General features: G+C 39.9%; 1 protein-coding gene and 1 pseudogene across 1 annotated transcript; both read left to right on the forward strand.

Annotated features, from left to right (window-relative positions):
- Positions 3,761-21,630, forward strand: LOC102170508 (annotated as a pseudogene).
- On the forward strand, positions 47,268-54,690 carry LOC102170043 (apolipoprotein R). Its single transcript, XM_005701609.3, has 5 exons — positions 47,268-47,333; positions 47,572-47,708; positions 52,744-52,914; positions 53,688-53,863; positions 54,422-54,690. Exons 2-5 carry the CDS (start codon positions 47,624-47,626, stop codon positions 54,575-54,577), a joined length of 588 nt encoding a protein of 195 aa, XP_005701666.2. The 5' UTR covers positions 47,268-47,333; positions 47,572-47,623; the 3' UTR covers positions 54,578-54,690.

The following is a 72,089-nucleotide window of genomic DNA, read 5'->3' on the forward strand; positions in this document are numbered from 1 at the left end:
AGAAATGCACCTCAAAACTACAGTGAGATATAAGGGGCCATCAACAAAAAGTCTATAAATAACAAGTGCTGGAAAATGTGTGGAGAAAAGGGAACACTCATATATTGTTGGTGGGAATGTAAATTGGTACAGCCACTAGGGAGAACAGTATGGAGGTTCATTAAAACAACTTAAAAATGGACCTGAGGTATTTGTCCAACCCCTCTTCCCTCATTGGAACAGGCTTGCTCCAGCAACACTATCTTCCGGGACATCTGACTTGCACTGTGGGTGCCAGCTGAACACCCTCCTGAAAAAGTCAACAGTAAAAGGCATGATATCTAAAGGGCTGTTTGCAATGACCCCCAGGGTAGGAATACAAGTGGAACACAGATGGCCTATTCTACAGCTAGCTGTCTTTTCTATATGGCTATGTAGATATCATACAGAAAAGTGATGTGATATGTTGTGATGATCCTGTTCATCACTTTTTATCTCTTTTCAAATCTCTCACTTCCCTTTATCAGGCCTCTTCATTGCATGTTTTTGCTGGCTCTAGCACAATTCTTTGAGTTTCCCTTTTTCATTTTGGGCATAAGGATACCGGATGAGTCCCCATAGTGCCTCAGACGATTCCCAATTGATCATCTTTCTGCTCTCACTAAGCGTTTTGTGCATTTCCAATATCATTTCTCTAATTTTTTCATTGAAAATAAAATTGAGAGTGGAAGAAACTGTTTAGAATGTAGATGAGACTAAGTGGCCTAGAAAAGCCTCATCAGAACTAACCAGAAGGGTTCAGTGTGATGCTCACTGATAATTGGTGAAAGGGAAGGAAAGGAACCTGGATAATTTAATTTATAATATTAAAAGTAACTTTTAGAACATATGGAAAATAATTCCTATTGCCTTATCAGGAGGTGGGCAGATTCACTACATGAAAAACAAAAGCAAGAAATGAACTGGCAGCATGTTAGCAGGGTCTGCATAATTGTGAGAAAAAGAAATTCAAACAGATATCCGCATTATGTCTGTGACTTCCTGAGTGGTGTTTTTCATGTACTTACAAAGTCTGCATGGCCTGGAGGAGAAGGTGTTGACTACTTCCTTAAGGTTCAGTTCAGTTCAGTTCAGTTCAGTCGCTCAGTCTTGCCTGACTCTTTGCGACCCCATGAATCGCAGCATGCCAGGCCTCCCTGTCCATCACCATCTCACAGATTTCACTCAGCCTCATGTTGATCGAGTCGGTGATGCCATCCAGCCATCTCATCCTCTGTTGGCCCCTTCTCCTCCTGCCCTCAATCCCTCCCAGCATCAGAGTCTTTTCCGATGAGTCAACTCTTCGCATGAGGTGGCCAAAGTAGTGGAGTTTCAGCTTTAGCATCATTCCCTCCAAAGAAATCCCAGGGCTGATCTCCTTCAGAATGGACTGGTTGGATCTCCTTGCAGTCCAAGGGACTCTCAAGAGCCTTCTCCAACACGACAGTTCAAAAGCATCAATTCTTCAGCGCTCAGCCTTCTTCACAGTCCAACTCTCACATCCATACATGACCACGGGAAAAACTATAGCCTTGACTAGACGGACCTTAGTCGGCAAAGTAATGTCTCTGCTTTTGAATATGCTATCTAGGTTGGTTAAGGTTAGATACAGATAACTATCAGGCACTTACTGTTTCATTCACTGGCTCTGATTAATTCTCACCTCCCACCAAAATAAGTGACTGTACCCTCTTCCCAGCCCCCTTCTCTTGCTACCAAGCCTCTGAAAAGTTTTTAATCATTGATAATATTTTTTAAGCAACACTTCCTTGCTTATTTTCTTTTGCTTTTTGAATTAGTTTATATCTTAAGCAAGTCATTTCATTGGTTATTTATATCAGAATAAAGTTTTTAGAGAGGAGGATGAAAAACTATTTCCTATTTTATATTGTAGCATATCAGTGTATTCTGCAGCAAAAACTCACTTGTGAGTTCATCTAGTGATAGATACCTGATGTTTTAGGTGTTATATATTCAGAAATACTTGGTAGATTTTATGTAGGTGCTTAAAGTATGTTTATGAGTATTTAAGAAATTGAGTGAGATAATAAGCAGACAAGGGAAGGTGGCCAAAAAGAGCTGCATCGTCAAGCCACCTGCCTCTGTGGGTGACTGGAATCTAGACCCAGGGGAAAGCTATAAAGGGGTGTCAAACACATACCTGAGGGTTATCTCTCTCAAAGGCAAGGGATGAGGCATTGCATTGGTACAATGTCTTCCATCCCTCATAGATGTTAAGGTTTGCCTTTGGGAAGTGCTAATTGCCTGATACTTTTGACCTGTTTTGCAAGCTGTCAGAGTAGCCTTCATAGGCTCTGAAAAAAGCCTGGGCATAACAAAGCAGATACACAGGCTTAAAAAAACTGTTCAGAGTGTGCTGAAGTGGTAGGGCTCTGGTGATGCTGACAGGACTTTGACTCTGTCTCTTATACTCTTCAGCAGAAGTGGATGCTCTCATGTCTGTATACTTGCCTCCCTACTCTGTCTGAGCTTCTTGGCTTCATGTTCTCCTCCTTAGTAATTTATTTCCTCATTTTCCTGGAGTAGATCTTCAAGGAGCTGCTTAGGAAATGATACATGTGTGCTAAGTCACTTCAGTCATATCCAACTCTGCGACCCCATGGACCACAGCCCACCAGGCTTTTCTATCCACGGGATTCTTCAGGCAGGAATACTGGAGTGAGTTGCCATTCCCTCCACAGGGGTTCTTCCTGACCCAGGGATTGAACCCGCATCTCTTTTGTCTCCTGCATTGGCAGGCAGGTTCTTAACCACTATTGCCATCCTCAAGGAGCTGCTTAGGAAAATGACATAAAGTAAGGTATTGAGTTCCTTCATGTTTCAACTCTTTTCATCTGAACATGTGAGTGATAACTCTGCTGAATGTAGAAAATTAGATTTAAAATAAGTTTCTTTTAGAACTTTTAAAGATAGGATCTTCTTAAGTGTGATAGCTTCCAACGCTGCGATGAAAAAGTCAGAAGTCGTTTTAAATATTACTTGTATAGGACTTTTTCATATCTAATCTTCTGTAAGGACATTTGTATTTTTTTTTTTTCAGGGACATTTTGTATAGCTTCTATATATTTGGTATAGTTTCTTCATATTTCTCTTCATTTTTAAAAAATTTATGGCTATTCTATTAGTCAGATAACAAACCTATTTATCAATCCTATAATTTTCTGCTGTACCATCATCTGACTCACCCCTCCCCCATGTTCTTTGGGGATATATCCTTGATGTTATACTTTAATAATTGTATTGATTTTATAAAATGTTGATAGCATTTTAAAAAGCATTCTGTTCTTTAGATACGTGCAGGTTACTCACATGGTTCAGAGAATACTAATAACAGTTTCTTTGGAATTTCTATTCATCACAAATATCTGTTGATGATAATTTTGGATTGTATGTTCATTTTCAAGGGTGAGGCCCTCAAAAACTGATTTAGGTTCTAGGTACATGAGGAAATTAGGCAGTGAGCTATTTTTTTCTTGTTGGGGGCATAATGGAGGTGTTGTTTTGTAGCATTTCCTGCCTCCTGTAAATAACAGAACTACTCTTACCCCTTTAGATATTAGCAGGGCAAATGGCTCCTCAGCCAAACTTCCCTTGGGACAACCTCCCACTGGGTGTGGCTTCCTACTCACTTTCCTGAGAAGGAAGCTGCTTACTTTCCACTTCCTCTTTCACACTCTGAGGGCTGAAATGCTGACAGGGTGCTGGTGAATGAACTTCCACCATGCCCATGGGGACAAGATGCTTGGAGATGTTGGAACAACTGAGGAAGGGTCCTGATAACCTCTTTGGACAAGCTGCTGACCAATCTGAATACACTTCTGCCTCTGTACTGTTGCAGTAAAAAGATATGAACTACTACCCTTGTTTCAACTGCTTAGTTTTACCATAATACATTCAGCAGACTCTCCAAGCATTCATGTTTATTGGTATCCTCTCTGATACCATTCAGTTTCTTCCAAGAAGGATCCTCCAGTCTCCTGCTGGCTTCTTTATTAACTTGAACTTCTACCAACCAAGATGAGATTATTGCTTCTCTGCTTCTCCCTAAGGTCCTCAACTCATTTCCACTGCAATATTACTTTCCCATACTTAGCACTAAGGTTGTTGTCTTTCTTCCTTAAAATGATTGCTCCCATCCCTAGAAAGTAGAGCAGTTGCATTCATCTCCTTGTTTTAAATGGAATTGTTCTTCTTAAGTTCATCTTTATATTTCCATTAGAGGTTAGCGGACAGTATGTGCTGAATAATGGATGTCATGAAGAAAGAGTCTATGAAGTTACATGACATGCTACTTTGGTACTAACACAGCTGAACAAAAGACCCATGAAAAAATTCTACCACTGAATATTGTTCTCTGACTATAGGGAAACAAACTGTAAGAATCTGCCATTCTTTCTTCGGGTTTAACAAGAGAGCCTGGGAGAAGAAAGCTGATGGATCAGAGTCTTTCAGATACAACATTTTATGTGAATGGAAACTGAATTGAGCTGCCATTTTGCTGCCTCTTTAGGGAAGCAAAGGGTCGCAAAAGGAGCAAGATTTCCTTAAAATTCCTCTGATCTAATAGTGAATGTGAATAGCTCCTAATCATGTATTCCCATCATTTTTAGCAAGTCATAAACATTCTGATACTGATATTTTTAGGTTTAAAGATAAAATGAAATATCACTCATTATAACACTTATACATAACAAATGATGTGTATTTATATAACTGAAATTTTTTCTTGCGAAAGAGTTTTCTTCAGTAGTTTTCTTTTTTTTTAAGGTTAAGCACATTATGCAGTAAAAACAATAATTTCAAAATTAAAAGGGAATATATCAGTTTATAGTAATAGTAGCTATACATAGTTTAAGCTTGCTAAAATAAAAATGAAAAATGAAAGTCATTAGAGATAGAAGTAAATTTACTAAAATTTAATTTACATAGTAATTTTGATTGAGTTTATTTTCAGTGTCAGCTGCAAATTTCCACTTGTCATGGGTACTTGTGGAGGTACTCCAAGGATTAAATCATGTGCTGCTACAGTTGCTGACCTTCAGCACCACTGAAAGGAGTTTAGGGTGGAGAGCACAAATGAGGCACTCTGTGCTTGGGAAAACTGGCAGGACAGGTCTGCAGATAGGCATTTTCAGGAGCTGATTTTATGAGCCCAGTTCTTGTATCACCCCATATCTAGAAAAGCACTAAACTCCTTCATGGTGATGACTATTCCCTGTGACTAGCAAAGGCTTCACGAGACCAGTAGAAACCTGGGAATATATGTGTTTGATTGCATGCACTCCCACTTCACCAAAATCACATATGTACTGACCTTTCCCCTGCTTCTTAGGAGTAGTTTCTCAGAGCTGCCTAAGGTGCTGTTTCCTGGGCTGCAGTCCTCATTCACCCAAATAAAACTTAACTTGCAACTCTCACATTGTGAATTTTTTAAAAGTCAACATCAAGCAAAAGTGGGAAATATAATGGATCAAATATATACATTCACTGTTAAAATATTATTGTATAGGAGAACTTTTTTGGGTCTGATATAAAAATAGAAAAGCAGTTTATTGCTGGGGTTATTTTATAAGGAACAGTGAATAACATAATAGATTATGCCTTCAACCTCAGCTCATGAGTTTTAAAAAGCTGAATATATTACCCCTTTATAACAGCAGTCCCCAACCTTTTTGGCACCGGGGACCAGTTTTGTGGAAAGCAATTTTTCCATGGTGGGGGGTGATGGGAGGCAGAGACAGTTCAGGTAATGTGACCAGTGGGGGGCAGATGAAGCTTCCCTTGCTTGCCTGCCATTCACCTGTTGCTCACCTCTTGCTGTGTGACCTGGAGGTGGGGTGTGTGGGGAAAGAAGCTGGGGGCCGCTGCTTTATAAAAGTGAGATGATATATTACAATCTGAGTTAGCATTAACTCATTGCAAGGACTTAAGTGACTGTGGTTCAGGCAGGTGTGTGTTAGAGATAGAGTTCTATAACAAAGCTTAGACCCTGGTATATACATAGAGGAATGACTGCATATTATACTAGCTAGTAATTCTCAAATTAGTTTTATATTTATGTCTATGACCCATTTTGAATTAATATTTGCATATGGTAAAAGTTAAGAGTCAAACTTTCATTTTTTTCTTTTTGCATATGAATAGCCAATTGCTCTGGTACCATTTGTTGAGAAGTCTACCCTTCTTCCTGCTTTACCTTGGTACTTTTGCTTACAATCAATCAACTATACATGTATTAGTGAATTTCCTGACTTTATTTTTGCCATCGATCTTGTCAACCGCAAGCTGGCACTTGCCATAGGTGCTTGCCATCTACCTCTACCAGGATTAAATCATGTGCTGCTATAGTTGCCGACTTCCAACACCCCTCTGAAGGAGGACAGAGTGGAGAACAGAAATGAAATGAGGCACTCTGTGCTCCCAGAAAACTGGCAGGGCAGGTCTTCAGATTGTTAGATATTCTCAGGAGCTGATTTTGTGGTCCAGTTCTTGTTCAGTTCAGTTCAGTTCAGTCGCTCAGTCATGTCTTAACACTTGTGACCCCATGGAATGCAGCACGCCAGGCTTCCCTGTCCATCACCAATCCCAGAGCTTACTCAAACTCATGTCCATCGAGTTGGTGATGCCATCCAACCATCTCATCCTCTGTCATCCCCTTCTCCTCCTGCCTTCATTCTTTCCCAGCATCAGGGTCTTTTCCGATGAGTCAGTTCTTCACATCAGGTGGCCAAAGTATTGGAGTTTCAGCTTCAGCATCAGTCCTTTCAATGAATATTCAGGACTGCTTTCTTTTAGGATTGACTGGTTGGATCTTCTTGCTGTCCAAGGGACTTTCAAGTGTCTTCTCCAACACCACAATTCAAAAGCATCAATTTTTCGACGCTCAATTTCTTTATAGTCCAACTCTCACATCCACACATGACTACTTGGAAAACCCGGAGAAGGTGATGGCACCCCACTCCAGTACTCTTGCCTGGAAAATCCCGTGGACGGAGGAGCCTGGTAGGCTGCAGCTCATGGGGTCGTGAAGAGTCGGACTTGACTGAGCAACTTCCCTTTCACTTTTCACTTTCATGTGTTGAAGAAGGAAATGGCAACTCACTCCCGTGTTCTTGCCTGGAGAATCCCAGGGACAGGGGAACCTAGTGGACTGCCATCTTGGCGTTGCACAGAGTCGGGGATGACTGAAGTAACTTAACAGAGGCCTGGGAAAACCATAGCTTTGACTAGACTGACTTTTATCAGCAAAATAATGTCTCTGCTCTTTAATATGCTGCCTAGGTTGGTCATGGCTTTCCTTCCAAGGAGTAAGTGTCTTAATTTTATGGCTGCAATCACCATCTGCAGTGATTTTGGAGCCCCCAAAATAAAGTCTGTCACTGTGTCCATTATTTCCCCATCTATTTGCCATGAAGTGATGGGACCAGAGCCATGATCTTAGTTTTCTGAATGTTGAGTTTTAACCCAACTTTTTCACTCTCCTCTTTCACTTTCATCAAGAGGCTTTTTAGTTCCTCTTCACTTTCTTCCATAAGGGTGGTGTCATCTGCATATCTGAGGTTATTGATATTTCTCCCGACAATCTTCATTCCAGCTTGTGCTTCATTCAGCCTGGCATTTTGCATGATATACTTTTCATATAAGTTAAATAAACAGGGTGACAATATACAGCCTTTATGTACTCCATTCCTGATTTGGAAACAGTCTGTTGTTCCATGTCTGGTTCTAACTGTTGTTTCTTAACCTGTATACAGATTTCTCGGGAGGCAGGTCAGGTGGTCTGGTATTCCCATCTTTTGAAGAATTTTCCAAAGTTGTTGTGATTCACACAGTCAAAGGCTTTGGCATAGTCAATGAAACAGAAGCAGATGTTTTCTGGAACTCTAGCTCCTTTTGATGATCCAACAAATGTTGGCAGTTTGATTTCTGGTTCCTCTGCCTTTTCTGAATCCAGTTTGAACATCTGGAAGTTCATAGTTTATGTACTGTTGTAGCCTGGCTTAGAAAATGTTGAGCATTACTTGGCTAGGATATGAGATGAGTGCAATTGTGCGGTAGCTTGAACATTCTTTGGCATTGCCGTTGTTTGGCATTGCCGTTGTTTGGGATTGGAATGAAAACTGACCTTTTTCAGTCCTGGGGCTGACTTTTCCAAATTTGCTGGTATATTGAGTGCAGCCCTTTTACAGCATCATCTTTTAGGACCTGAAATAGCTCAGCTGGAATTCCATCACCTCCACTAGCTTTGTTTGTAGTGATGCTTCCTAATGCCCACTTGACTTCACATTCCAGGATGTCTGGCTTTAGGAGAGTGATCACACCATCGTGATTATCTGGGTCATGAAGATCTTTTTTGTATTGTTCTTCTGTGTATTCTTGCCATCTCTTCTTAATATCTTCTACTTCTGTTAGGTCTATACCATTTCTGTCCTTTATTGTGGCCATTTTTGATTGAAATTTTATGAGTCAATTTCTTGTATTTTTTCATATCTAGAAAAACACTAAAATCCTTCATGGTGACTACTGCTTCTCATGACTAGAAGAATTTTCACAAGACAAGCAGAAACTTTCTTAAAAAACATGCTTGGTTTCATGTACTTCCTCTTTACCAAAATCACATATATACTATCCTTCCCTCCTACCTCTATGGAACAGTTTCTCAGAGCTATTGGAGGTTCTGTCTCTCAGGCTGCAGTCCTTATATGGCCCCAAAGAAAGCTTAACTCACTACTCTCATATTGTGCATATTTTTAAAGTCAACAGTTATAATGACTGATGAAGTGACCTGAAGTCTATGAGTAACTGGAGCTTTGGTACCAGCAGCAGCCCCTGGTACCCATCCATCTCCTCAGAGAGTCCAGATGAATTTGGTAATTCTCTCCTGGTTCTCAGATCTAGCATATTTGTTGATGATCCTGAGTTTTATTTGGCAGTGGAGCAGGTTGTCTGCCCCCTCCCAGTTGAAAGATACTGGGGGGTGGCAGTTGAAATATACTAGGGCATACCCACTTATGGTCTAGACATTGAATGGGGCTCAGTTGAAAGATACAGAGGAATTACCACCCAATTGAAAGATACTTGGGTGGGGGGCTGGGCTGAAAGATACCAGGGAGCCCTCCTTAAAAGGTACTGAAGAATACCCAGGGCTCAGGTGAAAGATATCAAGGTTGCTCAGTCATAGAAGACTGAGTGATATGTGCTGAGTAGTTAGGAAAGATGCCTTTCCTGATCTGATGATGTCCCTCAATCCAGCTGCCTTAATAGAGTTTTGTGGGATAAAGGTGAAGATATTAATGATAGCTTTGCTCTGAAGAAAAGGGACAAGACTCTTTCTAGCCAGTTACGGTTTTCTCAGATGACTGAGAAATTGACTGGAGTGGTGGAAGCCAAGTCATATCATGCAGTGCTCCTACAGGGAAACCCACTCATTCATTAAAACACTTGCTTGTCCAGGGGTCACAGATAAGAATTGGCCATTCAGATAAGGAAGTTGTTGCACGTATACACAATGGAATATCGCTGCTGCTGCTAAGTCACTTCAGTCATGTCCAACTCTTTGTGACATTATGGACCATAACCTGCCAGGCTCTTCTGCCCATAGGATTCTCCAGGCAAGAATACTGGAGTGGGTTGCCATGCCTCCTCCAGGCAATGGAATATTACTCAGGTATAAAAAGGGAACACATTAGAGTCGGTTCAAATGAGGTGGGTAAATCTAGAGCCTATTATACAGAGTGAAGCAAGTCAGAAGGAAAAAGACAAATGTCATAAATTAACACATATATATGGAATATAGAAAGATAGTACTGATGATCCTACTTGTAGGGCAGCAAAGGCGACACAGACATTTTGAACACAGTGTGGGAAGGAGAGGGTGGGATGATTTGGGAGAATAGCATTGAAACATATACATTACCATGTGTAAAATAGATAGCCAGTGGGAGTTTTGATGTGTGATGTAGGAAGCCCAAAGCTCTGGGACAACCTGGAAGAGTAGGATGGGGCAGGAGGTGGCGGGGGGGGGGGGGCGGTGGGATGGGGTGGCTCAAGAGGGATGGGACATATGTATACCTAATGCTGATTAATGTTGATGTATAGCAAAAAGCCACCAAAATATTGTAAAGTAATTAGCCTCCAATTAAAATAAATAAATAAATAGAAATTAAGTAAAAAAAAAAAAAAAGAATTGGTCATTTGGTGACCTGAGGACCTGTGGTGGTCTTGAACTGCTGAAGGGAGGTACTGAGACATGTAAGAGGGCTGAACAGATGTGGGCTGACTCCGAGAGGAGTTAAGTTCACAAACAGCACACTGGCCCACCACACAATCTCACTAGTGAATTTCATCTATGACAAATTCAACTAACAATGGGAAATAGAGCCTGTCAAACAGAAACAAGGAACATGAAAAGCAGCCTCTAACACTCCATCTAGTGCTACAAGATGTGTACTTGAAACTATATACCAAATTGGGGAAATTATACTAAAGCAGATCTGTATCTAAAATGGCCAAACTGGAGGATTGTTAATATTCCAAAATTGTTATTTTGACATGCACAGTTAGAAAAAGCTGGTTATAAAATCAAGCAGAATGAATGGAATGTTTACTTTGGCATCTAGACGCTTCTAAAAGAGGAAACAATAATGTAACTTCTTTGCAGGAATCCAACTAGAAATTGCTTGAAACTGTATCAAAACTAAAGAAGGTGGTCAGTACTGACACTGCCTCTCCCTCTGCTCCTTCTGTGTATCCTCTTCTATCTGAACTGCCTGGCCCAGATGCCATTTTCTCTTCCAACACCTCCACTTCCTGCTGCTCCCTTTTGCCCAGCAAAGGAGGATTAAATACAAAAAGGCAGAACTGATTATAGCTTCCTTGAGGGAAAACCGTTGCAGGAGAAATGTATCATCCTCGGTTCTAATCTATACACCTTGGACATGAACAGCATTTAAGGCCTTAGCCAAGGAATTTCCCAATCCAAGTCAGGATCCTTTGGGATTTACTAATTCTGAAGGAGATCAACCCTGGGATTTCTTTGGAAAGAATGATGCTAAAGCTGAAACTCCAGTACTTTGGCCACCTCATACGAAGAGTTGACTCATCGGAAAAGACTCTGATGCTGGGAGGTATTGGGGGCAGGAGGAGAAGGGGAAGACAGAGGATGAGATGGCTGGATGGCATCACGGACTCAATGGATGTGAATCTGAGTGAACTCCGGGAGTTGGTGATGGACAGGGAGGCCTGGCGTGCTGCGATTCATGGGGTCACAAAGAGTCAGACACGACTGAGCAACTGAACTGAACGGAACTGAACTGAACTGAACTGAAGGAATTTGAATTAACCATCCAGACCTACAAGTCTGGGTTTTCGGATTGATATAAACTAATACAGCTGTTAGTTTCTGAAAACAAAGCAAGGGAATGAATATAGAAAACAGGGTGGAAATGCCCCTTAATGGACTTTGAATCACGTAGTCCAGAGGTTTGTACTGACGCAAATAGCTTGAAAATTGCTCAAACTTCTCCCAGCATTCTTCAAACACTGTAAAGTGGATAATGATTTAACAAGGCAAGCAAGGATTGAATGAATTGATCCAGGCTATTATGGGAGATTGGGGGAAAAACAAAACAAAACACTTTTTGCCATATTCAGGCTTGACACCTGAATCATTCTCTAACCAGCAAAATGATTCATGCTTAACTCCACCTTTTTAAAAGGTCTCAATGAGGATTTGATTACTCTGGTCAAACAATTTATGTTGCTTTGATTTACATGCCAACTCCCATAAAGTAATGCTCAAAATTCTCCAAGCCAGGCTTCAGCAATACGTGAACCGTGAACTTCCACACGTTCAAGCTGGTTTTAGGAAAGGCAGAGGAACCACAGATCAAATTGCCAACATCCTCTGGATCATGGAAAAAGGAAGAGAGTTCCAGAAAAACATCTATTTCTGCTTTATTAAGTATGTCAAAGACTTTGACTGTGTGGATCACAAAAAACAATGGAAAATTCTGAAAGAGATGGGAACACCAGACCACCTGACCTACCTCTTGAGAAACCTATATGCAAGTCAGCAAGCAACAGTTAGAACTGTACATGGAACAACAGACTGGTTCAGAATAGGAAAAGGAGTATGTCAAGGCTGTATATTGTCACCCTGCTTATTTAACTTATATGCAGAGTACATCATGAGAAACGCTGGACTGGAAGAAGCACGAGCTGGAATCAAGATTGCCAGGAGAAATATCAATAACCTCAGATAAGCAGATGACACCACCCTTATGGCAGAAAGTGAAGAGGAACTAAAAAGCCTCTTGACGAAAGTGAAAGCGGAGAGTGAAAAAGTTGGCTTAAAACTCAACATTCGTAAAACAAAGATCATGGCATCTGATCCCATCACTTCATGGGAAATAGATGGGGAAACAGTGGAAACAGTGTCAGACTTTATTTTTGGGGGCTCCAAAATCACTGCAGATGGTGATTACAGCCATGAAAGTAAAAGACACTTACTCCTTGTTAGGAAAGTTATGACCAACCTAGATAGCATATTCAAAAGCAGAGATATTAGTTTGCCGACAAAGGTCCATCTAGTCAAGGCTATGGTTTTTCCAGTGGTCATGTATGGATGTGAAATTTGAACTGTGAATAAAGCTGAATGCCAAAGAATTGATGCTTTTGAACTGTGGTGTTGGAGAAGACTCTTGAGAGTCCCTTGCACTGCAAGGAGATCCAAGAGGACCATTCTAAAGGAAATCAGTCCTGGGTATTCTTTGGAAGGAATGATGCTAAAGCTGAAACTCCAATTCTTTGGTCACCTCATGTGAAGAGTTGGCTCACTGGAAAAGACTTTGATGCTGGGAGGGATTGGGGACAGGAGGAGAAGGGGACGACAGAGGATGAGATGGCTGAATGGCATCACTGGCTCAATAGACATGAGTTTGGGTAAACCCCGGGAGTTGGTGTTGGACAGGGAGGCCTAGAGTGCTGCAATTCATGGGGTTGGAAAGAGTCGGACATGACTGAGTGACTGAACTGAACTGACCCTTATTATACTGGCTGACCAACCTTTCAAACCCATTAAGAAGAAATAAGACAGTATTTATGAAAATTATGAGCCTTCAATTGTGCCATTAAGTACACTGTCAGTAGAAAGTTAACTGGCCCCAACCAGTTTAACCCCAAACAATAAAGAAAGCTTGAAGGGGAAAAAAAAAAAATCTCTTTAGAATTCTTGTCCTGAGGGAATGACTCTTACTAGGAGAAACAAGACCAGGAGCTGACTGTCGCTCAGATCATGGACTCCTTATTACCAAATTCAGACTTAATTGAAGAAAGTAAGGAAAACCGCTAGACCATTCAGGTATGACCTAAATCAAATCCCTTATGATTATACAGTGGAAGTGAGAAATAGATTTAAGGGCCTAGATCTGATAGACAGAGTGCCTGATGAACTATGGAATGAGGTTCGTGACATTGTACAGGAGACAGGGATCAAGATCATCCCCATGGAAAAGAAATGCAAAAAAGCAAAATGGCTGTCGGGGGAGGCCTTACAAATAAAGAAGAGAGGCGAAAAACAAAGGAGAAAAGGAAAGATATAAGCATCTGAATGCAGAGTTCCAGAGAATAGCAAGAAGAGATAAGAAAGACTTCTTCAGTGATCAATGCAAAGAAATAGACGAAAAGAACAGAATGGGAAAGACTAGAGATCCTTTCAAGAAAATTAGAGATATCATGGGAACATTTCATGCAAAGATGGACTCGATAAAAGACAGAAATGGTATGGACCAAAGAGAAGCAGAAGATATTAAGAAGAGGTGGCAAGAATACACAGAAGATCTGTACAAAAAAGATCTTCACGACCCAGATAATCATGATGGTGTGATCACTCATCTAGAGCTAGACATCCTGGAATGTGAAGACAAGTGGGCCTTAGAAAGCATCACTATGAACAAAGCTAGTGGAAGTGATGGAATTCCAGTTGAGCTGTTTCAAATCCTGAAAGATGATGCTGTGAAAGTGCTGCACTCAATATGCCAGCAAGTTTGGAAAACTCAGCAGTGGCCACAGGACTGGAAAAGGTCAGTTTTCATTCCAATCCCAAAGAAAGGCAATGCCAAAGAATGCTCAAACTACCACACAATTGTACTCATCTCACATGCTAGTAGAGTAATGCTCAAAATTCTCCAAGCAAGGCTTCGGCAATACGTGAACCGTGAACTCCCTGTTGTTCAAGCTGGTTTTAGAAAAGGCAGAGGAACCAGAGATCAAATTGCCAATATTAGCTGGATCATGGAAAAAGCGAAAGTGTTCCAGAAAAACATCGATTTCTGCTTTATTGACTATGCCAAAGCCTTTGATGGTGTGGATCACAATAAACTGTGGAAAATTCTGAAAGAGGTGGGAATACCAGACCACCTGACCTGCCTCTTGAGTAATCTGTATACAGGCCAGGAAGCAACAGTTAGAACTGGACATGGAACAACAGACTGGTTCCGAATCGGAAAAGGAGTATGTCAAGGCTGTATATTGTCACCCTGCTTATTTAACTTATATGCAGAGTACATCATGAGAAACGCTGGACTGGAAGAAACACAAGCTGGAATCAAGATTGCCAGGAGAAATATCAATAACCTCAAATATGCAGTTGACACCACCCTTATGGCAGAAAATGAAGAGGAACTAAAGAGCCTCTTGATGAAAGTGAAAGAGGAGAGTGAAAAAGTTGGCTTAAAGCTCAACATTCAGAAAACGAAGATCATGGCAACCAGTCCCATCACTTCATGGGAAATAGATGGGGAAACAGTGGAAACAGTGTCAGACTTTATTTTGGGGGGCTCCAAAATCACTGCAGATGGTGATTGCAGCCATGAAATTAAAAGACGCTTACTCCTTGGAAGAAAAGTTATGACCACCCTAGATAGCATATTCAAAAGCGGAGACATTACTTTGCCGATAAAGGTCCGTGTAGTCAAGGCTCTGCTTTTTCCTGTGGTCATGTATGGATGTGAGATTTGGACTGTGAAGAAGGCTGAGCACTGAAGAATTGATGCTTTTGAACTGTGGTGTTGGAGAAGACTCTTGAGAGTCCCTTGGACTGCAAGGAGATTCAACCAGTCCATTCTGAAGGAGATCAGCCCTAGGTGTTCTTTGGAGGGAATGATGCTAAAGCTGAAACTCCACTACTTTGGCCACCTCATGCGAAGAGTTGACTCATTGGAAAAGACTTTGATGCTGGGAGGGATAGGGGGCAGGAGGAGAAGGGGACGACAGAGCATGAAATGGCTGCATGGCATCACTGACTCGACGGATGTGAGTCTGAGTGAACTCCAGGAGCTGGTGATGAACAGGGAGGCCTTGCGTGCTGTGATTCATGGGGTCGCAAAGAGTCGGACACGACTGAGCGACTGAACTGAGGAGAACCTGATTTTTGCTTCCTATCCCTTGAGACCAGAACTCTCTGGATCACTTATCTAGATCATCTCTAATTCTTGAAACTGAAGGGGAAAAGAGGGAATGAAGCCTTTAATATTTTTCTTATTCCAACCGCCATTATAATTAGTGAGTTTTATATTGTGATATCTGATTGGACACTAAGTTCAGAAAATGAAGCCAGTACTCATGTTGTGTCTGTCTCGGTATTTGTATGTCTAAGTCTTTGTCTTTGGATAATATTGCTGAGGCTAATTTGTAAATGAGTTCTAATCTAATTTGCCTAAAGAAAAATAAGTACTTATATATCAAATAATTGTAAATACAAGAGAAATGAACCTAAACAAGTTTCAAGTATACACATATTAGGAAACATTCAGTATTGAATACCTGGTATTAATTTGTTGATCTAATTAATGTAAATATGTCCAAGAGTCATTAATATTAAGCATAACATTTTCATTATGCCTACATCTAATATTTCTCCCCTGATCTCCAGTAGGATATTGAGCACCTACAGACCTGGGGAGTTCATCTTTCAGTGTCCTATCTTTTTGCCTTTTCATACTGTTCATGGGTTTCTCAAGGCAAGAATACTGAAGTGGTTTGCCATTCCCTTCTCCAGTGGACCACGTTTTATCAGAACTCTCCACCATAACCCGTCCATCTTGGGTGGCCTTACACGGCATGGCTTATAATTTCACTGAGTTAGACATGGCTGTGGTCCATGTGATGAGATTGGTTAGTTTTCTGTGATTGTGGTTTTCAGTCTGTCTGCCCTCTGATGGAGAAGGATAAGAGGCTTATGGACGCTTCCTGATGGGAGAGACTGACTGAGGGGAAAACTGGGTCTTGTTCTGATGGGCAGGGCCATGCTCAGTATATCTTTCATCCGATTTTCTGTTGATGGGTGGGGCTGTCTTCCCTCTATGTTATTTGACCTGAGGCCAAACTATGGTGGAGGTAATGAAGATAATGGCGACCTCCTTCAGTGCCCCCACCTGCAGCAAGCCACCACCGACTCACGCCTCTGCCGGAGACTCCTGGACACTCACAGGCAAGTCTGGGTCAGTCTCTTGCGGGATCACTGCTCTTTTCTCCTGGGTCCTGTTGTACACAAGGTTCTGTTTGTGCCCCCTGAGAATCTGATTCCTAGTCCTGTGTAAGTTCTGGTGGCTCTATGTTGGGGTTAATGGCGACCTTCTCCAAGAGGGCTTATGCCATACCCAGGTCTGCTGACCCTGCAGCAGGCTACTGCTCACCCATACTTCCACAAGAAACACAGTCCTGGCTCAGTCTATGTGGGGTGTCTAGGTCCTGGTGTGCACAAGGTATGTTTAAGCCCTCTGAGCATCTCTAGTGGGTATGGGGTTTGATTCTAAACACGATTTTGCCCCACCTACCATCTTGCTGGGGTTTCTCTGCCCTTGGACTTGAGGTATGTCCTCAAAGTCGCTGCACTGCTGCACAGCCACCACTGCAGCGCCACTTTCTTGCTGGAGAATGAAGAGATGGCGCCAAAGCAAAAACAACACTCAGTTGCAATGTGACTGAGGATGGAAGTAAAGTCTGAGGCTGTAAAGAGCAACACTGAATAGGAACCTGGAATGTTAGGTCCATGAATCAAGGCAAATGGGAAGTGGTCAAACAGGAGATGGCAAGAGTGAACATTGACATTTTAGGAATCAGTGAACTAAAATGTACTGGAATGGGAGAATTTAACTCAGATGACCATTATATCTACTACTATGGCAAGAATCCCTTAGAAGAAATGGAGTAGCCATCATGGTCAACAAAAGAGTCTGAAAAGCAGTACTTGGATGCAATCTGAAAATGACAGAATGATCTCTATTCATTTCTGAGGCAAACCATTCAACATCACAGTAATCCAAGTCTATGCCCTGACCACTAATACTGAAGAATCTGAAGTTGAATGGTTCTATGAAGACCTACAAGACTTCCTAGAACTAACACCAAAAAAAAAAAAAAAAGATGTCATTTTCATTATAGAGGTCTGGTATGCAAAAGTAGGAAGTCAAGAAATACCTGGAGTAACAGGCAAATTGGCCTTGGAGTACAGAACGAAGCAAGGCAAAGGTTAATAGGGTTCTGCCAAGAGAACACACTGGTCATAGCAAGCACCCTGTTCCAGCAACACAAGAGAAGCCCCTACACATGGACATCACCAGATGTTCAACACCAACATCAGATTGATTATATTCTTGGCAGCCAAAAGGGAGAAGCTCTATACAGTCATCAAAAACAAGACCAGGAGCTGACTGTGGCTCAGATCGTGAACTCCTTATTGCCAAATTCAGATTTAAATAGAAGAAATTAGGGAAAACCACTAGACCATTCAGGTACGATCTAAATAAAATCCCTTATGATTATACAGTGGAAGTGATAGATTCAAGGGATTAGATCTGATAGACAGAATGCCTGAAGAACTATAGACAGAGGTTCATGATATTGTACCAGAGGCAGTGATCAAGACCATCCCCAAGAATAAGAAATTCAAAAAGGAAAAATGGTTTTCAGAGGAAGGCTTACAAATAGCTGAGAAAAGAAGAGGGGTGAAAGGCAAAGAAGAAAGAGAAAGATATACCCATTGTGATGCAGAGTTCATAAGAATAGCTAGGAGAGATAAGAAAGACTTCCTCAGTGAGCAGTACAAAGAAATAGAAGGAAACAATAAAATGGGAAAGGCTAAAGGTCTCTTCAAGAAACAGAGATACCAAGGGAACATTTCATGCAAAGATGGGCTCCATAAAGCACAGAAATGGTATGGACCTAATAGAAGCAGAAAATATGAAGAAGAAGTGGCAAGAATTCACAGAACTACACAAAGAAGATCTTCATGACCCAGATAACCCCGATGGTGTGATCACTCACCTAGAGCCAGACATCCTGGAATGTGAAGTCAAGTGGGCCTTAGGAAGCATCACTACGAACAAAATAGTGGAGGTGATGGAATTCCGGCTGAGCTATTTCAAATCCTAAAAGATGATGCTGTGAAAGTGCTGCACTCACTATGCCAGCAAATTTGGAAAAGTCAGCAGTGGCTCCAGGATTGAAAAAGGTTAGTTTTCATTCTAATGCCACAGAAAGGCAATGCCAAAGAATGCTGAAACTACCACACAATTGCACTCATCTCACACCCTAGCAAAGGACTGCTCAAAGTTCTTCAAGTCAGATTTCAACAGTATGTGAACCATGAACTTCCAGATGTTCAAGGTGGATTTAGAAAAGGAAGAGGAACCGAAATCAAATTGCCAACATCCACTGGATCATAGAAAAAGCAAGAGAGTTCCAGAAAAAGTATCTATTTCTGCTTTGCTGACTATGCAAAAGCCTTTGACTGTGTGGATCACAATAAACTGTGGAAAATTCTTCAAGAGATGGGAATACCAGATCACCTTACCTGCCTCCTGAGAAATCTGTATGCAGGTCAGGAAGCAACAGTTAGAACCAAACATGGAACAACAGACTGGTTCCAAATTGGGAAAGGAGTACATCAAGGCTGTATATTGTCACCATGCTTTTTAAACTTATATGCAGAGTACATCATGAGAAACGCTGGACTGGATGAAGCACAAGCCAGAATCAAGATTGTCAGGAGAAATATCAGTAACTTCAGATATGCAGATGACACCACTCTTATGGCAGAAAGCAAAAAAGAATTAAAGAGCCTCTTGATAAAAGTGAAAGAGGAGAGTGAAAATAGTTGGCTGAAAACTCAACATTCAGAAAACTAAGATCATGGCATCTGACCCCATCACTTCATGACAAATAGGTCAGGAAACAATGGAAACAGTGAGAGACTTTATTTTGCAGGGCTCCAAAATCACTGAAGATGGTGACTGAAGCCATGAAATTAAGACGCTTGCTCCTCGGTAGAAAACTTATGACCAACCTAGGCAGCATGTTAAAAAGCAGAGACATTATTTTGCCAATAAAGTTTAGTCTAGTCAAAGCTATGGTTTTTCCAGTAGTCATGTATGGATATGAGAGTTGGACTGTGAAGAAAGCTGAGCTCTGAAGAATCGATGCTTTTGAACTGTGGTGCTGGAAATGACTCTTGAGAGTCTCTCGGACAGCAAGAAGATCCAACCAGTCCATCCTAAAGGAAATCAGTCTAAGGATTGATACTGAAGCTGAAACTCTAATACTTTGGCCACTTGATGTGAAGAACTGACTCACTGCAAAAGACCCTGTTGCTGGGAAAGATTGAACGTGGGAAGAGAAGGGGACCACAGAGGATGAGATGGTTGGATGGCATCACTGACTCAATGGACATGAGTTTGAGTAAACTCCGAGAGATGGTGATGGACAAGGAAACCTTGTGTGCTGCAGTCCATGGGATTGAAAAGAATTGGACACGACTGAGTGACTGAACTGAATTGAAGGTTGTGTTTCTTTTGCTCTAATGTTGGTTTGAATCATTCCTAGTGATTTTCTTGGGCTTCCCCGGCAGCTCAACAGTAAAGAATCCACCTGCAGTGCAGGAGCTGCCGGAGACATAGTTTAATACCAGAATTGAGAAGATCCCCTGGAGGAGGGCATGGCAATCCACTCCAGTGTTCTTGCCTGGGAAATTCCATGGACAGAGGAGCCTGGTGGGCTACTTTCCACAGTGTCACAAAGAGTCAGACACAACTGAATCGACTTAGCATGCACATAGTGATTTTCTTAAGGACATGAAACATACCTCAGTAATATAATTTAATGACCTTGTTCTCTAAAATATGAAGAGTCCCTCCCTCTGAATAGCTAGTTAAACTACCTCATTCTCATCTACCCTTCTCTTTCCCCATTCAAGACTGCAGCGTGTTTCTTAGGATTGCACATAAATCTATGAAGATGGGAGTTCATTTTTATCCTTTACTACTGTGGTGCACTATAAGGGTGATGAAGGATATATTCTGGTTGAAGAAGAAAAAATCACCTGCAGAAATTCACATTGGTCACCTCCAGGGCTTCAGTGTAAAGGTAACTCCACTTTACTGATGGCCCTTGCTAAGACAGTAGGACCATCGTGTATATTCTGGCACTATGGTTTCTATGGGCTTCCCTGGTGGCTCAGAGGTTAAAGCGTCTGCCTCCAATGCAGGAGACCCGGGTTCGATCCTTGGGTCAGGAAGATCCCCTGGAGAAGGAAATGGTAACCCACTCCAGTATTCTTGCCTGGAGAATCCCATGGACGGAGGAGCCTGGTAGTCCACGATGTCGCAAAGAGTTGGACACGACTGAGCCACTTCACTCACTCACTCACTCATTACAGATTTGTGTCTGAATCCAGAGATAGAAGATAGAACTTTTTTTTGTGGACAAGGATCAGTATGTTGAGCCTGAAAACGTTACTGTCCATGTGACTCTGGCTTTTGTATGGTCAGCTCTCCAAATATCATCTGCTCAGAGAATGAAACGTGGTACCTAGAAGTGCCCAAGTGTGAGTGGGTAAGTGGCACACCTCAGGTGTTCTATCACATTCTATAAATGGTAACCTGCTCCAGAGCACTGTCCCAGCTGACACTGATGAAGTTTGAGTTGTATCAGGACTCATTTCTGAGTTGTTTAAATCAATTTCAGCATCAGCACTTTTACTCTCAAAGTACATGGTGAGCTCTTAAGGCAAATTCTAATTCCCTTATGTTATAGCAAGGTGGACCAAGCCCCTAGATAGGAGGGTTCCATAGATACAGGTATTTCTACAACAAATGTTATGATTTTGCATAGACATCAGATCCATCCCTTCAGTTGATCCTGAAGAAGTTCCCTGGGTATCTTTGGCAGTGCTGTTTCTTCTCTGTTTAGAAATTTCACTGCTGTTTGAAGAGCAGTGCTGGTCAGATCTTAAGATGAATACTTTGCTGAGATGTACAAAGTATCTTTTAATTTTTTGCATCAGTGCTATGGAGGGTCTTGATATTCCAACTTTACTGTCATTGGTAGGCATCCGGAAGGAAACTTATACTTTCAGTTTGGAAAGAAACCTCTCAAACCATCCTTTATCTCTTTCAGGAAGTTCGCATGGGCTGTGAGCGAGTGCTCACAGGCAGGAAACTCACGCAGTGTCTCCCAAGTCCTGAGGATGTAAAAATGGCCCTGGAGGAATATAAACTGTCTCTGGAGATTGAAGGACTGGGTGTACAGACTTGAAGTTGAGCATCTGTTAAAAATCAGTACATCTCTTTCCCTTCCCTTCCCTTTAAAAATAGAGAATTGGGTACATTTTTCTCATTAGCAACTGTACTGTTCCTTCAGTGCTATTATTCACTGAAAAAATACTTGTATTTGAAGGATCTTTGATATTTTTTGATGCCACTGATAGTGTGGAACTATTGATCGTTGATATTCTGTCTCATCTTAAGCTTCTGTTTCCCTGGATTTGATCATATGGGAGAATTAAAGAATCACCTGTCCAGAGTCCAGTGTCTTTGTTTTTACTTTGATTCCCTTGTAATGAGAAATTAAGGATCTATATCACTCACTTCCTAATGTTTCTCTGGTTAACATTCTTTTCTCTTTTACATACTAGCACCTCGTATGAGATGTATTTATACTACACTTTCACTTCCTACTCATTCTTCAGTGCCCAGGTCAAATAGCACATCTTCCTCTGTCTTCTGCTTCCTCTCTCTCTGTTGATCACCAGTGTTTGCTCTGGAACAACTTCTCAGTTCCTCTTTATATTTAAGGTACACTTGGTTTCGCTTGTCATTCAATAATAACCAACTTGAACGCTTTTGAAAGTCTGTATGCATCCCAAGTATTCCTCTTGGGCATGCCCAAATCTTTCAATCTAGAGTGATCACTCTTTAATATTTCCATTAAAATAGCTTTTAGTGTTTCTTTTAGGACTGGTTCTCCAGAAGCAGATCCTAAGAAAAGAATTTATGTGCAAGTGAGTTTTTAAGGAACTTCTCCGAGTTCTCCAAGGAGAAATAGGAAAAGGAATAGGGTAAGCAGGATGGAAAGGGCTTCCCTTGTGGCTCAGCTGGTAAAGAATCTGCCTGCAATGCAGGAGACCCGGCTATGATTCCTGGGTCAGGAAGATCACTTGGAAAAGGGATAGGCTACCCACTCCAGTATTCATGGGCTTCCTTGGTGGCTCAGACAGTAAAGAATCTGCTTGTGATGCAGGAGACCTGGGTCTGATCCCTGGGTTGGGAAGATGCCCAGGAGGAGGGCATTGCCACCCACTCCAGTATTCTTGCCTGGAGAATCCCATGGACAGAGGAGCCTTGTGGGCTACAGTCTATGGGGTTGCAACAAGTCAGACAGGACTGAGAGACTAAACACAAGTAGAATGGAACAGAGAAGGCACCTAGTAGGGCGACTAGGCAAAGTCATATGGAGGGTGACTTAGCCTTAATCCAAAAGGGAGTCCTGGACCATAAGTTTGTGTATATTCTGTCCCAATTCCAGGTAAAGGGCTTTCATTCTGCTGTACCAGTCAGTTATTGGTGAAGGGACACTCTCTGGACACACAAGCCTCCAGGGCATCCAGCTCTTTCTGTGTGACTTCAGAGCTGGTCAGCAGCCTCCCCAAAGAGTAGGAGGTAAGACTAAGAAATCAGAGCACACAGAAGCCTGCAGAGGAGAATACAGAAATGAGAAAAGGGTCTGAGGGCCTGGGTGGAACTTTCAATGCTTGTCCCACACATGTCTCTCTTACAGCTTTGTTTATTCTTGGAAGCCTTATAATTTCTGATGGTCACCTCTTCTTCCAACTTTTTGCCTCCCCAAATGTCATTCTCACTCATACTTAGCTACTGTGACTAGCCTCTGGTTTGTCACTGCATCTTGAGCAATTATAGAGAACATGTCTCTTTTCATTGATTTCTTCAAAATACCAGTCACATAAGAAAGTTGTACAGCAGACTTTTACTAACATTTTAGAATTAACAGAGGGATGTCTGTATGGCTACATAGACTGGATTTCATATAGAGTGTTACATAACTGTGATCTTAAAAAAAACTGTTGCCTTCCCCTGCCACCCAGGAACCTCTTCTGGCTGACTCTGCATGACCCTGCCAGCCCCCAGGCTTTTCTGGTCTAATGTTTTCCTTCTTCAAATCACTCCTTCTCACATTTCATGCGTTCTTGTTCTCACTGCCCCAGAAGCCCATTTCTCTTTACTTTATTAAGAAAAGCATTTCAGCAATCTGTCTTCCCCTAGTTTCAGGGAGTTTATATGCAAAAATCCATGAATGTACTCAAATAATCAAAGGGCTATCTATTACAAGTCTGGGCGCCAAGCAAAAAAGAAGACTCAGAGGCATCTCTGAGGCCTGAGGCTCCTCTGTCTCTCCTGCTGTACCAGGAGAGACACAGCACCCAGGGCACTGTGAGGACCTTTTCACGCTGATGTGAATTATGCCACAACCTTTTCATTTGTTAGTTCTAAATTAATTACACATAATTATAATTATAGATGTAACAGAAGGAAAACAAGAATTCAACCTTACAAAAGGATTTATAAGAAGTCAGGTTATTTCCTTTTCTATCTCAGTATTACTCTGTTTTGAGGTTTTCTGATTAACTTAGTCACTCTGAAGAGAGAATGCACTCACTATATCACATGAATTTTTCTCTCTAAGCATATATTTTGATTTCCTGCTACAAAATTGATCTATCTAACTCCCATTTTCCCTCTCCTCTCTTTCTCCATTGGTCAGTCTCATTTAATTTTATGTATTTTTAGTGATTAATTTTCTTTAAGACTTTAAATAACATATTTAAACCTCTATTATTTATGTAGCTTTTATTTTTAACAATTTACTCTTTTATCAAACTAGTACAAGCAAATGATGAAAAAGTCAAATAATCCAGAAAGCATTTCAATGAAAACCCCCAAATTTTGATCCCCTCAATCCCACCCTTTGGTCTCATTCACCCAAAATAACCATTTTCAACTCCTTTAGCTCTGTCTTATGATATTTCACTACCTGTTTCCAAAAATATTCTTATTATGCTTACATTGATTATTTTTAAACATCATGTATTGACTTACTATTAAGAGAGAATAGAGTTTAGAGTGCTATCCTTTACATTATTGGTAGTATTATCTTTCCTCACAGTGCAGGGATCTTACCCCCTTGGTTAAATTAGCATTCAGTATGAATACTATTTTGATTAAGCAAATCTTGATCTTTGCTAAGCCAAGATAAGCTCAGTTGTAAATAATTATTTACTGAGCTTAAATATTTATTTATAATGATTTAATTTTTATGGCATTAATAATTTATCTTGTTTTGTTTGTTTGTTTAGTTTTCTACATTTCTATTGGTGATTTTTGCTACATGCTCCAAAAGCTCTGTCATGGCCTAGCAATCTATTTCTTAATGATCATACATGTCAGATGTTGTTTTAATTCCATACATTTCTCCACTGTCACTCCTGGAGACTTTCTTCCCAGCTTCTCTTTTCAGTGATTCTGAAATAAACAGTTTATGCTTAAATCTTAGGTCCTCCCTTTGCTCTTTATTACTTTGATTCCAAGTCTTTGTTTTGATTTATTTCCTCATTTTTGCTGGAACAGATCCTTCAAAAGTTGCATAAGAAAGAGTATCTGGGAAGTAAATTTCTGAGTTGTTACATGTTTGAGAATATCTTTTCCCCCACTACCCTCATACTTATAGATTGCATGTAGAAGTTTGGGTTCTTTAAGAATTTTGAAGGCATTTCTCCATTGCCATGCTCCTTCCAGTTTTGCTATGGAACAATCCATGATATTGGAGTCCTTGATACAGTGTTGTTGATTTTTCTTTCTCTCTCTGGGAAATATTGAGGCCTCCCTAGTAGGTCAGACAGTAAAGTATTCGCCTGCAATTCAGGAGACCCAGGTTTGATCCCTGGGTCAGAGAGATCCCTTGGAGAAGGAAATGGCAACCCACTCCAGTATTCTTGCCTGGAGAATTCCAAGGACAGAGGAACCTGGAGGGCTATAGTCCATGAGGTTGCAAAGACTTGGACATGATTGAGTAACTAACACACACACTGGGAAATATTAGTATTCTCTTTTTTATCCCTGTGGCCTTGCTGTCAGATGTTTTTCATGCAATAACTTGGGTACTTGTCGGAAATTTATGATCTGTGAACACATGTACTTTAGGTCAGGGAAAATTTTAGTTTATTTTTCCATTAGTTTTTGTTTTAATTTAATTTTCTCTTATCTCCCTGACCCCTCCCCTGGAACTCCCTTTAATAAAATATTGTTTTAACTATTTTTTTCTGTTTTACTTTCCATATTTTGTTTGTTATGTTCTACTTTTGGGAATATTTTCCAGACTTTGTATTTTAAGATTTTTATTGATGTTTAAGATCTATCATATTTTAATTTCTAATAACTTGCTCTTGTTCTCTACATTTTTTTTTTAATGTATTGTTCTTTCTTCACAGATTCAATATGATTTTTTATGTCTCTGAAAGTAAAAGTTGCTCAGTGATGTTCAACTCTTTGTGACCCCATGGCCTATACAGTCCAGGGAATTCTCCAGGCCAGAATATTGAGTGGATAGACTTTCCCTTCCCCAGGGAATCTTCCCAACCCAGGGATTGAACCCAGGTCTCCTGCATTACAGGCAGAGTCTTTACCAGCTGAGCTACTAGGGAAGCCCGTCTCTGAAAATACTAATTATAGAGTGGAGTTTGGAGGACATTCTTTTTTTTTTTTCTATTCATATAAAGGAGTGGAACCCTAAAATATTGTTTGATATCTCTGCATGTATGAGCGAGGCTTCTTTACTGGTGAACTTTTTGGAGCATGGTAAGCAGCAAGGTTTAACTATTTGTATGTTTGTTTTCCCTGATGGCTTCCCAGGGAAGTTTGGGTTTCCCTGGTGGCTCAGTTGTAAAGAATCCACCTGCAATGCAGGAAACCTGGGTTCGATCCCTGGGTTGGGAAGATCCGCTGGAGGAGGGCATGGTAACCCACTCTAGTGTTCTTTCTTGGAGAATCTCATGGACAGAGGAGCCGGGCAGGCTGCAGGTCATAGGGTTACAAAGAGTCAGACATGACTGAAGCAACTGGGCACACATGCATGGTTGTTTTCTTTTTAAATGGGACATGCATCTATCAGTCTATGGAGATGCCCAGTGTCTTCTGAGATTTCCATAATCCTACTGATAATAGGATTTCCATAATCTCTGTTGATTTATAAATCTTAGTTTTTTTTCTATTGAGTTTATAACACTTATATAAAATGAAGAAATGGGTACTTCCACTGGATCATTGAAAAAGCAAGAGAGTTCCAGAAAAAAACATCTATTTCTGCTTTATTGACTATGCCAAAGCCTTTGAAAGACATGGGAATACCAGACCACCTGACCTACCTCTTGAGAAGCCTATATGCAGGTCAGGAAGCAACAGTTCGAACTGGACATGGAACAACAGACTAGTTCTAAATAGGAAAAAGAGTATGTCAAGGCTGTATATTGTCACCCTGCTTATTTAACTTTTATGCAAAGTACATCATGAGAAATGCTGGGCTGGAGGAAGCACAAGCTGGAATCAAGATTGCCGGGAGAAAGATCAATAACGTCAGATATGCAGATGACAAAACCCTTATGGCAGAAAGTGTAGAGGAACTAAATGGCCTCTTGATGAAAGTTAAAGAGGAGAGTGAAAAAGTTCCTTAAAACTCAACGTTCAGAAAACAAAGATCATGGCATCCGGTCCCATCACTTCATGGGAAATAGATGGGGAAACAGTGTCAGACTTTATTTTTTGGGGCTCCAAAATCACAGCAGATGGTGACTGCAGCCATGAAATTAAAAGATGTTTACTCCTTGGAAGAAAAGTTATGATCAACCTAGATAGCATATTGAAAACAGAGACATTACTCTGCCAAAAAAGGTCCATCTAGTCAAGGCTATGGTTTTGCCAGTGGTCATGTATGGATGTGAGTGTTGGACTGTGAAGAAAGCTGAGTGCTGAAGAATTGATGCTTTTGAACTGTGGTGTTGGAAAAGACTCTTGGGAGTCCCTTGGACTGCAAGGAGATCCAACCAGTCCATTCTGAAGGAGATCAACCTTGGGATTTCTTTGGAAGGACTGATGCTGAAGCTGAAATTCCAGTACTTTGGCCACCTCATGCGAAGAGTTGACTCATTGGAAAAGACCTTGATTCTGGAAAGGATTAGAGGCAGGAGGAGAAGGGGACAATAGAGGATGAGATGGCTGGATGGCATCACTGACTCGATGGACGTGAATCTGAGTGGACCCCGGGAGTTGGTGATGAACAGAGAGGCCTGGCATGCTGTGATTCATGGGGTCGCAAAGAGTCGGACATGACTGAGCAACTGAACTGAACTGAAGTTTATGTTCAACTTCACTGTCCTTCCACCTGTCAACTTCTGTCAAAAAATGTTATTTTTATACTGAATCATTTATACCCCTGTGATTCTATTGAATATCTCTGACCACTACCCACTGAAGGTGAAACTAAGCTCTGTCATATACTGCACTTGCTATTTCATTTGCAGATTGTGTTCACAGTACATATCCAAAATCATTTCATAAAAGGACATTCAAATTTCATGAGATAAGATTTAATACAAAAGATTGATTTTTAAAAGCCTCTGTTGAATGGAATTTCTTCTGTGGTACCAAAGGCCAAAACCAAGTGATTCATTCATTTTCTGGGTTTATCGGAAGACACTCAGGGCCATGAAAACATCCAAGAATAGCCAAGATAATCTTGAAACAGAACAAAGTTGGAGAACTAATATTACTAGATTTTAAGAGAGATGAACTATAAAGGTGTATTAATTAAAACAGTGGATTTTGGTACCAATGGAATTGAGTTGATTATATTTTATATATACATATATATGTATAAATTGATATTCATAGTAAAATATTTACCTTAATTGTGAAAAATTTGACTCTTCAGTGTGGTGGGAGAAATGTCTTTTCAATGCATATTTCATACATTAATTGTAGAGCTACATGGAAAAATTGTAACTTGACTCTTATCTTATAGTTACTGAAAAGAAATCTGAAGTGATTATAGATCTACACGTGAAAGGTAAAAAAAATAAACAAGTGACACATGTAAAAGAATTCCTTCATGATCTTAAAGTAGGCAAATAACCTTGTATATAACGACATAAAGAGCATTATGAAAAGAGTTGTAAATTTTCTAATATTAGAACAAGCATTTCTGCTTATATTAAGTGTGAAAGGAAAGTAAAAAATGTTTGGCAAAGAAGATGTACAAATTGCCAGTAGGTACATGAAAAGATACTCAGCATCATTAGTTTTAGAGAAACACAAATCAGAACTGCAATGGCATACCACTTCCCACCTACTGCGGTAACTATAATTATTTTTAGTAGAAAATAACAAGTGTTGGGAGGATGTGGAAAAATTAGAACAGTAATAAATTGCTGGTAGAAATGTGAAACGCTGTAGCTGTTTGAAAAGAAAAGTTGACAGTTTCTCAAAAATTAGAGCGTCTATGAGCAGCTCATTGTCAGTCATATACCTAAGAGAACAGAAAGCGTATCTTCCTACAAACACTTGCACGTGAATGTGCACAGCAGCATTGTTCATAATAACCCCAAAGTGAAAACAACTCAACTGATGATTGGATAAGCAAAATGTGGTCTATTCATAAATGGTATAGTATGTATGTGTGTGCTAAGTTGCTTCAGTCATGTCCGACTTTTTGCGACCCTATGGGCTGTAGACTGCCAGACTCCCCTGTCCATGGGATTCTCCAGTCAAGAATACTGAAGTGGGTTACCATGCCTTCCTCCAGGGGATCTTCCCAATCCAGACATTGAACCAGCGTCTTTTTGTGTCTCCTGCATTGGCAGGTGGGTTCTTTACCATTCACATCACTTGAGAAGCCCAAATGGTGTACTGCTGCTACTGCTGCTAAGTTGCTTCAGTCGTGTCTGATTCTGTGCAACCCCATAGACAGTAGCCTACCAGGCTCCCTGGTCCGTGGGATTCTCCAGGCAAGAGTACTGGAGTGGGTTGCCATTTCCTTTTCCAATGCAAGAAAACGAAAAGTGAAAGTGAAGTCGCTCAGTCATGTGGGACTCTTAGCAACCCCATGGACTGCAGCCCACTAGGCTCCTCTGTCCATGGGATTTTTCAGGCAAGAGTGCTGGAGTGGGGTACCACTGCCTTCTCCAAAATGGCGTACTACTTAGCGACAAAGAAGAATGAAGTACTGACACATTCTACAATGTGGATGAACCTTGGCAACATTATGCTAAGGAAAAGAAGCCAGACATAAAGGACTGTCCATCCTGTATGCTTTAATTTATATGAAATGTCAACTCTATAGAGACAAAAGGTAGACTAGTATTTGGCAGAGCTTAGGGGCACAAGCAGAGAAGGCAATGGCAACTCACTCCAGTACTCTTGCCTAGAGAATCTCCTGGATGGAGGAGCCTGGTAGGCTGCAGTCCATGGGGTCGCTAAGAGTCAGACACGACTGAGAGACTTCACTTTTGCTTTTCACTTTCATGCATTGGAGAAGGAAATGGCAACCCACTCCAGTGTTCTTGTCTGGAGACTCCCAGGGACAGAGGAGCCTGTTGGGCTGCCGTCTATGGGGTCGCACAGAGTCGGACATGACTGACGTGATATAGCAGCAGCAGCAGGGGAGCAAGAGAATGAAGAGTCAGTGCTAAAGGAGAAGAGGTTTCTGTTTGGAGTGATGTAAGCATTCTGAAATTAGATAGTGATGATGGCTGCATACTTTATGAATCATAGACATTAAAATGATACAGTTTGTGTTATGTCAATTATATCTCAAAAAAGAGCTACTGAATTGAGGTGAATTGTGTCCTCCCCAAACTCATATGTTGAAATTTGAGGTACTCTAGCACTACAGGATGTAACACTATTTGGAGATAAGATCTTTTAGTAGAGCTTTAGGATGAAAACACTAATTCAAAACATACACGCACCCCAATGTTCATAACAGTTCTATTCACAATAGCCAAGACATGGAAACAACCCAAATGCCAACAACAGATGACTGGTTTAACATAAGAACCTAATGGAAGCAGAGGAGATTAAGAAGAGGTGGCAAGAATACACAGAAGAATTATACAGAAAAGGTCTTAATGACTGGGATAACCCAATAGTTTAGTCACTAACCTAGAGCCAGACATCCTGGAGTGGGAAGTCAAGTGGGCCTTAGGAACATTACTATGAACAAAGTTGGTTGAGATGATGGAATTCCAGCTGAGCTATTTCAAATCCTAAAAGATGATGCTGTTAAAGTGCTACACTCAGTATGTAAGCAAGTTTGGAAAACTCAGCTGTGGACACAGGACCAGAAAACATCAGATTTGATTCCAATCCCAAAGAAGGGAAATACCAAAGAATGTTCAGACCATCATACAGTTGTGCTCATTTAGCATGCTAGTAAGGTTATGCTCAAAACTCATGTTGATGTATGGCAAAACCAATACAATATTGTAAAGTAATTAACCTCCAATTAAAATAAATAATTTTATATTAAAAATAAAGGCAGGAAAAAAAATTCTTCAAGCTAGGCTTTAGTAGTACATGAACTGAGAATTTCAAGATGTACAATCTGGGTTTACAAAAGGCAGAGGAACCAGAAATGAAATTGCCAACATTCCTTGGATCACAGAAAAAGCAAAGGAATTCCAGAAAAACATCTACTTCTGCTTCATTGACTACTCTAAAACCTTTGACAGTGTGGATCACAACAAACTGTGGAAAATTCCTGTAGAGATGGGACTACCAGACGACATTACCTGCCTCTTCAGAAGCCGGTAAGCAGGTTAGGAAGCAATAGTTAGAGCCAAACAGGAACAACGGACTGGTTCAAAATTGGGAAAGGAGTATGTTAAGTCTCTATATTGTCACCCTTCTTATTTAACTTCTAAGCAGACTACATCATGTGAAATGCCAGACTGGATGAAGCACAAGCTGGAATCAAGATTGCAGGGAGAAATATCAATAAACTCAGATATACAGATAACACCATCCTGATGGCAGAGAGTGATGAGGAGCTAAAGAGCCTCTTGATGAAAGTGAAAGAGGAGCATGAGAAAGCTGACTTAAAACTAAAATCATGGCATCTGTTCCCATAAATTCATGGCAAATAGATGGTGGAAAAGTGAAAACAGTAACAGATTTTCTTTTCTTGGGCTCCAGAATCACTGTAGATGGTGACTGCAGCCGTGAAAGGAAAGCTATGACCAACCTAGACAGAATATTAAAAAGCAGAGACATTACTTTGCCAACAAAGGTCCTTCTGGTCAAAGCTGTGGTTTTCCAAGTAATCGTGTATTCATGTTAGAGTTGGACCATAAAAAAGGCTGAGTTCCAAAGAACTGATGCTTTTGAACTGTGGTTTTGGAGAAGACTCTTGAGAGTCCCTTGGGCTGCAAGGAGGTCCAACCAGTCCATCCTAAAGATCAGTCCTCAGTTTTCATTGGAAGGACTGATGTTGAAGAGGAAACTCCAATACTTTGGCCACCTGATTCAAAGAACTGACCCACTGGAAGACCCTGATGCTGGGAGAGGTTGAAGGCAGGAGGGGAGGGGGGTGACAGAGGATGAGATGACATCATCGACTCAATGGACATGAGTTTGAGTCAAACTCCAGGAGACAGTGAAAGACAGGGAAGCCTGGTTGGTTGCAGTCCATGGGGTTTCAAAGTGTCAGACATGACAGAGTGACGAAACAATGTGTCCATTGAGTCAGTGATGTCATCTAACCATCTCATCCTCTGTCATCCCCTTCTGCCCTCAATCTTTTCCAGCATCGGTTTTTTTTTTTTTTTTCCCAGTGAGTCAGCTCTTCTCATCCGGTGGCAAAAGTATTGGAGCTTCAGCTTCAGCATCAGTCCTTCCAATGAATATTCAGGGTTGATTTCCTTTAGGATTGACTGGTTTGATCTCCTTGTTGTCCAAGGGACTCTCAAAGGTCTTCTCCAGCACCACAGTTTGAAAGCATCAATTCTTCAATGCTCAGCCTTTTTTATGGTCCAGCTCTCATATCTGTACATGATAACTGGAAAAAGATAGCTTTGAGAGGAGTGGTCCCAAGATGGCAGAGGGATAGGATGGGGAGACAACTTTCTGACCCACAAATTCATCAAAAGATTATTTGAACGCTGGTCAACTTTCACAAAACAACTTCTGAATGCTGGCAAAGGACACCAGGCACCCAGAAACGCAGCCCATTCTCTTTGAAAGGAGGTAGGGCAAAATATAAAAGACAAAAGGAGACACAAGAGCATTAGGGATGGAGACCTGTCCTGGGGAGGGAGTCATGAAGGAGAAGTTTCCACACAGTAGGAAACCTCTCACAGGCGGGTCTGTAGGGAGTTTTGGAATCTCAGAGGGCAACATAACCAGGAGGAAAAAACAAACAAACAGAATAGTGCTTAACTGCAACTGCCAATGGAGAAGTAGCCCAGATGCTCACGTCCACCAGCAGTGAGCAGGAGCTGAACAGGGAGGCATAAGGACTGGGCCTAAATACCCTGAGGACAATCTGAGGGAGCTAACATGAGATAGCAACCCAAACTGTGGGATCACAAGGGGGGGGGGGGTGGAAAAAAAAGAAAGAACTTATCTGTGAAAGTGCAAAAGGCTCTAATGTGCAGCTGGCCCAATCACAGAACAAAGGATTGAGCGAACACCAAAGGAGAGCTAACCAGCTGCATACAGGCCCCTCCTCCCCCAACTCGCCCAAGGCAGAGAGGCAGGTGTGTGACAGCCAGAGTTGGAAGGCGAGGGGTTGCTGCAATCTTGGTCCCAGAGACAGCATTTTCCCTAAACTGTGAGCAGGCTCCGAGTTGCTAATCATGTCTTCCTGGGACCCTGGATGGCTGACAACTGCCAGAAGGGTCGCAGCCTCAGGTCAGCACCCCAGAGGAGACACATAGCACACTTGAGAAGGTGCTCTTGTGGTGCACCCGCAAACCTGGTGGGGACTGGGGAAGTGTTTAAGACACTCTGCCTACCTGGACAGTGAGCTCGCCAAGTACCTGGTCTCCTGAGCAGCTCGGACCTGGGAAGGGCACAAAACACATGCCCAGCTGAGTCTATGCCCTGGCAGAGTACCTGAGAACCTAGTGGCTTAGACCTGGGAAGTGCATGAAACGCAGGGCCCACTTGGGACAGTGCCCTTGCAGAGCACCCTGAAGCCTGAGCAGTCTAGACCTGTAAAGCACATGCTGTTGTGAGCTGTGGCAAACCCAGTGTGTCCATACACTGGGAGCACTCCCCACACACGACAGTGATATTTGTTTGCAGTGTTCCTCCCTCCCCACAACACAACTGAACAAGTGAGCCTAAATAAGCGACCACCTTCACCCCCCTTGTGTCACGGCAGAAATTATACTCTGAAGAAAGTTGCAACAGGAGGAAGCCAAAATAAACAAAGAAGAGGGAACAGCTCTGGAAGTGACAGGTGCAATATATTAAAACCCTGTAGTTAACATTGACTAAGTATTGGAAGGGGTCGATAGACCTTGAGGACAAGTACAAGCTGGAACAAAGAACTATCTGAAACTGAACTGACCCCACGCTGTCCACAACAGCTCCAGAGAAATTCCTAGATGTATTTTCACTACTATTACTTTTTAATTTTGTTTTATAAATTTAAGTTCTTTATTACTTCTTTTAGTTTTTATAACCTACAAAAAAGTTTTTATAACCTTGCAAAAAAAGACCCTATTTTTAAAACAACTTTCATATATATATTTTAAAATTTTTGTGACTGATATTGTTTTGTATTTTTTATATTGCATTTTTAAATTTATTTTTTATATTGGATTTTTGAAAGTCTAACCTCTATTCTAGATGTTTAATCTTTGCTTTATGGTATTTGTTATCAATTTTGTACCTTTATGAATCTAATCTTCAGTATCCATTTTCATTTAGGGATGTGATTATGTGATTACTGGCTTGATTGGTCTCGGCCCTTTTGACTCTCCCTTTTCTTCCCCAGGTCACCTTTACCTCCCTCCTCCCTCTTCTCTTCTCTATGTAACTCACCCTGTGCAGGATGCCTCATCTAAACAAAAAACAAAAAACAAACAAAAAAAAAACAGAAAACAAAAATACAAACCCAATCACCAGCAGACCAGATTACCATCTCACTCAGCCTTGCCATCAGAGAAAAAACAAACAAACAAAACAAACAAACAAAAACTCAGCACAAATCTCACCCTATATAAAGATTCTTAGAAAAGTTCAATCTTCCCAGACTGAACCAGGAAGAAACAGAAATTATGGACAACCCAATTACAAGCACTGAAATTGAAGCTGTGATCGAAAATCTCCCCCAAAACAAAACCCCAGGACCAGATGGCTTCATAGGAGAATTCTATCAAACATTTAGCAAAGAGCTAATGCCTATCCTCCTAAAACTCTTCCAAAAAATTGCAGAGGAAGGAACACTTCCAAACTCATTCTACAAGACCACCATCACCCTGATACCAAAACCAGACAAAGACAATACACAAAAAGAAAACTATAAGCCAATATCACTGAGGAACGTAGGTGTGAAAATCCCCAACACAATTTTGCAAAACAAAATTCAACAACAACATCAAAAAGTTCATATATCATGATCAAGTTGGGTTTGTTCCAGGAACGCAAGGATTCTTCAATATATGCAAATTGATCAATGTGATACACTATATTGACAAATTGAAAGATAAAAACCACATGATAATCTCAATAGATGCAGAGAAAGCTTTCGACAAAATTCAACATGCATTTATGATTAAAGCTCTTCAAAAAATGGGCATAGAAGGAACCTACTTCAACATAGTAAAGGCCATATATGATGAGCCTACAACAAATATTATTCTCAATGGTGAAAAATGGAAATATTCCCCCTAAGATCAGGAACAAGACAGGGGGGTCCACTTTCACCACTATTATTCAACATAGTTGTGGAAGTCCTAGCTACAGCAATCAGAGAAAAAGAGAAATAAAAGGAATACAGATCAGAAGAGAAGTAAAGCTCTCACTGTTTTCAGATGGTTTGATACTGTACAGAAAAAACCCTAAATATACCACCAGAAAATTACTAGAGCTAATAAATGCATATAGTAAAGTTGTAGATTATAAAAGTAATACACAGAAATCCCTAGCATTCCTATACACTAACAATGAGAAAACAGAAAGAGAAATTAAGGAAACAATCCCATTCACCATTGTGATGAAAAGAATAGAATACTTAGGAATAAATTTACCTAAAGAAACAAAAGACATATATATATATAAAACTATAAAACATTGATGAAAGAAATCAAAGAGGACACAAATAGATGGAGAAATATATCATGTTCATGGATAAGAAGAATCAATATAGTGAAAATGAGCATACTACCCAAAGCAATCTATAGATTCAATGCAATCCCTATCAAGCTACCAATGGTATTTTTCACATAACCATGAACAAATTATTTCATGATCTGTTTGGAAACACAGAAAACCTCGAAAAGCCAAGGAAATCTTAAGAGAAAGGGCAATGGAACTGGAGGAATCAATGTGCCTGTCTTCTGACTATACTATAAAGCTATGGTCATCAAGACAGAATGGTCCTGGCACAAAGACAGAAATATAGACCAATGGGACAAAATAAAAAGCCCAGAGATAAATCCACACAACTATGGATATCTTATTTTTGAAAAAGGAGACAAAAATATACAGTGGAGAAAAGACAATCTCTATAACAAGTGCTGCTGGGAAAACTGGTTAACCACCTATAGAAGAATGAAACTAGAACACTTTCTAACACCATACACAAAAGTAAACTCAAAATGGATTAAAGATCTAAATGTAAGTTCAGAAACTAGAAAACTCCTAGAGGAAAACATAGGCAGAACACTCTCCGACATAAATCATGGCAAGGTCCTTTATGACCTACCTCCCAGAGCAATGGAAATAAAAGAAAATAAACAAATGGGACCTAATTACACTTAAAAGCTTTTGCACAGTGAAGGAAACTATAAGCAAGGTGAAAAGACAGCCTTCAGAATGGGAGAAAATAATAGCTAACAAAGCAATTGACAAAGAATTAATCTCAAAAATATACAAGCAGCTCATGCAGCTCAATACTGGAAAAATAAATAACCCAATCAAAAAAATGGGCCAAAGAACTAAACAGACATTTCTCCAAAGAAGACATACAGATGGCTAATAAACACATGAAAAGATGCTCAACATCATTCATTATCAGTGAAATGAAATCAAAACCACAATGTGAGGTACCATCTCACTCTGGTCAGAATGCTGCTGCTGCTGCTAAGTCACTTCAGTCATGTCCGACTCTGTGTGACCCCATAGACGGCAGCCCACCAGGCTCCACCATCCCTGGGATTCTCCAGGCACGAACACTGGAGTGGGTTGCCATTGCCTTCTCCAATGAATGAAAGTGAAAAGTGAAAGTGAAGTCGTTCAGTCATGTCTGACTCTTCGAGACCCCATGGACTGCAGCCTACCAGGCTCCTCCATCCATGGGATATTCCAGGCAAGAGTACTGGAGTGGGTTGTCATTGCCTTCTCCATCTGGTCAGAATGGCTTCTATCAAAAAGTCTACAAACAATAAATGCTGGAGAGGGTGTGGGGAAAAGGGAACCCTCTTACACTGTTGGTGGGAATGCAAACTAGTACAACTACTATGGAGAACAGCATGGTGATTCCTTAAAAACCTGGAAATAGAACTGCCATAGGACCCAGCAATCTCACTGCTGGGCACACACACCAAGGAGACTAGAGTTGAAAGAGACAGGTGTACCCCAGTGTTCATCACAACACTGTTTACAATAGCTAAGACATGAAAGCAACCTAGATGTCCATTGGTGGACAAATGGATAAGAAAGCTGTGGTACATATACACAATAGAAAATTACTCAGCTATTAAACAGAACACATTTGAGTCAGTTCTAATGAGGAGAATGAAACTGGAGCCTCTTGTACAGAGTGAAATAAGTCAGAAAGGGAAACATCAATACACTGCTGCTGCTGCTGCTAAGTCACTTCAGTCGTGTTCGACTCTATGCGACCCCATAGATGGCAGCCCACCAGGCTTCCCTCTCCCTGGGATTCTCTAGGCAAGAACATCGGAGTGGTTTGCCATTTCCTTCTCCAATGCATGAAAGTGAAAAGCGAAAGCGAAGTCGCTCAGTCGTGCCCGACTCTCAGCGACCCCATGAACTGCAGCCTACCAGCCTCCTTCGTCCATGGGATTTTCCAGGAAAGAGTACTGGAGTGGGTTGCCATTGCCTTTTCCGATCAATACACTATATTAATGTATATATATCGAATTTAGAAAGATGGTGACTATGATCTTATATGCAAGACAGCAAAAGAGACACAGATATAAAGAACAGACTTTCGGCCTCTGTGGAAGAAGGTGAAGGTGGGATGATTTGAGAGAATAGCTTTGAAACATGTATATTACCATATGTGAAACAGATGAACAGCCCAAGTTCAATGCATGAAACAGGGCACTCAATGCTGGTGCACTGGGACAACCCAGAGGGATGGAATGAGGAGGGAGGTGGAAGGGGTTTAGATGCATGGCTAATTCATGTCAATGTATGGCAAAAACCACCACAATATTGTAAAGTAATTAGCTTCCAATTATAATAAACAAGTTAATTAAAAACACATAGCATTGACTACAAGGACCTTTTGAGCAAAGTGATGTCTCTGATTTTTAATACACTGTCTAGGTTTGATTTAGATATAATGTGTGTGGAGAGTTCACATCAGCTCCACTGTTATTACTCTCTACTCAATGTCAGTATTTACAGATTGAAAAATGTTAAGAGGAAGCTCAGATTAAAGAGAAGATCATATGCTTCGAAAACCAAATCATTTGCTTATATAAGCAAAAGAAATGCAGAAAGATACCATCAAGGTCTGCATATAGAACAGAGATCAATCACATGTTCAAAGTTAGGCAGAGGTCAAGTTTCCAAATTTCAAAATCATCACAGTGAATGCAGTATTGAGATTATTTTATCTTAGTGAGTAAGAGCCTCATCAGAACACGTGGAAATTCAAACGTTCCCTTCTGAGCATTGCTGTTTAGTACTGAAGCAGTTCTATACACTGGATGCTTTTGATAAAAGCTGAATCTACTCATCTGAGCCAGCTGTACTTCATCAACATATAAAAAGACTACAGGGATAAACACTCAGCCTCTCTGGCTAACACAGCCCACCCCTAATCCATTCCTAAACTGGAACAAAGGTTAGTTACTGAGAAATCTCTTGGAATCAAACTAATAGGACATTGGGGCCTATCCTATAATTGCTCTGTGCACCTAAGTCATTATATATATACTTTAACTAGTACTGTTCTCTTTAAGACTAAAGATCACTGGGTTTTTCACCTCTTCCCTTTCCCTTGCACTCTACATCTAATCAGTTATATAATTTGGTTGCTTCTTCCTTTGAAATGTTTTCAAGATAATGGAAAAAATATTCATGTTAAGATTATAGGGGTGTTTCTACAATATAGGATATTTTTTATTAGTTACTCCAATTCCAACAATTATTTGACCTAAAATGGACCTTTGGTCCATTGTTTTTTACTTGCTATTATTCTCCACCTCTCTTTTGAGAGTCTTTTCAAACAATGTTCAAGAGAGATTAAACTAAGAAGATTGAAACATGTATAATATCATATAAGAAATGAATCACCAGTCCAGGTTCGATGCATGATACAGGATGCTTGGGGCTGGTGCACTGGGATGACCCAGAGGGATGGTACGGGGAGGGAGGGCAGAGGGGGGTTCAGGATGGGGAACACGTGTACACCCATGGTGGATTCATGTTGATGTATGGCAAAACCAATACAATATTGTAAAGTAATTAGTCTCCAATTAAAATAAATACATTTAAATTAAAACAAGGTTGAGAGTGCATAAAATGAAATGATTAAAGAGATCAACAATAGAATCTAAATATATCTCAAATTCTTTCATGTTTAGCATTTACCACTATTACCCTGAACTGAGACATTATCAATTCTAGCCTAGATTACTCCAAAAGGCTTCCATTCTTGTGCCTCCTGGTAGCCATGGAGAGCTATTGGGGTTGTTCCTCTGTTTAAAATTCTTAATTAGATTCCCTTCATAGACTAAGCTACATCAGGGCCTAGAAAGCCTTATGTGATCTAATGCTCTTCTTGCATCTCCTTCAGTGCTTTAAAACAGCTGGTCTTCTGGCTTCTGCTATTTCTGGCAAGAAGTTAGCAATCATTCAGAGTGTTCTCTGTATATAAATAATATTTTCTCTAGATGCTATAAAAAATTTTATCTTTGGTTTGTAGTTGCTTGAATATAATGTCCCTAGACATGGTTTGCACATCTTGAATCTATAAATACACCCTCTTACACTAACTTCAGAAATTTTAAATCATTATTTTCCAAGTAATTTGTCTGCCTTAGCTTTATTTTCTTGCTTTATGATACTCTAATTAAATGTATATTAGACCTTTTCATATTTTTCTATGAGTCCCTGAGACTCTATTTTTTACACATCAATGTTTTTTATCTCTTATCTTAAGGTTGGGTAATTTTCATTAATGTATCCTTTGTAGGATAAGGGAGTTAGAGAAGGCAAGGTTCAGAAAAAGAACGAGACTGGCACTTACAGGAACAGATCACCTTTAATGAGGTGAGAAGGGGCAGCAGTCAGATTAGTGAGCTGCTGCACTAACCCAAGAAAAGAGTAAGTATATATAGGCATAGATGTGGAAAGCTACTGTCTTAAGGGGGCCTGTTCTTCTCCAAGGTTGTTAGGAGTAGTTATCTCTTAAACAGCTGGGGCAAGGAATTGTGGTGATTGGCCAGAGGCTGGACTGGCTGGGAGCCGAGCATAATCAACCTTAATGGCCATTATTTTCTTCAGGTGAGAGAGTTTTTTGTTTTACGTAGAATGGTGCGGAGGACCTGGAGGGGAGACTTAACTTCAGGCTATTTTGAGCCATATAACTTTCCTTCATCCTTAAGTTCATTGATTCTTTCATCTGTCATGAAGGTCTTCCAGCAATGTTTTAAAGACGGTATTTTTCAGTTTTAGAATTTCTCTTGGTGGTTTTGTATAGTTTCTGCTTTTCTACTGAAATTTATGTTTCCACTCATTAATAAGCTTATATTCCTTTACATCACTGAGCATAGTTTTTGTAGCTATCTTTAGATCTTTATTTACTTATTCCAGCATTTAGATAACCTTGAGGAGAGTTTTTTTGACTTTTTTCCCCTTAAGAATGGTTCAGGCTTTCCAGTTTCTTCATGGCAAATAATTTTGAACTGTATACTGGTCATTGTGAATGGATTCTGTTATTTCCCTCCAAAAGATGGGTTAAGGTTTGTTGGTTTAAGCGTGTAATTAACTTAGTTGGACTCAAACTGAAAATTCTGTCTTGGATAGCAGCTCAAAGCTTTGTTCAGTTCTTTTACCCTTAGCTGGGCTGTTTTCACTAATAAGTGATTAGAGATCAGCCAGAGATGGGCAGATTTTCAGACAGGAAGGTCTCCCCCTCTTTTGGCTCCTTAATTTTTAGCCCTTCATTTTCTAGTGGCTCTTATTGCCAGAATGTCTGCTGATTTTCTATAAAGTGTTAGACATCCCCCACCAGGCCAAATGCAATCTTCTCTGAAGTTAACAGCCTTCACAAATGGAAACTTGCTCTATGCTGCTTCCTTCTAGTAGCTATTGCTCTCTAGAATGTATCCACTGAGGTTCACTCTCTAGTCCCTTTATGTAGGTACTCCTTGCCTCCCTGTCTTGCTCAGAGTTCATACTAGTTATCTGTGAGGGAGTAGAAGCATAGAAGCTTACACAGCTATACTAAAAACAGAACTCTCCATACTCTTACATACATTCAGTCAAGTTTGCAGGACATGCTCTCTCTTTCAAGAAATATTTCCGCTGGGTATTTGCACGATTTACTCTCCATATTTAATTCAAGTCTTCACTCAGGTGTCAATTATTCAGAAAGAACGTCCTTGGACAAATTGTTTAATATATGCTGCTCATTCATCCTGAGACATTACTATCTTCCAATTTACCCTGCATTATTTTATTTCACAGTACTTATCTTTCTGACTTCATGATATGCTTAAATTTTTCTTTTGCCGATATTGATCTTTCTTACTAGACCATAAGCTCTAGGAGTACTGAAATTTTTGTCTGCCTTGAGTAGTGTTGCACCCACAGCACCCAGAAGAGATTTTGGCTCATTGTTGGGGTTCAATAAACACTTGTTGAATTAACACCTCATGCTAGATAGTTAAAAATAAATCTACACACAAATATGCTTAACTGGTTTTTGATGAAAGCAACAGCAAGCCAATGGAGAAAAGGTAGCCTTTTTGACAAATTGTGCTAGAGCAACTGGACATCTATTGGCAAAAAATGAACTTTGATCTAAACTTCCCACTTTACATGAAAATTAACTCAAAATGAATCCTGACTTACATGTGAAACATAAAATTAAAAAAAATTTTTATGAAAATGTGCAGGAGATACAATATGGAATCTAAGACTTATATGCAATATGTAAAACTATAGCACTTTTAGAAAAAAAAAATAGGAGACCTTCTTGGGATATAAGGCTAGGGAAATATTTCAGGCTTGACACCAAAAGACATAAAAGGAAATTCATAAAAGTAAAGTTGATAAGCTGGACCTTATTAAAATGAAAAGCTTTTCTCTGCAATATACCACGTGAAGGGATGAAAGACAAGCTACAATCTTTTGAATCATATATCTGACTAGAACTAATATGCCAACAAAACTGGAAAACTAAGCAGTGGCTGCAGAACTGGAAAAGGTCAGTTTTCATTCCAATCCCCCAAGAGGGCAATGATAAAGAATGTCCAAACCACTGTACAATTTGGAGAAGGCAATGGCACCCCACTCCAGTACTCTTGCCTGGAAAATCCCATGGACAGAGGAGCCTGGAAGGCTGCAGTCCATGGGGTTGCTAAGGGTCGGACAAGACTGAGCTTTTCACTTTCACTTTCACTGTACAATTACACTCATTTCTCATGTTAGCAAAGTACTGATTAAAATCCTTCAAGCTAGGTTTCAACAGTATGGAAACCAAGAACTTCCATATATACAAGCTGAATTTAGAAAAGGCAGAGGAACCAGAAATCAAATTGCCAACATCTGTTGGATCATAGCAAAAACTAGAGAATTTCAGTAAAATATCTACTTCAGCTTCATTGACTACTCTAAAGCCTTTGACTGTGAGAATCACAACAAACTGTGGAAAGTTCTTCAAGAGATGGGAATACCAGACCACTTTACCTATGAAACCTGTGTGCAGGTCAGGAAGCAACAGTTAGAACAAGACAGGAAACAACAGACTGGTTCAAAATTGGGAAAAGAGTATGTCAAGAATGTATATTGTCACCCTGTTTATTTAACTTCTATGCAGACTACATCATGTGAAATGCCAGGCTGGATGAAGCTCAAGCTGGAACCAAGACTAGGGAGAAATATCAGTAACCTCAGATATGCAGATGACACCATTCTTATGGCAGAAAGTGAAGAGGTGGTAAGCCTCTTGATGAAAGTGAAAGTTAATCACTCAGTGTCTGACTCTTTGCAACCCCATGGACTGGGGTCCTCTGTACATGGGATTTTCCAGGCAAGAGTACTGGAGTGGGTTGCCATTTCCTTTTTCAGAGGATCTTCCCCACCTAGGGATCGAACCCAGGTCTCCAATATTGAAGGGAAGTATTGATGAAAGTGGAAGAGCTGGCTTAAAACTCAACATTAGTAAAACAAAGATCATGGCATCTGGTTCCATCACTTTATAGCAAATAGATGGGGAAACAATGGAAACAATGGCAGATTTTATTTTCTTGTGACTGCATCCATGAAATGAAAAGATGCTTGCTCCTTGGAAGAAAAGCGATGACCAACCTAGACTGCATATAAAAAATAGAGCATTACTTTGCCTACAAATGTCCGTATAATCAGAGCTATGGTTTTTCCAGTAGTCATGTATGGATGTGAGACCTGGACGATTAAAAAGCTGAATGCCAAAGGATTGATGTGTTTGAACTGTGGTGTTGGAGAAGACTCTTGAGAGTCCCTTGGACTGCAAGGAGATCAAACCAGTCAATCCTAAAGGAAATCAACGCTGAATATTCATTGGAAGGACTGAACCTGTAGCTGAAGCTTCAATACTTTGTCCACCTGATGCAAAAAGCTGACAACTGGAAAAGACCCTGATGCTGGTAAAGATTGGGGGCAGGTGGAGAAGGGAACAGTGACAGGGATGAGATGGTTGGATGGCATCACTGACTCAATGGACATGAGTTTGAGCAAGCTCTGGGAGATGGTGAAGGACAGGGAAGCCTGGTGTGCTGCAGTCCATGAGGTCACAAAGGTTTGGACATGACTGAGTGACTGAACAATAACAACGACAACAATATCTAGAATAAAGGATTCTCAAAACGTAACAGTGGAAAACAAAATAGTTAGGAAATGGGCAAAAATCATGAAGAAACTAAAGAGCACATATAAATGGCAAATTAGCACAAGAAAAGTTGTTCAACATCATTACCTATTAAGGAAATGCAAATTAAGACCACAAGCTATTACTGCACACTTATTAGAATGGCTAAAATAAAAAATGGTGACAACATCAAATTCTGGCAAGAATGTTCACCATCATTAGGTGAACACTGTGATACATCTGTGCCATGGAATACCACTCAGCAATTAAAAGGAAAAGACTGTTGACGTGTACAAAAACTTGAATGGATGTCAAAGGAATTATGTTGAATGAAAGAAATCTAATACCCAAAGATTTTACTGTACATTCTATTTATGCAACAGTTTTAAAATGACAAAGTTTTACAAATGGAAACCAGATTAGTGGTTGCCAGGGTTGAGGAATAAGGAGATAGCCAAGAAAGAGGTGGGTGTGGCTATAAAAATTCCTTGTGATAATGGAATTGTTCTGGATTTTGATTGTGGCAGTGGACACACCAACTTACATATATGACAAAACAGTACAGAACTGACTAAATTCACACACAAGTATAACCATTTGAATAACATGAGTGGGTTGCATCAATATCATCCATTTAGTGGCTCTTAAGGAGATGAATCTTGGTTCAGCCATTAGTTTTTTGTAAATTTTTGGCAAGTGTTAACATTTCTCAATTAAAATTACTTATGAAACTTGGTTGGCACAGAGTAAGGGCTTAATAGATAGAAGTGAGAATTCAAAATTGTCTTCTAGTGGATGTTCTAAATTGCTTTTTTTCCTAACTAATATTTGGTAATATCTTGGATTCTCTTTCTAAATGAAAGCAAATTCATGGTGAAAGTGTTTATTTTCCTTCATTTCTGGTAAGGCTGAAATTTGGCTGTAATGTGATCAGTATTGCACCATAATTTACATAGCCCTGGTGAGAGTCAGCACTTTGGATTTTGAACACTTAAAAAAAAAACTCTTTACCCACAGCTGAACTTGCTGGGAAGTTCATTTTTCAGGCATTTCCCGAACTCATTGCCTTCTTTTAATAAACATCAGTATATTTCCAGTTATTACTTACATTAAAGATGAAAATTATGCAGGTAAACCCTTGTCTTTTGCTGCCTTTGTCAGAAATGTAACACAGGACTGGATGTGTCTTTTGGTTGATAAAATACATCTGAATATTCTTAAGGTCTTCTGGAACCTTTCTCTCTTCATATTTAACCACTCACGACCACTTCACAGTACAGTGCCTGATTATTCAGGATTTCAGGCACCACTCTTCCCTCTTCTAACAGATTAGAAAGGCACCAAAGGATGACTCATTAAGTGTCTTAGGTAAAGCAGCAATAACTACAAGGAAGGTCTCGCTCAAATATTGTCTGAGTACTATTTTCAGTTCAGTTCAGTCACTCAGTCATATACGACTCTTTGCGACCCCATGGACTGCAGCACTCCAGGCCTCCCTGTCCGTCACCAACTCCTGGAGTTTACTAAAACTCATGTCCATCGAACTGTTGACGTCATCAAACCATCTTATCTTCTGACATCCCCTTCAATCTTTCCCAGTATCAGGGACTTTTCAAATGAGTCAGCTTTTCCCATCAGGTGGCCAAAGTACTGGAGTTTCAGCTTCAACATCAGTCCTTCCAATGAATATTCAGGACTGATTTCCTTTAGGATGGACTGGTTGGATCTCCTTGCTGTCCAAGGGACTCTCAAGAGTCTTCTCCAACACCACAGTTCAAAAACATCAATTCTCCAACACTCAGCTTTCTTTGTAGTTCAACTCTCACATCCACATATGACTACTGGAAAAACCATTGCTTTGACTAGATGGATCTTTGTTGGCAAAGTAATGTCTCTGCTTTTGAATATGCTGTCTAGGTTTGTCATAACTTTTATTCCAAGGAGCAAGCGTCTTTTAATTTCATGGCTGCAGTCACCATCTGAAGTGATTTTAGAGCCCCCCCCGCCCCCCAAAATAAAGTCTGTCACTGTTTCCCCATCTATTTGCTATGAAGTTATGGGACCAGGTGCCATGAACTTAGTTTTCTGAATGTTGAGTTTTAAGCCAATTTTTTCACTCTCCTCTTTCACTTTCATCAAGAGGCTTTTTAGTTCCTCTTCACTTTCTGCCATAATGGTGGTGTCATCTGCATATCTGAGGTTATTGATATTTCTCCTGGCAATCTTGATTCCAGCTTGTACTTCATCCAGCTCAGCATTTTTCATGATGTACTCTGCATATAAGTTAAATAAGCAGGGTGACAATATACAGCCTCGATTTACTCCTTTTCCTATTTGGAACCAGTCTGTTGATCCATGTCCAGTTCTAACTGTTGGTTCCTGACCTGCATACATATTTCTCAGAAGGCAGCTCAGGTGATCTGGTATTCCCAGGTCTTTAAGAATGTTCCAGAGTTTGTTGTGGTCTACACAGTCAAAGGCATTGGCATAGTCAGTAAAGTGGAAGTAGATGTTTTTCTGGAACTCTCTTGCTTTTTTGATGATCCAACAGATGTTGGCAATTTGATCTCTGGCTCCTCTGCCTTTTCTTTCTTTTTCTTTTTAATTTTCTTTTTACTTTATTTTACTTTACAATACTGTATTGGTTTTGCCATACATTGACATGAATCCACCACGGGTGTATACGAGTTCCCAATCCTGAATCCCCCTTCCATCTCCCACCCCATATCATCTCTCTGGATCCTCTGCCTTTTCTAAATCCAGCTTGAACATCTGGAAGTTCACAGTTCATGTACTGTTGAAGCCTGGCTTGGAGAATTTTGAGCATTATTTTCCTAGTGCGTGAGATGAGTGCAATTGTGTGGTAGTTTGAGCATTTTTTGGCATTACCTTCCTTTGGAAGAGTGATATTTTCAAACCCATTTATATTCCTGAGTCTTTTCATGCTTGTCTTTCCTCACTGGGCTTTAGAACTTCAGGAAGGAAGCAACTTTCTCCAAGAGGTTCTGTTTTTTAAAATTTCATATTACTATTGGCAGTCCAAACTAATAATCAAAGTCACAACTTTTCCTAATAGTTAGTGCTTTTCAGGAATGGCTTCCTCTCACACTAGTACCCAAGCTCCACTGGACTTAATGCTCAGCTTGAACTAACTCAAGTTTTGCTTTGAGAATTGTGGAGAATTCCACTCTGAACAAAAGTGCCTTAGAAACAAAACAAACAAACAAAAAAACCCCTTATTTATCTTGTCGCTCAGAAATTAATCATTTACATTTCAAGAGAGCAATATCCAGTCCTAGCACAAAAAATAAATAAATAAATAAATAAAGATTGGAGTTACGGTTTCTAAATACTCTCAGAGTTCTAAATACTCTCAGAAGTCCCACTTGCTTGTGGTATCAGATCTTGATGATAATATTGAGTTTTCTCATGCCCTTTGACTCAGTTGATTGCAAAAGTCCTAATTCTGCCCTGTTCCACCCAGTTTCTTCCTAACTGAGGAGAAAGAAGCTCTCAGTTCAGAGTTTTGACCTGTATTTCTTTTTACGCTGGGGTTTTGCTGACTATGGTGCAGCTGAACTCATTTGGAGAGTGCTGCTGCTAACTCACTCTCTTCCTTCCATATATTTTCAGGTGCAACCTGTGATCTTTGAGCTTCCATTGGTCACAATTGTCAACACTTACCATGAAGCCTGTGTCAGGGAGGAAGTCCCCAGTTCTGTACCTCCATGGGATTCTGACCGTGCTCCTCTGCCCGGACAGCTTACAAGGTGAGTAAAATAGCTGCGGATTCTCAGGTCCCAGAAAAGCGATTAGAAAAGTGTTCAGTTAATGGCAAGAAGGTAGTTAAACCAATCAATTGCAAATATATTCATTCCATATTAGGAATTTTAAAAGTATGATCAAATTGAAATGTTTTATATTACTTTGTGGGAGGTATAATAACTTGTTTTACTAATGTCAATTTCAGTTAACAAATTGCTTTACCAATGTTATAATAAATTGTTTATTAACTTCTATTTTATTAATGGAACAACTGAATTCCCAAATATTTTCAAAATGTTTTTTTAGTACTTTTATATTTATATTATTATTATTATTATTAGAGAAACAGCTGTTTTGTATGAATTCCCAGGGGTCTGCTCTAGTAAACAGATAATGAATTGTGGGAATAAAATGAACAGAAGGGGGAACATGGTCAACAGTATTGTAATCGCCTTGTATGATGACAGATGGTAACTAGATTATCATGGTGAGCATTTATAAAGGGCTTCCCTGCTGGTTCATATGGTAAAGAATCTGCCTGCAATGCAGAAGATGCAAGTTCCATCCCAGGGTTGGGAAGATCCCCTGGAGAAGGAAATGGCAACCCACTCCAGCATTCTTGCCTGGGAAATCCCATGGACAGAGGAGCCTAGTGAACTATAGTCCATGGAGTCACAAAGGGTTGGACATGACTGAGCAATAGAACATGCATGCATTTTATGAGGTAAATAAATGTGTTGTACACCTAGATTGAACATAATATTGAGGTCGATTATGTTTCAATTAAAAAAAAGAATAAACTGCAAATAACATTACTTTCATAATTATACATAAATATGAACTCACAAATGCTTGTAATTTCTTAATTTTTAAATTAGTTTATTACCTTCAGAGATAATTTTTTTTTCTAATCCATTGGCATGTTATTACCATCTCTTAAGTAAATTTGAAATTGTAACTTTTACCACAAATTCTGAGAAAATTAACTAGAATCTTAAGTCATAAGTTATATGTTAAAAAGCTCTCTGTAAATGACATTTTATATATATAAAGTTTTATTTTTTGCAGTTTGGTAATGTTTATAAATTAATCAGCATTGAAAAGATTTGATAGCACCCGTAGGACTCTATGGAGAAATGTGACTAGAGCATTTAGTTGTGCTTTATATAAATACAATCTGTGCATTAAAGGTGATTTTTTTAATCAGAAAATGTGATTTCTTTTTTCCTATTGATAACTTAAAATATGTACAAAGCTTCAAATACTTATTACTCAGATTCAGCAATTATCAACTCGTGACCATTCTTGTTTTAACCATATCCACATCCATTTTGCCCAGTCTAAGCTATTTAGATGGAAATCTTGGATATTACTTCTGAATATTTTAGCATGTATCTCTAAAAGATAGGCATTCTTTCTTAAAAGCTATGATAAACCATTATCATATGTAAAATTAAGTAATAATTACATAATATCAAGTATCTAGTTTTCAAATTTTCCTGATTGCCTTATTTATAAATGTTTTTGTAACTTTATTTATTCAAATTAGAATCCAAGTAAGGTCTACACATCACAATTGATTCATACTCCTCTTGAGTTTCTTTTAATGTATAGATTTTTTTTCCTTATATGATTTTTCTTTTGTCTAAGTTAGTTTCTAAAGAGGATATGGTGGTATCATTATTTTGGAGGCTTCTTCCACAAAAAGATGAAAATAATTGAGAGAAGGCTAAAAAAGTCAATATAGGATTATAAATTTCTTCAAGTGTTTGGCTAGGAATTGGACCTGATGATTTTTTTTAACTTATTTAGCAAATAATAGATTCTCTTTCGTGTATGTGTGTGTGTGTCTCTGCGTGTGGTGTATTTATTCTACCAACCTTCCACGTTCATCTTTGAATTTCTATTTCTATTGGGTAAGTCAGTAAAGAAAGGCCATATATCATTGGTCAAGAAGTCTTGTGAGCTATTCATATATCTTTTGAATAAACTCCTTCCTTTTCATTTCCTTAATTCGTCCATTGTTTATGGAATTATGCCTTTAACCCAGCCTATTGTTTAAAACCTGTCATAATCTGATCCCAGCTTCATAGCTTATGTCTCACACTTCTCCCCTATGTGTTACTCTAGTCAAACTAGACTATTAACCAACCATAAAGATTCCCATGTGATTTGCTCCCTCTCATTGTTGCTAACATAATTCCCACTCAATATAAAATGCCTCATCAATGCAGCTAACTATCCAATTCCAAGTCCTGCCCCTAGGAGGCATTTTCCTGCCATATTTAATGCATGGGATTCTCTCTCCCTCTTCTTATAATACATATTTTCTGCTTTCTTTTGACAAATGCCATACTCTGCCTGCTATTTTGACTTAATTATTTATATGCCATCCTCACTATTTTAACGAGGCTCCAATGTTCTCCTTAATATTCTCCATGGAGTTTAGTGCAACAGTCTTATGTCTATTGTGTTAATAAAAATTTATTTCACGTGAGCATCAGGAAGGGCTATACTTGAGCTCTAGACTTCCTGTATAGGTAACATCGCCTTCTCACAAATATCTGTTTGGGAACTGCCTCTCTCAGAAGAACATTCTAAGTGTCTGTAGTGTGGAGAGGTATGAAATGTGCTCCCTGCCCTCAAGATGCAAAAGGAAAATAAAGATCTGTCCATCTACTTATCTAACTGTCAGCTCAGATATGCACACACACATACCCCACAATATAACTGCCAAACCAGTGAGACAGAAAATAGAATGCCTTTAACAGATTTGAAGACTTGTACTTCATTGTGTGATTTATTTTCTTAATCTTTCTATTTATACTTTATTGATTAGATTAGTCTGTTCCTTCTTCTGTAAATGAGGTTGACAATGACACTCAAGTAAGATTTTTTTGTTTTTGTTTTTTTTTTTAATTAAATGGAATGTTGTAAGTGAAGTGCTTAACACAGTGCTTAAGACATAGATAGATACACCTATTATTGCTAATAAGAAATGTAGTTCAGAGAAACCAAAGATTGCTGTGTGCCAGAGTTGGTCAGGTACATTCACAAATGTGATAATGTGATTTGAAAGAAAAAAAATATTTTTGGGTCATTTGGTCATTCAGAAAATGTGTATTTGTTTTTTGTCCATGGTTCCTGGCTCACAGCTCCCAACATTCTGATGATATCCTAAGTAAAGATGATGAGAAAGTTGTCTAAGGAACTAATTTCGGAACCCCAACTAAAGATGGGTGCTCAAGTCGCTTCAGTCGTGTTTGACTCTTTGGATTGTAGCCCGCAAGGCTCCTCTTTTCCTGGGTTTCTCTAGGCAGGAATACGGGAGTGGTTGCCATGCTCTCCTCCAGGGGGTCTTCCTGACCCAGGAATCGAACCCATGTCTCCTGTGTCTCCTGCATAGCAAGCAAATTCTTGACCACTGAATCATGAGTAAGCCCAAAGATGGGCACTGGTTGCTAATCATATGATTAGAGGGTTGGAATTATCAGTCTTACCTTCAGCTTCTGGTGAGGAGGCAGGGGCTGGAGGCTGAATCAATGGCTAATGACCAATGTTTTTATTAGCCATGCCTATGTGATAAAGCCTCCATAAAACCCCCAAAACATGGGACTTAGAGAGCTTCTGGTTGGTGAATATGTAGGGGTGCAGGGAAAACTGGCATTTCTGGAGATGGCATGGAAGCTCTGTGCCCCTTTCACACACTTTGCCCTTTGCATCTCTTCCGTATGGCTGTTCCTGTGTTATATCCTTTTACAATAAATCTGGTAAGTGAAATATTTCTCTGATTTCTGTGAGGTGCTCTAGAAAATTCAGTGAACCGAAGTTTACTCTATGGCTTTAATCTTTTATTTATAGAAGACACAAAATTATGAAAGCTTTCCAAGTACCAATAAACCTAACATCTGTTTCTTAAAATGATGTGTATTTACCAATACTTTAAAATTATTAACTAAATCCTCCAAGGCTTTGTTAAATTTGATATAATGTCTTTGTATGGATTAATGCTTATTTCATTATCAAAGTAATTTCAGAACACATTTTCTAACATTCTCTTCTATAAAAGGTGCAGAAACACAAAATACTCTTGGGATTGATGGGTTCAGAGGTGGTAAGGTATTCTGGATTTGCACAGTCCCTACACGTTTTCACAGAACAATGTCTCTTGATCGATCACAGATGTTTCTTTAGTAACTTTAGTTAAAAAGAAAAAAAAAAAAGACTGACTCTAAACTTTAATTACTGAAAGTCTTCCACTGTCCCCAAGTAGCCCATTCTCTTTGCTGAGGGCAGTGTATTTCCAAGACCATGGTCTGCGTGGAGCAAAACTGCACTGACTGAGTCCCTCCCTTGTGTGACCTTGGGAAAGTTACTGTACTTCTCTGTGTTTCCTCATCTATGAAATGAAAATAATAATAATGCCTACCTCATAGGGTTGTTTGGGAGAATTAGATGAGTTAATGTTTGTTAAATGCTTCAAGTACTGTGTGACATTTTATAGTAAATGCTTATACACATTTTGCTAAATATTTAAACTTATTGAAAAAAAAATAGTTGTATATGAGGTGAGGATCAGTTCTCTTTCCCTCAGATACCCTTATACATACCTCCTTTCCTTAATTTCCAGACACATGGTAATAGAGGAGCACAATCCTTCTTTGGTGCTTCCTCCATAGCTCAGTTGGTAAAGAATCTGCCTGCAATGCTGGAGACCCGGGTTCGATCCTTGGGTTGGGAAGATCCCCTGGAGAAGGAAATGGAAACCCAAATAGTATTCTTGCCTGGAGAATTCCATGGACAGAGAAGCCTGGCAGGCTACAGTGCATGAAGTCACAAGAGTTGGACACGACTTAGCGACTAAACCACAACCCAACCACCACATTCCTTCTTTGTGAATTATTCCAATTATCTTATGGGCAATGAAATTGATTGGGAAGGATGAAAGTCTTTCAATAGATCAATTTAGTTGAATGCTGCTTTGTTTAATGTGCTGCTTTGTTTAAACAACAACAAAATCCTCTTCTCTCACCATTGAAGGTTGTAGTGCACCACCTGAAGTTAAACATGGACACTTTACATATATTGAAAGAGAAATATTTGGAACTGATGTGGTTGAGTATGAATGTCAGGAAGGATATACTCTTGTTGGAGAGGCTAGAATCTCCTGCACATTTATCAATTGGTCACCACCGGCTCCTCAATGTAAAGGTAATCTAGGTTCTCTTATAGCACTAAGAGATAGAGCTACTGTGGAGTAATTCAGAAGTGACTCTGAGAGAATGTGTCCTCCCAGCCAGAGGTAGAGTTGTCATGAGCATGTGCTTGAGCCTGAGTGAGGTCCACTGTGGTTTATTTCCCACATATCCAATAAATGGCACCCTCAAATTCTTATAGAGGCCAGAACTTTTCATGGGAGAGTTGACTGATGGGGTTGACCTCCTTATTGGGTAAGTGACTATTATGGCAGAATAAGGAAAATGTTCCTAAAGGTTATTTAAATCATTTCACTCATAATAACTCCAGGAGCTGAGTTACTGGTGCTATTTTTTTTTTACACAAGAGGAAACTGAGGCAAAAGAGAAGTCCCATAGGGCAGAAGTTAACAGCTCAGAACAAACCCTAGGCTCTCACTTTTTCTCTGCCACTGCAATTCTGTGATGTGGGGCAAGGCATTTAACTTCCCTGTGTCTCAGTTGCCTCGTCTCTAAGGTGGAGATAACCATAGGGCCTCCCTCACAGAGTTGCTGAAAGCTTACATTAAGTGATGTATATATTGTCTTTGCACATAGGTGATTCCAGCCAGATCTCCATAAATACTTGCCAGTGTTGGTAGAAGTAGTAATAGTAGTAGTGTATCAGTAGCGTAGAAAAGAAAGGTAGAATTCAGCAATATTTTTATCCTTTTAAAATGATATTATTGGTGTTAAAATGTTTTGTATTTAAGATAGCCACAAAGCTAAGAAAATGTGTCTTGATTACAGCTGTATGCCAAAAACCAGAAATATCAAATGGAAAGCTGTCTGTGGAGAAGGATCAATATGTCACCCCTGAAACCGTCACCATCAGGTGTAACCCTGGCTATAGGATGGTTGGTTCCCAGAACATCTTTTGCTCAGAGAACAAATCTTGGAGTCCGGACGTGCCCAAGTGTGAGAAGGTGAGTAACAGCCAATGAATTTTATGTCATATGACACCTCAAAATAAATTAAAGGGAAATGGGATGGTTCTTAAAATAGAAAAAGAAATAATATGCCCTAAAGGTCTATTTCAGTTGTGGGGGTGGGTGAATTTATAAGGTGTCTATTGGCTCTTTCCACCTTACAGTAGGTCATCTCAGGTGTGTGAACAAGAGTCTTATTGACCATATATCTAGCCTTTGGTATTTCCTCCAATAAATTATGTGGTTTTGCTCCATTTCTGGTTGGTCAGCAGAAGTGACATGCTAGTTGTTTTTTGGGGGGATTTCCTTTTTGCTTATACTTCCTCTATGCTTGGCACTGATGCTGATTTATCTAAGAACAGACACAGACTGATCTCTCAGGGAAATATTTTTCTAGGATCCAAAGTATTTTTCTGGAGTTTCCTATCCATCATCAGTCCTGGGGTTGTTCTTCATTTTCCAGTCTTCCTTATGCCATAAGACCTCCTGAAGAAGCACACCCTTTACAAGGATGAGGAAACTTTCTGAAATCATTCTTTTTGTTTCCTCTTTCAGGTACCTGTTGAACTTTGTGAGGCAGTCTTGAAAGGCCAAAAACTCCTAAAGTGTCTCCCGAATGCCTGGGAGGTAAAGGTGGCCCTGGAGTTACATAAATTGTCTCTGGAGATTGAAAAACTGGAGCAAGAAAAACGCAAAAAGGAAATTGCTTGAGGCTTTCTCTTGGATACATGCTCAGGAAAGAAGTTGCAGCAATATACTTCACTGTGCAGGAGAGTTCTCGTCACATTCACACAAAATACAGTATTTTTTACCTTAATAACTTCTATAGTTCTGACTTTCTTTTTTTTTTTTCCTCTCTTTTTTTTTAATTTAAAATTTTTATTTTTGCTTTATTTTAGTTTGCAATACTGTATTGGTTTTGGCATACATTGACATGAATCCGCCACGGGTGTACATGAGCTCCCAAACATGAACCCCCCTCCTATCTCCCACCCCACATCATCCCTCTGGATCATCCCTGTGCACCAGCCCCAAGGATCCTGCATCCTGCATCGTACATAGACTAGCGATTTGTTTCTTACATGATAGTATACATGTTTCAATGCCATCCTCCCGAATCATCCCACCCTCTCCCTCAGAGTCCAAAAGTCTGCTCTACACATCTGTGTCTCTTTTGCTGTCTCACATACAGGGTCATCATTACCATCTTTCTAAATTCCGTATATATGTGTCAGTATACTGTATTGGTGTTTTTCTTTCAGGCTTACTTCACTCTGTATAATTGGCTCCAGTTTCATCCATCTCATTAGAACTGATTCAAATGTATTCTTTTTAATGGCTGAGTAATACTCCATTAGTAGTGACTTTCTTATTCTTTGATTAGCTGTAGGATCTATAGTGATGCTTGTTCCTGATGCTGATAATTCATATCTTCTCTCTTTTTGCTTCCTGACCAGTCTGCATTGGATTTATCAATTTTATTGATACATGTTTTATGGCTTAGAATGTGGCACTTGCTCAATATTCCATGTATTCTTATAAAGACTGTGTATTGTTGCTGAGTGGCACTCCTTATAAATGTCAGTTAGATAAAGTTGGTTGCTAATATGGTTCCAGTCTTCTCTTTCCTGGCTGATTTTCAGTCTATCTGTTCTGTCAATGATTGGAAGAAGGGATATCAAAATTCTCTTTTTAGGTTTGTCTATTATTTCCTGCAGCTTTTAGTTTTTGCTTCATATATTTTAAAGTACTATTATTAGGGGCATAAATGTTTAGAATTTGTATCTTCTTGATAACTGACCCTTTTTTATTATATAATAAACTTCTTTATCTTTCATAATGTTCTTTGTTCTCAAATATATTTGAACATAATTTGGCTGATATTAATATAACATATTATCTTTTATTTTTCTGTAAATTTCTAGAATAAATTATGAGAGCCAAAATGTATAAATTTCGGTAGCTACATTTAAAAAGTAAAAATAAACATTTGAAATCAGTTTAAATAATATATTTTATTTAACCCAAATTTTCAAAATAGTCATTTTGATATGTAATCAATGTGAAAGTTATTAGCATTGTATTTAACATTCTTTTCTTCATACTACATCCTAAAAATGCAGTATGTGTGCATGTGTATATATATATATATATACATACTGCATTTAAGTATAGATATATTTAAATGAAAGCACATCTAAATTTGAACTAGCCATATTTGAAATACTCAATAACCACATGTGGCTAATAACTATATTATAGAATGCAATTCCAGATTTTCCACAATGTGTATGTTAACAAGTATTAGTACACCTTGCAATCTGGAAGCTGTAAAGAAAAGTGCAGAGAATGAAGTGCCAGGTACAACACATGAGGATGTTTCTCTATGGGTAAATTATACAACATTAAGAAATGCTAGTACTTGAAGTTAAGGAGTAATTGAAATTAAAAGAACTCAATATGCTAATTACTGCAGCTCTTAAAAATTCACATAGTAATGGTATGGTACTCAAACTTTAACTATTGAGTTTCTGATTTGGAAACCATTTATATAGTTGTTTAAAAATAGTTTGTCGTTTATCCCAAGCCATACAGAATGGCATTTGTGCTATAGACACCAGTGCAGATTTGGGGAACTAGAGATGATATAGGACATATCTCAGGCTTCTAAAGGGTCCTGTGGGAGTGGAATGAGTCCACTGAGTGGACAGAAAGGAAAGAAAGCCTGAGGAAGCCTGAGGCTTTGAAAAGGAAACCTGAGGCCTGGGTTGGAGACTGCCCTTTTATGGCAGATGCAAAAAATGGCCACAGATGCTTCCTGTCCTTGTATCTACATCTTTAAGAATCCCTCCAATTTGAGGTAGAAGCTTTCTTCATCCTTTGAGTTTGGGCTACTTTGTCATTTGCTTTGGCCAATGGGACAGAAGTAACAAATACATTGTAAGCAGAACCTTGCAAATCACTTTGTGCATTAGGGTTCCCCTTGTTGCTGCTCTTGAAATCCTATGTCCACCATCATGTGAATAAGTCTAGGCTATCTTGCTGGCTGATGAGAGATATATGCCCCTTCTTTGACTCAGCTGATCGCAGATATGTGAGGCCATGGGAACTAGCCAGTCTCCAGTCAACTTGCCAACTGACTACAGATACCTAAGCTAGGCTAACAGAGACAAGCTGAGCTTGAACCATATCAGAAGGACTTCCCAGAAGAATGCTTGTTTATAAGTAGTTGCTTTAGGTAACTACATTTTGGAACTGTTTTGAGGCAAAAGCCAGCCAAAAAGCTCTTTTAATTTGCTTGCAGTGTGTAAAACTATGCCACAAAAAGGATTAAAGTTATTGGCAGTCATGTCAAGTTATCCACACCAGGCATCTTGCAGGCAGGGCTTATTATACATGGGACAGATTCAGCTTACAAAGGACTGATCTAGGTTTTGAAACATGAGATAATTCCTTTTTTGTTGTTTTGTTGAGGTGGACATTGGTCTGGCTTTTGTGGTAAAGGCAAAATGACAGAAACCTTGGAGGAAGAGACAGGCGTTCACCCAAAGCATTCTTTCCAACACATGGGAGTAAACCCTGACTTGAGAGCAGATGGAAAGTAAGTGTAACAGAGGCTGTTCTCCTAATGCTGCTACAGACCATCTGACACCAAGAGCTGTTCTCTGTAACGGTGTGAGAGGAACGCCATGAGCGACAGTGCAGATTCTCCATGGTCCTAATGAATCAGGCCAAGCGAGGAAGCAGGAAACAGGAAGGCTTACAGAGACGCTGCAGGCAATGCCCTCAAGAACAGTTGCTCTAGGCGAGGGTGCTGAGGGCGATAAGGATATATCTCAAAATAACAATTATATTTTGTCTTCTTCCAATTTATCTGAGAGAGAATCATGCAGTACATTTGTTGAATAACAAATAATTCTTTGGAGCAAGGTAGCCAAGGGTAGAGGAAATTGTTATCAGAAGAAGTCAGAGAGGATGTTTACTGTACTGACAAAGGTTATGTATCTGAAACACAGGCCATCAGAAGGGACCAGAGTACCCAGCCCAGTCTTGGAGGAAGAAATGAATCAGGAAACCGATATGATACCTTTAGAAACTGTGCAGCCTAGGAATAAATTTAACCAAGGAGATGAAAAACCTAAGACTATAAGACTTGAGGAAAGAAATGAAAGACAACACAAATAGGTGGAAAGGTATATTGTGCTCATGGATTAGTAGAATCAATATCCTTAAAATGTCTATACTATTCAAAACAATCTACAGACTCAATGCAATCCTTAACAAAATATAGGACTAGGGCAAGTTATATGAAAATTTGTATGGAACTACAAAAGACCTAGAATAGCCAAAGACATCTTGAGAAAGAGTACAACTGGAGATATCATACTTCCAGACTTGGAACTATACTATAGAATTACAGTAATCAAAATAGTATGATTTTGGCACAAAAACAGACCCATGAATCAGTGGTACAGAATAGAATCCAGAAATAAAACCATGTTCATATGATCAATTAATCTACAACAAAGGAGGTGAGAATATAAAACGGGGAAAAGACAGTCCCTTTATAATCAGTGTTGGAAAACTGAAGAGCTACATGCTAAAGAATGAATCTATATAACTTTCTTATATTATGTACCAAAATAAGCTCAAAATGGACTAAAGACTGAAATGTAAGACCAAATGCCATAAAATTCCTAGAAAAACATAGGCAATAACACTTTGACATCAGTTTTAGTGATACTTTTTTGTATATATCTTCTTAGGCAAGGAAAATAAAATAAAAAATGAACAAATGGGACTACATCAAGCCAAAAAGCTTTTCATAGCAAAGAAAACCACCAACAAAATGAAAAGGTGAAAATATATTGGCAAATGATATATTTGATTAGGGGTTTATATCTAAAATATATAAACTGTCCATAAAACTCAATTTCAACAAAACAGAACAAAGCAGACTGACAACCTGAATAGATGTTCTTTCCAAAGAAGACATACAAACGACGAACATGAAAATATGCTCAGCATAACTATTGATCAGGGAAATGCAAATCAAAACCACAATGAGCTACCGCCTCACACACATCTGTCAGAAGGGCTGTTTTATTTTTTTTTAATTAATTAATTTATTTTAATTGGAGGCTAGTTACTTTACAGTATTGTAGCGGTTTTTGCCATACATTGACATGAATCAGCCATAGGTGCACATGTGTTCCCTATCCTGAACCCCCCTCTCACTTCCCCTCCCCATCCCATCCCTCAGGGTAATCCCAGTGCACCAGCGCTGAGCACCCTGTCTCATGCATCAAACCTGGACTGGTGATCTATTTCACGAATGATAATGTACATGTTTCCATGCTATTCTCTCAAATCATCCCACTCTCGCCTTCTCCCACAGAATCCAAAAGTCTGTTCTTTACATCTGTGTCTCTTTTGCTGTCTCACATATAGGGTCATCGTCACTATCTCTCTAAATTCCATATATATGCGTTAATATACTATATTGGTGTTTTCCATTCTGACTTAGTTCACTCTGTATAATAGACTCTAGTTTCATCTGCCTCATTAGAACTGATTCAAATGTGTTCTTTCAAATAGCTGAGTAATATTACAATATGTATATGTACCACAGCTTTCTTACCCATTCATCTGCTGATGGACATCTACGTTGCTTCCATGTCCTGGCTATTGTAAACAGTGCTGCGATGAACATTGGGGTACACATGTCTCTTTCAGTTCTGGTCTCCTCGATGTGTATGCCCAGCCGTGGGATTGCTGGGTCATATGGCAGTTCTATTTTCAGTCTTTTAAGGAATCTCCACACTGTTCTCCATAGTGGCTGTACTAGTTTGCATTCCCACCAACAATGTAAGAGTCCCTAACACTTTTCCCTGCACTCTCTCCAGCATTTATTGTTTGTAGACTTTTGGACACCAGCCATTCTGACTGGTGTGAGATGGTACCTCACTGTGGTTTTGATTTGCATTTCTCTGATAATGAGTGATATTGAGCATCTGTTCATGTGTTTATTAGCCATCTGTATGTAGAAGGGCTATTTTAGAAAGACAAGAAAGAAGCATTGGCAAAGATGTGGAGAAAAGGGAACACTTGTACACTGTTGGTTGGAATCTAAATTCGTGCAGTCATGGAAAACAGTGTCAAAGTCGCTTGACAATTTAAAAATAGAATGATTCCATGTCCTAGCTATTATAAACAGTGCTGCGATGAACATTGGGGTACATGTGTCTCTTTCAATTCTGGTTTCCTCGGTGTGTATGCCCAGCAGTGGGATTGCTGGGTCATAAGGTAGTTCTTTTTTTTTTTTTAATTTTATTTTTTATTTTTTAAATTTTAAAATCTTTAATTCTTACATGCATTCCCAAACATGAACCCCCCTCCCACCTCCCTCCCCACAACATCTCTCTGGGTCATCCCCATGCACCAGCCCCAAGCATGCTGCACCCTGCGTCAGACATGGACTGGCGATTCAATTCTTACATGATAGTATACATGCTAGAATTCCCATTCTCCCAAATCATCCCACCCTCTCCCTCTCCCTCTGAGTCCAAAAGTCCATTATACACATCTGTGTCTTTTTTCCTGTCTCGCATACAGGGTCGTCATTGCCATCTTCCTAAATTCCATATATATGTGTTAGTATACTGTATTGGTGTTTTTCTTTCTGGCTTACTTCACTCTGTATAATTGGCTCCAGTTTCATCCATCTCATCAGAACTGATTCAAATGAATTCTTTTTAACGGCTGAGTAATACTCCATTGTGTATATGTACCACAGCTTTCTTATCCATTCATCTGCTGATGGACATCTAGGTTGTTTCCATGTCCTGGCTATTATAAAGAGTGCTGCGATGAACATTGGGGTACATGTGTCTCTTTCAATTCTGGTTTCCTCGGTGTGTATGCCCAGAAGTGGGATTGCTGGGTCATAAGGTAGTTCTATTTGCAATTTTTTAAGGAATCTCCACACTGTTCTCCATAGTGGCTGTACTAGTTTGCATTCCCACCAACAGTGTAGGAGGGTTCCCTTTTCTCCACACCCTCTCCAGCATTTATTGCTTGCAGATTTTTGGATTGCAGCCATTCTGACTGGTGTGAAGTGGTACCTCATTGTGGTTTTGATTTGCATTTCTCTAATAATGAGTGATGTTGAGCATCTTTTCATGTGTTTGTTAGCCATCCGTATGTCTTCTTTGGAGAAATGTCTATTTAGTTCTTTGGCCCATTTTCTGATTGGGTCGTTTTTTTTTCTGGAATTGAGCTGCAGAAGTTGTTTGTATATTTTTGAGATTAGTTGTTTGTCAGTTGCTTCATTTGCTATTATTTTCTCCCATTCAGAAGGCTGTCTTTTCACCTTGCTTATGTATACATAGAGAATGAGAAGCATGAAAATTTTCCATTCCAGCAATATGAATGGATCTGCAGAGTGTTATACTAAGTGAAGTAAGTCAGACAGAGGAAAACAAAGACCATATGATTTTATTTATATGTAGAATCTAAATTAACAAGACAAATAAACCAACAAAACAAAACAAAACAGAAACAGACTCAAAATGCAGAGGACAAACAAGTTTGTTGCCAGAGAGGAGGGGGTCGGGGGATGGAAGAAATAGTTGAAGGGAATTAAAAGGTACAAACTTCCATCTGTAAGGTAAATATGTCATGGGGATAAGATAGATATATAGGGAATGTGGTCATTACTATTAACTGTTATGATGATGGATGTAACTGGTCTTACTGATTATTTCATCATGTGTAAAATATTAAATCACTATGTTACACATGTGAGACTAATAAAATATTATATGTTAAATACAATTCAATTGAAAAAGTCCTTTATAAAAAAGAAGCAGCTTCAAGAACTTGATGTGGGCCTTCCCTGGACCACAGGGAAGTTGGGAGGAGCTAGGTTGGATTCCATAGCAAACAATCCCTAAATTTCAAGGGCTTTACAAGCAAGATTTATTTCTTGCTATCATTGCATACCCATACTGTGTTGGCAGGGGCAGCTCTGTTCTGGGACCCATGGAAAGGAAGCCTATACTGTAAATGGAAGAACAAAACAATTGTGCTGGCTCCTTAAGACTGCAGCTGGCAGAAAAGCAAGTCACTTTAAGGGACCTTTAAAAGGGAACAAAGAACTATCCCACTCTGTGTCTGAAAGAAGAAGAATCAGAATCACTGATGAACCACACCTTAGTGGGACTAGAGAAATTTCCAGCAAATCCTATACATCACATATGCTCATTCTTGCTGGGTTTCTTGTTCATGCCAATCAAAAGCAATTTCTTTACTGGTCATACGTGAAACAGAAACTATTTCTGCCAAAGTAGATGGAGGTATACAGACGAGGGGAGCAGGAAGATATATGGACCAGAAGATGCAACAGGAAGGGTATGAACTGCTGTTCAGGCTAAGTTTATCAGCAAAAGCAATAAACTAAAGATAATCCAAATGTAAATCAAGAAAGCACTGCTTTCAAATGTAGTATGCTGCTGCTGCTGCTAAGTCGCTTCAGTCGTGTCCAACTCTGTGTGATCCCACGGATGGCAGCCTACCAGGCTCCCCCATCCCTGGGATTCTCCAGGCAAAAACACTGGAGTGTGTTGCCGTTTCCTTCTCCAATGCATGAAAGTGAAAAGTGAAAGTGAAGTCGCTCAGTCGTGTCCGACTCAGTGACCCCATGGACTGCAGCCTACCAGGCTCCTCCATCCATGGGATTTTCCAGGCAAGAGTACTGGAGTAGGGTGCCATTGCCTACTCACTCATAAACAATGTAGTTTGTTCATTCACTTATTCATTAAATACTCATAAAATAAAAAGTGAAAGTGAAGTCGCTCAGTCGTGTCAGACTCTTTGCCATCCCATGGACTGTAGTCTACCAGGATCCTCCGTCTATGGGATTTTCCAGGCAAGAGTACCTGAGTGGGTTGCCATTTCCTTCTCCAGGGGATCTTCCCAGCCCAGGGATCAAGTTGGGTCTCCCACATAGTAGGCAAATGCTTTACTATCTGAGCCAGCAGGGAAGTCCATATTCATATTCATTGAGTGCCTGCTATTTGCCAGATACTGTTCTAGGAACTGAGGAATAGAGTAGTGAATGTTTAAAACCATGAAAATTAAATGCAGCTCTGCTGGTTCAGACAGTGAAGAGTCTCCCTGCAATCTAGGAGACCTGGTACAATCCCTGGGTTGGGAAGTTCCCCTGGAGGAGGGAATGGCAGCCCACACTAGTATCTTTGCCTGGAAAATCCCAGGACAAATGAGACTAGTGGGCTACAGTCCATGGGGTAGCAAAGAGTTAGACACCACTGAGCAATTAACACACACATTAAAAAGAATGAGGTGTACTTATATGCACTAATTTGGAAAGATATAAAACGGAAAAAATGAAAAGAGCAAGTTGCAGGACAGCATGTATCATACAATTCCATTTATATGAGAAATTCTTATATATCTCTATATATAACAAACATATATGCACAATCTTATAGTGATTATCTCTGGGGTTTGTATTTTGGAGACAGGAAGAGAAAACATTTATTTGACATTTTGTATTTATGTAATGTGAGCATATTTATATATAATATATAACAATAGTCATAATTTTACACTTAATAACAGTAGTAAAAGTATAATTTTCAAGACCAGCAAAAGTTACATTCTGTTGCTAAAGAAAGTAAAGACAGAGAAGGTGGTAACTGAAGCAAGGCATCAGGTTAAGGGATAAATTGCCATGATAGACAGAGGTGGAAGTGTAGCCTGAGTTTCTTGGGAAAGCCACAAGGAAAAGGTTCAGAGCTCAGCTGGAGAAAATGACCTGAGGTAAGAGAATGGACATCTCAGTTTTATGCGGGGAAGAAGGAAAGAATGGGTGGGGTTGCTGCTTGAATGAGGCATCCTTTATTATTGCTTCTGTTTTTCCACTGAAAAAGCAAGCACACCTCCTCAAAGAGAGGGAGGAGTAGGAGGTCTGAATGTCAAGCAAGGTAGAGAAGGATTAAAAATGTTCTAGAAAATGTAAAAACCAGCCTCATGGAATAGAGAATTATCAGGGGGTTAGAGCTGAGGGCCCAGGTGAAATTGGTGTCATAAATTTATAGCGGTACTAGTCTGCTTAATGTTATGTTTTTGGTTTTTCCCAGAGCTCTGTTGGCATGAACAGCTGAGCCCTGATTCATTTAAGGTTTGGATTACATTGGATGGGACTGATGAAAGGACAAAGCGGCAAAGTTTAAGATAGCAATTAAAGATTAAAATGTGTGCCACTGACCCTCAGTCTGAAGAGGGGTTGATGATGTTGGGAGAAAAAGCTCTCAATAGCAGGAGATTATTCAGCATGAACAAACTGGAAAGATGGAAAATTGTGGTCACAGAATGGTGTTATCTGAATTATTTTGTTCTTTAGGTGAATTAAAAGGTTCTGAGTGATGATGAAGTCTAGGATGGCCACTGGAGAGGGTACTGAATGCCACTGACTGAGCAGAATGTTACTGCAGATACAGAGCCTGAGGAATTGAGAGGCCAGGCCCTCACTGGGGTTATTTCCTGACCTTATATCTCCCAGTCTGGGAGTCAGGAAAGGGAGCAGAGCTGGAGATAAAGTGATGACAGGAAAGGTGAGGCGTATTTGATGAGGCGTAATTTAAGTATTTTTGAGCCCCCTGGTCATACCGCTACTTGTGTGTGTGTTGTACGCTTAGTGGCTCAGTCATGTCCGACTCTTGTGGCCCCATAGGCTGTAGCCTGCCAGCTCCTCTCTCCATGGGGTTCTCCAGACAAGACTACTGGAGTGGGCTGCTATTTCCTTCTCCAGGGGATCTTCCTGGCCCAGAAACTGAACCCGGGTCTCCTGCCTTGCAGGCAGACTCTACCGACTGAGCTACAAGGAATTGCCATTAAAATCACTATGTGGTCTCTAATAATGAAATCCCTGTCCCCTGATGATCAGTGTTCTCTACCTTAGCTCCTGTCTCCTGGGATGTGAAATTCCATCACTGGCCTCACTGATCACTGCTCCACATCCTCCAAAAGGGGAAGGCTCAGAGATTTTGCAGTAAATCTGTTTCCTTTATCCTGCCATTTACTAGGTCTAGTTTGTGGTCACAGTGTATTCACATGGGCTATCAAGAGAGGTTTAAGCCTACTCCCTCCAGGAGGTAGCAATCCTTGAGGGCCAATCAGTAGATGTTCTGCTAGAGATGCTTTTCCTCTCTCACAGGTTCTTCTTTTCACAGCTCTCCCAACCCTCCCAGGGCTGCCCTTATTCCATATTTCAGAATTTGCATGAGAGTTATTTATAGTCATTATAAGCCTTACTAGGCAATTTCTATCTTTTATGAATAGTATGTGTTCTTCGTATGATTAGAAGAGATGGCATTTTGGCATTAGAAGAGATGGCTAGACACCAGAGTGTCTAGCCTGGTGGGGAAGGTGGAAGAAATTAGTGGCCATCTATGTAGGGCTTCCCTGGTGGCTCAGGTGGTTAAGAATCTGCCTGCAATGTGGGAGACCTGGGTTTGATCCCTAGATCAGGAAGATCCCCTGGAGAAGGGAATGGCAACCCACTCTAGTATTCTTGCCTAGGAAAGCCCATGGATAGTGGAGCCTGGTGGGCCACAGTCCATGGGGTCTCAAAGAATTGGACACGACTGAGCAACTAACATGTGGAATATTCCTAATATTCCTACTGCTAAAGACTACAGAACGATTCTGAACACTATTGGGGGCATGCCCAACCAGGGCATCTTAGCTTATGTTATTATTGCTTTTTTTCCCCTGCCAAAGTAAAGAGGATCATTGTAAGCCATATCTAATAACTGCTTGCCTCGACCATATAGGGATGATCCAAGTGATTAGTGGTCCAAGTGGTCCATTTCCAAAGTGCTGAGTGGGGCCAAGTGTGTCTCTGCTGAGGTACCTACATTTCACCACCTCCAATTTACCACCACTTGAGACGCATGAACCCCGGCCAGAAACGCACACACCGACCACTGCCCCTGTGTCTCAGAAAACTATCACATTGGATTTCACAACAGAACAACTCTCTCTCCAACCTAGATAACCATTTTAATGTACACCATTACATGCTACCAGAAATGCACCGAGTAACCTCAGTACTTGGCCGCAATTTGCTTTTCAGCTTTGTCATGTGAAAGGCCAAATAGCTGAAAACTTTTGCAATGTAATTTCTGGCATCTTGAAGGCCTTATGTAATCACATCTAATCAGAGCAGCAGTGGTGGTAATATCTAAAAAGACTGTCATTCAGATTTATAGTTACTACCAAATATTCTCTCTTAGGTATACGTAAATATTCTAGATGTAACTCAGGGTGAAAAGTCTTCTTATGTGCTTTACACTAAGATTCTATCATCAGTCAGTTGAAGGAAATTTATATATATATATATATATAATATACACCATATAGGCATTATCACAAATACACTCTCTGTTTACTGATTGTTAAAGCTATTAATTATATATTGAATTCTTTAATATTTAAATAAGTAGAGAACTAGTTTGATAGTTAATAAATAAATATTCAGAGTATATTATATAGAAAACTTCAGGAGAAACAATTTTTCATCCAACAAACATCTCATATAGTAAATAATTATATAAAGCAGAATAATAAATTGTATCAAAGTGATTATTTTTTAAAATTTATTTATTTTTCTATTTTTTGAAAACTTTTAAATTTTTTTAAAGTATAAATTTATTTATTTTAATTGGAGGCTAATTACTTTACAATATTGTATTGGTTCTGCCACACATCAACATGAATCCACCACAGGCATACACGTGTTCCCCATCCTGAACCCCCCTCCCACCTCCATCCAAGTCGCAGCACTGTTCATAATAGCCAGGACATGGAAGCAACCTAAATGTCCATCAGCAGATGAGTGGATAAGAGAGCTGTGGTACATATACACAATGGAGTATTACTCAGCCATTACAAAGTGATCATTTTTATAAAATTGCTTGATATAGTGGCACCTGTATTAAACAAAGTCAGCTTTAAGAGCTGAATTGAATGATTTTACTTCATTTAGGCCACTGCATTTTAAGAGCAAGTCTTATAAGGGACTCACCAAAGCAGAACAGAGGGGAGAATGGCAAAACTGGTCACTTCAAATGTGACAAAAAAGAAAACTTCCAAATCATATATAACATTCATGGTATAGCATCATCAATCTGAATATAATCACTTATTACAAGACATATGAAGGGGAGAGGAAATTATTAAGGAAAAATAAAGTAGCCCCCAAATATCTTGCTCTTCTTCTGATGTCAGTTGAAAGTGAAGACCTATAAAGGATCACAATGAGGCAGTTCAGTAACCATAGGAGCAACTAAGTAGCGGGCAGTGCTGATAAATTCTTATCCCTGCATGAGAATATCAAATTTAAAAAATTGACTAATAAGTATTCATAATACATTTGAAATAATTATTAAATTGATTTGGATAAAAAGTCTAATATTTTTCTGCAGCACCCAAATGTGTTTTGTGATACTGATAGTAAGTATTCATCTCCACTTGTTCAAATATTATTCTTTAATGCTTGTCCATTTGACATTAGCACAAATGTATATTTGATGTACCCATAGAGATGCACTTTACAAAGTGGTACACTTCAGGCACTCTGTCTATCAGATCTAATCCCTTGAATCTATTTGTCACTTCCACTGTGTAATCATAAGGGATTTGATTTAGGTCATACCTGAATGGTCTAGTGGTTATCCTAACTTTCTTAAATTTAAGTCTGAATTTTACAACAATAAGGAGTTCATGATCTGAGCCACAGTCAGCTCCCAGTCTTGTTTTTGCTGACTGTATAGAGCCTCTCCATCTTCAGCTGCAAAGAATGTAATCAATCTGATTTCGGTATTGACCATCTGGTGATGTCCATGTATAGAGTCATCTCTTGTGTTTTTGGAAGAGGGTGTTTGCTATGACCAGTGTGTTCTCCTGGAAAAACTGTTAGCCTTTGAACTGCTTCATTTTGTATGCCAAGGAAACTTGCCTGTTACTCCAGGTATCTCTTGACTTCCTACTTTTGCATTCCAGTCCCCTGTGATGAAACGGACATCTTTTTTGGGTGTTAGTTCAAGAAGGTCTTGTAGGTTTGCATAGAGCCATTCAGCTTCAGCTTCTTTGCCATTAGTGGTTGGGGCATAGACTAGGATTACTGTGATACAGAATGGTTTGCCTTGGAAATGAACAGAGAGATCTTTCTGCCATTTTTGAGACTGCACCCAAGTACTACATTTCAGACTTTCGTTGACTATGAGAGCGACTCCATTTTTTCTAAGGGATTCTTGCCCACAGTAGCAGATCTGAATTAAATTCACCTATTCCAGGGCATTTTAGTTCACTGATTCCTAAAATGTCGATGTTCACTCTTGCCATCTCATGTTTGATCACTTCCAATTTACATTGATTCATGGACCTAAGATTCCAGGTTCCTGTGCAATATTGTTCTTTATAGCATCAGACTTTACTTCCATCACCAATCACATCCGCAACTGGGCATTGTTTTTGCTTTTGCTCCATATCCCCATTCTTTCCAGAGTTATTTCTGCATTCTTCTCCAGTAGCATATCGGACACTTACTGACCTGGGGAGTTCATCTTTCAGTGGCCTATCTTTTTGCCATTTCATGCTGTTCATGATCTTCTCAAGGCAAGAATATTGAAGTGGTTTGCATTTCTCCAGTGGACCACATTTTGTCAGAATTCTCCACTATGACCTGTCCATCTTGGGTGGCCCTACAGGGTGTGACTCATAGTTTCATTGAGTTAGACAAGGCTGTGGTCCATGTCATCAGTTTGGTTATTTTTCTGTGACTGTGGTTTTCACTCTGTCTGGCTTCTGATGAATAAGGATAAGAGGCTTATGGAAGCTTCCTGATGGGAGAGACTGACTGTGGGGGAAACTGGGTCTTGTTCTGATGGGTGGTAGGGGGCGGGGAACATGCTCAGTAAATCTTTAGTCCAATATTCTGTTGAAGGGTGGGGCTGTGTTTCCTCCCTATTGTTTAGCTTGAGGCCAAACTATGGTAGGGGTAATGAAGGTAATGGCAACCGATTCAAAAGGATTTGTGCACCCACTGTTGGATCCTTCTGACCCTGCAGCAGGTCACTGTAGATCCAAGAGCAGAGGAACCACAGATCAAACTGCTACCTGTTGGATCACGGAAAAAGCGAGAGAGTTCCAGGAAAACATCTACTTTTGCTGTATTGACTATGACAAAGACTTTGACTGTGTAGATCATGACAAACTGTGGAAAATTCTTCAAGAGATGGGAGTGCCAGGCCACCTTACCTGCCTCCTGAGAAATCTGTATTCAGGTCAAGAAGCAACAGCTAGAACTAGACATGGAACAACAGACTGGTTCTAAATTGGGAAACGAATACGTCAAGGCTGTATACTGTTAACCTGTTTATTTAACTTATATGCAGAGTACATCATGCAAAATGCTGGGCTGGATGAAGCAAAAGCTGGAATCAAGATTGCAGGGAGAAATATCAATAATCTCAGATACACAGATGACACCTCCCTTATGGCAGAAAGTGAAGAACTAAGTCTCTTGATGAAAGTGAAAGAGGAGAGTGAAAAAGCTGGCTTAAAACTCAACATTCAGAAAACGAAGATCATGGCGTCTGGTCCCATCACTTCATGGCAAACAGATGGGGGAACAATGGAAACAGTGACAGACTTTATTTTTGGGGGCTCCAAAATATCCATAGATATGACTGCAGCCATGAAATTAAAAGATGCTTGTTCTTTGGGAAAAAAAGCTGTGACCAACCTAGACTGCCTATTAAAAAACAGAGACATTACTTTGCTGACAAAGGTCCATCTAGTCAAAGCTATCGTTTTTCCAATAGTCATGCATGGATATGAGAATTGGATCATAAAGAAAGCTGAGCCTCGAAGAACTAATGCTTTTGAACTGTGGTGTTGGAGAAGACTCTTGAGAGTCCATGGAATGCAAGGAGATCAAACCCGTCAATGCTAAAGGAAATCAATCCTGGATATTCAAAGAAGGACTGATGCTAAAGCTGAAGCTCCAATACTTTGGCCACCTGATGCTTAGAACTGACTCACTGGAAAAGACTCTGATGCTGGGAAAAATTGAAGGTAGGAGAAGGGGACTGAGGATGAGATGGTTGGCTGGCACCACCAACTGGATGAACATGAGTTTGAACAATCTCCAGGAGTTGGTGATGGACAGGGGAGACTGGCATGCTGCAGTCCATGGGGTTGCAAAGATTCGGATATAACAGTTATTGAACTGAACTGGATTGAACTTGTGCGTATGCAGAATGCCACTGTGGTGAGTCCAAAATAACTTTCAATTACTTCTGTTCTTGCAGCACCTAAAGGTTTGGGCTGCGGCCAAGGTGAAGCAAATGAAGCACCCATCTTTGGCATAAAACTTAAGGCAGCATCAACAACTTGATAATCAAGACAAGTAACGTTATAGTGCAATGTTTTAAAAATAAACATTATTGCATAAAGCCTTGTGATGAACAGCTCTGTAGAAAAATACAAATTAGTCTCACTCCTGCTCTAGTATATGACATCGTTGCATTATTATGACTAATAGCAGGTATATATTTTGATGTTTGGCTACAGTTCTTGGGTCACAACTCCCCAAACCTTTGGAATTTCCTTAGTGATAAGAGCAATGGGAGAATATTTTGCTATAATATTTTGTCTGTTGCCCTTAGTTCCTGAAATGGCCACTGAGCCATAAAGGTGAAATTGTTGTTATTATTCATAACGAGCCCCCTTTTTGTCATGCCTGAGTTTATTTCAGTGAAGTTGTTACGGGAAACGTTGACTGAAAGTGCCCACCCTGGCCAGCGCCATAGTAAACACTGGCATGCATTATTTTAGGACAGGAGTTACTAGTAAGGAACACGGAACCAAACAGATGCCACCAACCAGAAGAGTGTGGGAAGGGTCAAAAGGAGATGCCACTGTCCTACCAGCCTCCCAGAATTGTCCTCGCTGGAATCCATCTTGGCCGAGCGATGTGTGTACCATCAGGAAGGACACTGAGTCAGAATGATTGGCCAGAGACAAACTGGGAAACTAATCCCATCACCATAAAAATCTGAGACTGAACCACGTGGCAGAGCAGTCCTCCTAGCTTCCCTTACCCTCCTGCTCTCTGCCCAGGTTCCCCTTCCCAATAAATCTCTTGCTTGTCAACTCTGGTGGGGACTCTGCTGTGATTGACATCCTGACCACTCGGGGTACTCAGGAACCAGCTTGCCCATTGATGAACCAAACCCCATGGCCACAATTGGGACTCCTGAAATGGACTGACCAGAATGCCCCTACTGGGCAAGGAACAAGAGACTTTATTTGGCCTCTCTCTTCTTTCCTCTCTGGTTCTTCTTAATCCCTCCTATCCTACAGTTTTTTCTTGTCCCCTGGTTTTGGACTTAGGAACCTGGTTAGAGTCTCAGCCTGACCTGAGGGTTTGTGGCGGATCACCTCTGGTGTTGACAGAGAGCTCAAATTCTGGTTCTGGTCTGTTCCAGATACTAGTAGGGCTGAGTTCCAGTCCCTCCTTCCTGGAAGCCCAGGGAAAAGTCCCGTAACATCTGGGCATCTGCACATGGCAACAGACATCTGTAAGTCCACCCCGTATGCCTCCCTTCCCACCTCCTTCCTCCTCTTCTTTCAACCTGGCCTCCTTTGCTCCATTTGCAATCATTGAAGTCCTGAGATATTTCCATTTACTCTGTAAATACAGAATCTGAAGTTCTGTGGCTCCATAGGAGGTTTTCTGAGAGACTGTAATCTTGTATTTGAGGGAGTATCTGATTAGGACTGCCGGGCCTGTGTGTGTGTTTTATACTTTGTGTTCTCTGTGGTGATTTGAGATGGCTATTCTGTCTTGTGAAATGGGATAACATTGTGTGGTCACCATTTTGTTTAAGTCTCAGAGAAAGTTGATTTAGGTAAAAGTCTTAAAAATTGGTTCCCCAAATGGTTCTTGCTATATATACAGTTAGTAAAAGCAAGGTTGATCTTATAAACTAGTGAATTTTATACTGTGATATCTGATTCATGACTAAGTTTCAAAAATGAAGCTAGATCTCTCACTGTATCTGTCTGGATATATGTATGTCTCAGTACGTGACTTCATCCTTAGATAATATTGTTGAGGTTAAGTTGTAAA

This window comes from Capra hircus, chromosome 16, assembly GCF_001704415.2.
Source record: "Capra hircus breed San Clemente chromosome 16, ASM170441v1, whole genome shotgun sequence".
NCBI classification, from domain to species: Eukaryota; Metazoa; Chordata; class Mammalia; order Artiodactyla; family Bovidae; genus Capra; species Capra hircus.

Excerpts from the sequence above, each read along its gene's own strand:
- LOC102170043 (XM_005701609.3), top strand. The coding sequence starts at position 47,624 with ATGAAGCCTGTGTCAGGGAGGAAGTCCCCAGTTCTGTACCTCCATGGG. Across the intron at positions 52,915-53,687 it reads ACCGGCTCCTCAATGTAAAG|CTGTATGCCAAAAACCAGAA; the intron begins GTAATCTAGGTT and ends TCTTGATTACAG. Across the intron at positions 53,864-54,421 it reads ACGTGCCCAAGTGTGAGAAG|GTACCTGTTGAACTTTGTGA; the intron begins GTGAGTAACAGC and ends TTCCTCTTTCAG.